Genomic DNA, 51,865 nt, shown 5'->3' with positions numbered 1-51,865 from the left:
AGGTATCGATTTGCTCATCTCTTGACAAGAAAGTGAATAAGCATATTTTCCCAAAATGTTGAACTGTTCCTTTAAGAAATAAAAGAGGCTGAATTTGAGGTGAACTTGAAACTGTTTAATTTTGAATCCACTTTACGTTTTTATTATGTCACGTTTTTTTTGTCTTGTTACTCTATAATTAATGTTGCTTTATTTTCATTCACTGTAGCAGTAGTTACAATCATTTCCTTTTGTGGCATTGTTTGGTGAATGTGTGGCTGTCGTTTTTTCTGTTACCTGTGTTTTATCTTTTTGTTACATTTGTGTAAAATTCACTCTGTATTTAGGATTGTAAGAATATAACTTTTACACTGGTTGAAGCCTGGCTGTGCAGACCTCTGTCCCAAATGAATTTCAGAGTGTGAGAGACTTCTTTTATGTGTACAACAGAGATATCAAGTTTTCCTTTGAGCTTTTCCTTTGCTGTGTTTTTCATTTTAAGTTTAAAATTAATATTTCCTGTAATCTTGTTTTGTTTCTTTCTTTTTGGAAGGCTAAAAAGCCGTCATGTAAAAAAAAAAAAAATAAAGAGAAAAAAAGCATATTTCTTATTGTTTAATTCAGAACAAGCAGTCACTCCACTCCATCTAAAAAACCCTGTTGGCATCAGTCAGGCAAAGTGAACTAAATGTGCACAAAAGGGCAGATTTGTGGCCCTATGGTTACCAAAATAAGAGATTACAGAGTGCACGATTGCAAAAATATTCCTTTGAGCCTTTCATTAATGCAATCCTAAAATCTGGCAGTGGAGAGTAGAACGTGACAACATTATCAGGGTTCTCCATTTGACTCGTGCAGCAAACGAGCCCAAGCCGTATTAGTAATGTTTGATGCTTTGTTTCCTCGCCTTGCATCAGCTGGAGAGGAAACATGTGATTCAAATTAGATGTTTTATATGTGACGCACAAACATCAGAGTGGAATTATAAAAACAGAAGGTAACTTGTCCAACACAAGATCAATTCAAACCAAAAGGATGCCTTGTTTATGTACATGCATCTTATATACAATGAAATGTGGTTTATGTTGACTCGTGACGTTGTATATAAGGGCCACACATCCATTGTTGTGTACTTAAAAAGAATAATGGATTGCAACATGCCCTTTCTTTTGTTCTTTCTTCCCTCGGATTAAGCAGTGACACAGTTAATCAGCTTTGCTGTGTTGCAAGATCGGCATGAGATTCAGACACAATAAGGACAGGCTTAGTCAGAAAGGTCAGTTGTTGAAACGCAACCATAATAAGATTTGGTGTGGAAACATTAAATCTCTACAAATATCTCAAGAATTTAGGATAAAGGATTATTTGTACTAATTGATTTTGGTGAAGTGTGATTTGAGCAACGACACATCAAGAGAAATGCCTGCTTGTTATAAAAGTATTCAAACCAGTAAATATCCTGTTTCATAGAGGATTGAACCCCAGTTAAAGGACTGTCCTTTTTGCTACCAAATAGCTACTAGTACAAAACAACCGTTTTGATTTCACCAAATTTATTTTTCCAACCATGAAATATTCATGTGACACAGCGTGTGAACATATCCATATATTTATTAAACCAATGCTGGAAATTCAGGTTTAGAAATACTAGTACATCCAGCAACTAGAATCGAAAAGACATGTCAGTTCACACATTATTTTTTATTTAAAACCCATGTCAACTGAGAACGCACAACCATGTGGTCATTATTTATCCTGTCTTTAATACCCCTGTAATGGCTGACTACTGTTCACACCCCGAGGAAAGCACCGCTAGGGTTTGTACATCCCATGAAAGGTGACAGGCATGCTGCACTCCACCTCAGCCCTGGCGATCTCAGACAGATCCTTGGCGTTGAGGATGAGGAGGTATCCTGGTCTCTGGGAGCCCGGAGCCACCACGATGGTCAGCAGCACTCCTGAGGACGCAGCAGCAGATTATCATGAAACAATTTTGATCACAGTGAGTGTAGGATTGTGTTTTTATTGCTGTTAACTTACCATCGTCCTCGTCAATCCCATCGGGAGTCTGAACAAACAGGGGCTCTGAGGGGTAGGAGTCTGGTTCTTGCCATACCCAGGTCTCCTTGGTCTTCACATTCAACTTGCAGATCTACACACAAAAACCAGCAAATGAAAAAGCTTGTTTTACACACTCTGAATCACTTCTAGTTGAAAGTATTTAGTCAACTTACCCTGTCTGGTATGAAATGGTTGAGACCCAGGCCGTAGGCGTACGTGTAATTCTTCCCTGCGTACCTCTCGTAGTTGATCTGAGGGAACTCAAAAGCTACAAAAACAACATTGGTTACATAATGAAGATATTTCCACTATATATCAAAGATGAATTTGTCCACCATGATTGAGTGAGTTAAAGGGACAGTGTGTAGGATTTTGGGGATCTATTAGCAGAAATGGAATACAATGTTCATAACTATGTTTATATTAGTGTATAATCACCTGAAACTAAGAATCGTTGTGTTTTCGTTAGCTTAGAATGAGCCCTTCATCATATCTATGTAGCGGGTCCTCTTCACGGAGTCTGCCATGTTGCTCCGCCATGTTTCTACAGTAGCCCAGAACGGACGAACCAAACACTGGCTCTAGAGAGAGCTTTTCATATTTTTACGTTACCTGAAGGTCACAGAAGTTCTCCGACACGCTTGTGAAACTGCAGTAACGTGAGCCGCAGAGTGCAAAACCGTGGAACCGTCGTCTGACTTCCGTTGCTCCTAAAGTAATGTTATCATGGTAAGGATGTCTTCTGAGCAGGTGAATGGCGTTACCACAGTTTTGCACTCAGTGGCTCAGGTTACCGCAGTCTCGGAAAGGGAGGAGTGAGTGGAATGGTACTCAGTTGGTTGTAATCAGCACTAGATGCCACAAAATCCTACGCACTGTTCCTTTAAATGTGTTGGATGTGTTTGCACCTTGGCGAGGCCCGGAGAACAGTATCTCCGGCTCCAGCCAGATGGTCCCATCAGCGTGCATCACCGCTGTGGCAGTGGTGTACGGCAGGCAGACAAGGTTCTTCCCCTGCTCCTCCTACACGATGAAATCAGAACAAATAACATCTGACTGGTATCTGATTTGTTTCTGTAGGTGGCAACTGGTGTCCTTCTGATGAGCAGAACAGGTGACTCACCTTGTGGACGTCGAGGGGAATGACATATCTGCGGACCTCCGGCTGTGGCGCCATCATGGCTGCCTTCTTCACCTCTTCCCAGTTGGCTCTCAGGTTGGCCAACCAGAGGTAGTTGTAAACAAACTCGAACCTGCATAAATGAACAAATCATGAGCAACAATATCTCTGTATCAGACAAATCTGCAGAAGATGTACAGGAAGGTTTAAAGAGGACCTATTATGCTTTTGTGCTTCTCTCATTCCTTTAGTGTGTTGTATAGTTTTTTTGTGCAAGTAAAAGGTCTGCAAAGTTACAAAGCCAAAAGTCCAGTCCGAAAATAGTTACTCTCCCCCACAGAAACACTGCTCCTGAACTGCCTGAAACGCCTTGCTTCAAATCCCGCCTTTTCTTCTGTAATGTGGTGATGTCACTAAGTAACTTCAGGATCTCAAACAGAGCGTTTCAGACAGAGGGTGAAAAGAGGTGCTTTAGCACAGCCAGTATGAGAAAAATAAAGCGTTTTTTGAACATTTAAAGCATGTAAACATGTTCTAGTAGAAACCCCAAATACAAATATGCTCCTGAAAATGAGTATAATAGGTCCTCTTTAAATAAAAGTCCAACATTTACCCTTTCCATCCACAGAGGTCAACAACAATGAAGCCTTCGTCCTCGTAGGTGTTGATGTGATGAAACATGCCGATGGGCGCCCCTTTGAACTTGTGATCTATGTACTCTCCTGGGTCTTTCTTGGCAATGTGAAACAAGGTCTATAAAATACACATTAGAGTAGATATTATGAGATTTCAGGGGCAGAGACGTTGATAATATCAAGGGGAAGAATCACGAAAGATATCAAGTTCTTACTCCTTGGCTCTCATTGGACTCAAAACAGTCCATGTAGTTGGAGCCTCGGATGCTCCAAGCACTCAGGAATTTCAGCAGGTTGATTTTCACCGGCGTCTCCACAAAGACAAAGTAGTTTTCTGACATGCCGAAGCTGAAATTGTTAAGGAGAGACTGTCAAAACTTGGACTTTCCCATGACAACACTGATAACATACCTAATGGAGTCTACCCACACCTGTGCACATAGGCGGGCTTGAACCTCTCAGCACTGGGGAACTGCACCACCACCTTGGACTTCTCGATGGGATCAGACTTATCTAAGAAAAAAGAATATTTTGAGCTGTTTTAATTTAGCCAGCTCCAGGGGTCTGACCCTGAGACAGAAAACATTTATTTTCTTGGTTTTTGAGAGGTAGTCACAGTGATTCCTTTAACCCTGAATTACCATTCAGCAGCATATTTTGGTTAAACAGAAAGTTTAAGGAAAGGTCAGAGGAGTTATCTGCTGTTGTTATGTGTGTGGTGATGCCGATGATCCGAACCTTTCTGTGTGGGTGGAATCCTGACAATGTTGTAGGCCAGCGTTGCTCCTTTTCCCATGCAGTTCCCAATGTTATACACTGTGCCATCTCTCTCAATGTGAGGGTGGGCTGTCACTCCATTAATGTTGATATAGTTGCACATGTCAACCTGCATAGAAAATAATTTGACTGCGCTTTAATATGAAGAAATGTACAGTTCTGAAGTTTTTTTTACACCTCAAATTCTATGATATATTTGCATTGATGTACCTTCTTCAGCGTCTCCAAGGTATCAACGTCTACTTTAGTGATGTAGTTGGTTTCTGTTACGGCATAGAAATCCTCACCAACAGGGTAAACGTTCACCAGGCAGTTGTCTGTGACCTCAACACCCTTGAAGTAAGAGAAAAACCTGCAAACAAACAAAAATATTACAAAGTCTGGAGAAGCAGATGTAGCATATTCATCAATGTAATGATGAAAGAACGCCAAAGGATAATACTTTTTACATTTATTTCAGAAGAGTTTGCCAACTTTAAGGTACTTTTTAAATTAAATTTTACTCTAAAAAGCATCCAGATGATAGAAAAAAAATCCTGTGTGTTAAGTGCAACCCACCTGGAGAAAATGTTTTTGCAGGGGTCGGGGTACGCAAAGGTACCGAACTCAGTGATCACCACACGCTTCTCTGTGATGGCTCTCACGTAGGCATCTGTTTTGACAAACCTAAATGGAGAATAGGATTTTCATCCATACCATTACACAATATATAGGATATAATTTGATGGTGTTAATGCAGTTGTTTGTGCAGCTTTATTCGATTGATTTTAAATGAAGTTTCTGCAGGTTGATTTTGCTAGACGGCAGTAATGTAAATGATGCAAAAATAGCATGAAAAATGACAAAACACAAGTATTGTCCTTTAAGGTCTTACTTCCGGAAGTAGGTGACTTGGCCGTTCTTGAAGTCGAATTTGTGCATGAGGGCCTGGCCATCGAAGAGGTGATAGAAAGGTTCATCTCCAACCTCAAAAAGCCCAGGGCCCAAACGGAGAAGACTTCCCTTCAGAAACGAAGGAATACGACCTGTAAAGCGCCAACATTATAAACACAAATCAGAGATTGTTTTTGAAATGTACAGATTTCAGAGCCTACTTTCTGTTCTCTCAGAAGAAAGAAGATAAACTACGTCAAAGGGAACTACGTCTGCAATCTATTTCTGTGTGAAAGATGCAAACAAACCTATGACTGTTGCTGGAAGAGGCTCAGCCAGCTCCTCACATGTCTCAAAAATCTTCTTGTAGCCACCAGCTGGGTGTTCAAATCTGTTATCAAACAGCAAAGACATCAGCCAACGTTGCAGCCAAGAAAATTAATGAAATTTCCAGCAAGTTAAATGCACAAGTCTGTTAGTTGGAGTCATTAAAAGCTGTATTTCTGACAGGTCATGCAGTTCAACATGTAAATCCTTCAGGAGCTTAATCAGCTGCAGGCACACTGACCATTCAAATCACAGGATCAAGTTAAAGAAATGTATATAGAAGAGCTAAATGACATTATAGATATTTGCAAATCACGAAAAAGCACACTTTACACATCACTGAGTAAGCTAGGTTTCAAATATGCTGTCCCCACTTCCTTTTGGTAATCAATATGAGATAAAAACATACAATTGTAATAGTTATTCATCAGAAACTCACCGGCTGACCATGTTTCCGTCTTGTTGTGGCACCACACAAAGCAAAACCTCACTGGTCACTTCTGAACTGGACTTCTCTGGTCTCCCAGTGGATTTTGGGGTATTTATTTGTCTTAGTCCCCCTCACAGTCACTGAAAATCTGCCCTGTAAACTTCTCTCCTGGCCAATCATGTCGCACCGTGAACAAGAATCCCATTGTGCCAATATCCTCTGCTGGGTGACCCAATAGCCGCCCCCCTCTGAAACCGGATTTATGGCAGAGATATTTATTGCACAGAATTGGCAAATGTGTTGAAATTGTGCATGTGATTGTTTTCAATTGTTGTGCTTTAAGGCATGCCGAGTCATACTAAGTGCAGTATATTTTCAGAGCATTGATGCAAGGTGTAGAGCTAATACAGAACAAGTAAACAGAAGTGATGTGGATTTTAAGTTCAGTAATTCAGAATGGGTGTGATCCACATTAATAGAAACATTGAAATTGCAAGTAAATTGGAACAACCACTTTATTTTAGATTCATGTCTTTCCTAAATAGTACAGTAATAGAATAATGATCTATTGTGAAACAACAATAAGAATGAACCTTCACAGCTATTATTAGGCCGTCTTACACACAACTTTAATTGGATGAAATGTTGCCAGTTGTGTGTAGCCGTTATATTGTACAAGATGGCCTAATAGTTTTCTGAATGAGGATCTATTGTGAAACAACAACAATAACAGTGAAACTTCACAGCTATTATTAGGCGGTCTTGTACAATATAACAGTTACACACACAATGTTAATTGGATGAAATGTGGCCAGTTGTTCTGAACTCTGAATGCCTTAATTTAGCTTGTCTCAGTGCAACTATAATCCAGGTGTAGGGATTATGCTTGACGTAGCCTAAAGGACAAACGCTGCATTGTTCCTCCTGGGAAAGAACACCATTAGTAGGGAGAGTTTCACCAGAAGCAGTTTTGTCAGTGGCGGGGGTTGTGACGTGGCTCCCTCAGCCAACACATGTGGAAAGAACTTAATTAGCAATATACTGTATAACATTATTATGATGATTTATTAATACAAAATGAAAGGGTCAGTTATCGAATACTAACAAGGCACTGTGTGTACTTAAAAGTATACTTTTATAAACTAAAAAGTGGGCCAATTTAGTCCCAAGAAGTATTAAAGTAATACTCACACAAGTACATACTAGTATATTGGTATAAGTATACTTACTATATAAAGTGTGTATATATATATATATTTATATATATATATACTTCCAGTACATTAGATTTTAAATCAAATGGCCCAATTTGTCCATCAACTGTATCCTATAGTGAAACAAACATGCATGTTACCTTCACACATTACTTTCAGTCACTCTGGAAAACAATTTTTATACAGTTTAATAATAAATAGCCTAATAATAACTTTATTTATACCTTTAAAAACTACAAAGTGCTTCACAAACCAGGACAAAGAGAAGAAAGCTGTACCAATTAGATACAAGATCACAGTCAGCAAATACAAATAACACATAAGGCAGCAGAAGTAAATAATAATGGATAAAGGTTCACATCGAGAACGGATAAAATAAGAAGCAGATAAAATATCTAAGAAAAGGCCAATTGGCAAAAGTGAGTCTTGAGAGATGATTTAAAACAGTTTGACAAAACAATCCCAACTCAAAGTCCACTGCATAGCGTTTTCTGGGCTTTCAACCATATCACATGGTCCTCATCAGTGGATGGAGGTTGTTGTCACATCTTCACAAACACCATCAGCTGATGAAAACTGTGTGATGGGTTAGATAGATAGATAGATAGATAGATAGATAGATAGATAGATAGATAGATAGATAGATAGATATTTAGATAGATAGATAGATAGATAGATAGATAGATAGATAGATATTTAGATAGATAGATATTTAGATAGATAGATAGATAGATAGATAGATAGATAGTAACTTTATTGATCCCGAGGGAAATTCAAGTTTCCAGCATCACAGTTCCATAGTGCAAAACATGTTAGTAAAAAGGCAGTAAAAAAGTTAGTAGTACAAAGTACAAAAAAATATACCAGATATAAAAATACAAGGAGATGAAGAAAACTGTTAAAACTGAATATAGGGCAGGGTAACAGCTGCTTTACTCTCCCAACACCACTTAAAAAACGACTATTTCAAAGGTCAAGAATGAACTGTAATTATTGTTTATAGGCTACAGAAAGATGTACATAGATACAAGAGAATGGGTGATATTGTGTGTGGTTGTCACAATTTGTAGATTTAAAAAAAAGTAGATTTAACCATGACAAAGATATAGATGCTTTACTCTCCCAACACTACTTACATTGTGCCTCTGTGGAGACATCCTTGTTTATAACCATCTATAAAAGGAAAGGGAGACCTCTGTTGGTTGATTGCAGGTCAAAACTTTGAAAATAATAATTCAAGGGAAAAAAAAGAAATGCATAAATAAATAAATAAATAATAATAAGACTGCACTCTTCCATAGTAGCTCTAGGGATGAATAAACCTAATAACCTGTGATGTTTTTTATGTGAGAATTAACATTGTTTTCAGAGCACACGGAGTTCAACTATGAAAAAAATGTCATGAAAAAAAGACAGAGTGGTCACTATTTGTAACTGTTATAAGAAAAAAAAAACATGGCAAAAATATAGATGCTTTACTCTCCCAACACTACTTAAATTGTGCCTCTGTGGAGACATCCTTGTTTATAAACGTAAATAAAAGGAAAGGGAGACCTCTGTTGGTTGATTGCAGGTCAAAACTGTTCCCACATAGTATCATAATATTAGCCTTATACCTAATACCGATTAGAGGAGTGTGGAATTAATGAATAAACCTTAAATACAATATATAATTTTGTGTTTTTAATGAAGAAAATTAATTTACAAACATTAAGGCATTGTAATCTAAACTCAATACTTCTACCATACAAGGCAAAATTGGATAGGAAAGATAACTTAAATTATATAAAAAAATATATATAATAAAAATAAAAGAGGGGGTAGAAAATAATTCAAGGAATAAAAAAGAAATACTTAAATAAATAAATAATAATAAATAATTCAAGGAACAAAAAAGAAATGCATAAATAAATGCATAAATAAATGCATAAATAAATAAATAAATAAATAAATAAATAAATAAATAAATAAATAAATAATAATAAGACTGCACTCTTCCATAGTATCTCTGGAGATGAATAAACCTAAATAAACCTAAATAAACCTGTGATGTTTTTATGTGGGAATTAACATTGTTTTCACAGTTCAGCTCTGCGCATGCGCAGTGAGTGTGAGGAATAACAACATGGCGGTGTGCTACAGTCTGTTGACGTAGCTGGTCGAGAGCTAACATCCAGCCCGCTGATTACTCTACAAACCAGCTCGTTTAACAACCAGCGGATAACCGTAACTTTAGGTTAAGTTTAGTGGTTAAACGGTGGTGTTGTTGTTTACACGGTTTGTTTAGTCTGTAAACATGAATTACACCACGAAGGTTGTCCAGGTGACCAATGTGTCTCCGAGCACCACGTCCGAGCAGATGAGGACTCTGTTCGGCTTCCTGGGGACCATCGAGGAGCTCAAGCTGTTTCCTCCAGAGTGAGTTCACTATGGTGGTTTACTCTGATGCTTAGTGAAGGCACGTGGTAGATAGATAGTGTGTTATCTAAACGGGTTGACTGTTATGAACGGAGACGAAGCTAGGCCTAACATGCTAACCAGCGAGCTAACATGCTAACCAGCCAGCTAACATGCTAACAGTAAGCTAATGACGTTACCTAACACCAACTGATGCTACATGCACGCGACTTGTTGATTATGTCTCACGCGTAACGTTACACACACGTTTCTTTAAATTACCCTATAGCTTGTATTAATGAAGGGTCAATTTAAAATATTAGAGGCTTAAATGGGGGAAACGAATATAACATTTATATGTTAATTTGGGTTGTAACGTTAACTTTTGTTTTTTACGTTCTTCCCAGCATAAGAAAAGGATGAAAGTTAAATAATAAAAAAAACTCAGTGAGAATTTTTTATTTTTTTTTGGATCTATTGTTTTTCTACTGTCTCATAATGTTGTCTTGAGTAAGACGGAAGTTTGACTTGATTTTGCGGTACAAAAATTGTGGAAAGGGCTTTTGCATATTATGCACCCTCAGCCTGGAATTTGCTAAAATGACCTAAAAATCAAGGAGCTAATATTAAACATTTTTAAATCTTAAATGAAGGCTTTAGAAGCAGACTCTATGGCATGCCAATGTTTTTAGCCCCCTTGTTGTACAGCTAACTCCCAGAAAAGTTCCTTTTTGTCCCCCCAGTTGTCTTTAGATAGTTCTCTTTTAATGCACATTTTAGTGCTTTTGTGAGTTGTATTTTATATCTCTATTTGTGTCTGCAACTTTGTGTTCTTGCTGCTGACCGTCTTGGCCAGGTCTCCCTTGGAAAAAATATTTTTAATCTCAATGGGACTAACCTGGTTAAATAAAAAAAAAAAAAATACAAGTTACTACGTCACGTCACAATGATGACGTACTATCTCTCATTTCTACCCTCACTGTCATGATTTTAACCTGGTGCACGATGAGCCATTGTTTTCATTATTGATTAATTATTTATCAATCTTTTTTAAAATTTTAAAATTGATTAGTTGTGCAGCTTTACTGCCTAATGTCCATGGTACGTATTTGTTATCATTATGTGTGTGAATGCTGATTTGAGGGATGTACTTAATGCTTTTTTTCACATGAAATTGTGAATGTGCCAAATCCATAACTCAGTGCATATTGCATAACCATGCATGTAGTTATGATTGGACCACATTACATTGTCAAAAGACAGGACAAATGAGGATGCATTGTTTTGATGATTGTTTGCAATTTAATGTTAGTTAATGTAATGTTTGTGACTTCCTCAACAGTGATTCTCCGATGCCGGTGACATCGCGGGTGTGTTTTGTGAAGTTCCAGGAGCCAGAGTCTGTTGGAGTGTCTCAACATCTGACTAACACCGTGTTCGTGGACAGAGCACTGATTGTGGTCCCATTTGCTGAAGGTTTGTCGCAACCATTATTTCCACGTATGAGTGGTCCTTGTCGATTGAATGGCATGAATAGTGAAAATGTAAAAGAGTAAAAAGGATTTCATCAATCCCATTTGTGAATTGCACAAGTCAACTCACCTTGGTCTGTTTATATGAGCTTTTTAAGATAATTGTCTATAAGAATTGCTTAAAGCAGACCTCTACTGTCAGATTTTTTGTATACTGTGGTAGCACATCCCATGATAAACTGGATGTTTTTTCTTTGGGCAAATACATATCAAATGGTATGTCTGTGCCTAAAACAATAATTAGTTCTTCATTTAGAAAGTGCAGTATACCAAAATTTGACATTTACAGATGAGGAGTTGAACATTCCCAAGCTGTGGGCGCCGCAGAGAAGTGAAGTTGTTTACACTCTTAACCATATGCATTTTATTTTCTCCCCCATATTGGACTATCCTCTGTTAAACTTCTCTCTGTTATTTGTGTGTGTGTATGTGTGTGTGTGTGATTTTTGTAGTGAAGAAGGCAAAAGCAGCCCCCTCGTTGATGGCTGAAAGTGGTCCTCTGCCTGCCAACAGGGGATTGTAGACATTTGCAAAGGCCAGCAAGCATTCAAGTCCCACCCCGCTCTTTTTTGTGTCCTCTATTCTTTCTCTGCCTTCTCTATCTCTTTCCTTCTGTCTAATTAACCTTTTCTAGGTGGTTTAGTTCAGAGTATAAAGGTCAGATATCGGGGACGTAGCCTGAAACGGTGCTCGTTTTGCATTGTTTTGCAACACTTTTGAACACTGCTCAGCCATTTTATGGCTAAAGCATTGTTTCTGAACGGATAAGGCTGGCATTGCATTATTCTTCATTTTTTTATGTCAAATAATCCCATGAAAAGACCATCATTGACCAAAAACCTATTTAAAGCACATCAGTGACTGGGTGAGTTTTTTGTTCATTATGATGAATGCAGTTACTGTATTTTATTATAAGTCAATGCTAGCGGCACCGCCCTGCAGCTGTAAATACTCGCTAGCAGACACCAAATGTCTATTAATCCACCACTGAAAAATAGTCTCCAACAAATGCACTATTTTTTCTAGTGAACCGTTGCTAAAAACTACAGATCCAAGTTGTTTTAGCAAGCCACTTATTATTTTATAAAAATTAAATTATATATTTGTGACCTGTTTTTAAAGCTTTCAGTGGTAACAAATGGGATTGTGAGTGAGAGCAGAAAGTATTGACGATAACCAAACATTTAATATCGCCAGCCTTATCCTATAAAAATGTTTAAATGAACTCTAAAGAAAAAAGCTTTGAAAGACATTCCGTTATTTTGGTTTGGTGGTAAAAGCCTATACAAGGATACTGGGTGTTAATAATCACTTGTGCAAAAACCACAATGAAAAAGGCAGCTGACACTGCACATACTCACTTACCCACATGTGAACAGCTAATTTTGCAACTTATATTGGTTATCTTCTATAATAGCCATGCTACATCTCATAAATTGTCTAAGATGCCCACCCGACATGACGCGATGTTGGTTAAAATATTCTCTCTTTAACAGTGGTCTTCTTTTGTTGTTGTGTTTTACAGTTCTTTTTCCTGGCTCAGCCAGTCCTGTATACCAGGCCCTGCTGAAAATACCATCCAACAGTTTTGTCTCCTGCAGCAATTTCTCTCTCCAGTGTGCTCTTTTATTTAAATGTTGTCATTGTTGTGTGTCCGTATTTAGGTCATGTCTTTTTGTGAAAGAGTTGTTTTGGGGGTGGATTTACTGTGTGATGATTATGAGGTGTTTATTTGTTAAATTTGGCAATTTTTAAAAATACAATCAGTGGTATATTGCAAATAAAGATGATTAAATTATTTTTTAATTGGACTGTGGTAGCGCAGATTAATCCAACCAGTCGTGCTCTGCCTAGGTTTGGTTGATTGATGCAGTGGCAGGTAAGGATACTAGAATGATGATGTACAGCAGACACGCTACCCACCCTGAATTCTGCTACTGTCATTTAGTACATACCACTATATGCTCTGACATTTGTGTTTTTGGTAAGTAAACACTGATAGCTTGTATAGTGTTCTTGCCAAATCCCTAAAATTCTCTCTGTTGTGTGTATCTCGATTTTTCTCTGTGTGCTTTTAGTAGCGAAGCCGCCAGCGTGAGTCGCTTGTTTCAGTAAACGTCTTAATGAAAATTGAGGGCTCACCCAACTGGAGAAGCAGCTGTGCTTGCTAACGTTTGGTTCATGACTTAAAAAACACGTTCAGGTGATATATTCTTGGCAGTGTTCATTGGAGTAGTGTGATATATTCCAGCAATAGTTATCATTCACTGCAATGATTATGTTGAATTAAGGGAACTCTTCTCTGATCTGTAAGGTAACCATGTTGTTGAACCTAATTTGAGGAATTGCAGTGTGAAGACTTTTTTTTTCTTTGTCTTTTCCAAAAGTGTCTTCTCTGTAGTTGATGTGTGTGAAGATGTCGTTCTCTCCTAATGCTTGTTCTTATTTTCCTGTAGGATCTATTCCAGATGAGGCGAAAGCTTTGTCACTGCTGGCGCCAGCAAACGCTGTTGCAGGAATTCTGCCAGGAGGAGGACTTCTTCCAACGCCCAACCCCATGTCCAATCCAGCTGTAAGACTTCAAATTGTAGGAATATGTCAAAAAAAATATACAATATCACAATTTAAGAGTTGACAGCGAATCAATTTGTCTTTGCAGCTCTAGTGGTGTGCTACGCATTCTACCAGAAAATAATGTTTCAGATGATTGGAAGTAATCCTATTTTATTTGCTGTTGAGATGCAGAAGCAGGGATGTTGTGCCACAGGAAATTATGATCCATAGATAAACTGTCATTATTTAAAGTTGAGTTAACAATCTCACTTCAAAGTCCATTTGGTAGCAGTTCTAGAGCTTCATTCCACATGGTCTCGACCAGCAGATAGCGTTTGCTCGGTTACTTAAAAGTTAATTCTTGACCTTGGAAACTACAGTTGACCAAACAGTCTCACCTCGAGGTCAATTTGTTTTGTGGAATTTAAGTTCCTTCTTTTTAAAAAATGAGAAAGTGGAGTGTTTCAGTTGGTGGAATGAATAGTTAGAAAAGAGTGGTAATTTTTCAGTTTTCAGTTTTAAAAATGTTTTTGTTATTTGTGTGTTGGCTGTTGTGTGATAGTGATTTGGAACTGAAAGAGTGATACATACCGTCATCTCTCAAAATGTGGAAATAATGATATTAACAGGCTGGCATAAGATAAGCAACTTAACACGCTTTGTGTGTTTGTTTTTATTCCAGATGGGAGGGAACCCTTTCGGTGTTCCGAACATGGATGCAATGGCTGCATTTGGATTCCCAGGACCCAATATGAATCCCCAGGTGAGAGGTTTTGTTGAATGACACTGACCGGTAAATAAAAGTTCAATATGCTGTGTATTTGATTATACAAACCTTTATCCTTTTCCCCCACTTTACAGGCTGCTGATCAGCTGTTAAAGTTCATGACAGATCCAAAGTAAGTCATTATAAAGAAGCTCCTTTGTACCTGAATGCAATTTTCAATGTCGGAGTAAAGAAATGGATTTGTAGGTGTGTTTGTAAATGGTAAATGGACTTGCATTTGTATAGCGCTTTTCTAGTCCTCCAACCACTCAAAGCGCTTTACACTACATGTCAGCATTCACACACACGTTCATACACTGATGGCAGAGGCTGCCATGCAAGGTGGCAACTTTGCTCATCAGGATCAAATCTAAATACTCATTCACACACCAATATGCCTTTGGGAGCAATTTGGGGTTAAGCGTCTTGCTCAAGGACACATCGACATGTGACCGTAGCAGCCGGGGATCGAACCACCGACCTTCCGATTGTTGGACGACCTGCTCTCTGAGCCACAGTCGCCCCATTGTGTACATTATGATGAGTCAACTAATTCATATTTTTTTGTCCAGGCTGAATCCTTTGGCTGCAGGCTTAAACCTGAGTGCAAGCCTGAAGGCTGATGCATCCAATAAAGAAATCGAAGAGGCCATGAAGAGAGTCAGAGAGGCCCAGTCGCTCATTTCGGCTGCTATCGAACCTGGAAGTGAGTACACAAACGTTTGGAGGACTTTTCTTGCCGGGATGTTGACTTTGCAGTCTACAATAATCTCTGTTTTGTCCTAGTTCTTATTTTTTTTTCATATTTTCCATAAGGTCTTTTGTACATTGCACCTTGATAATACTAAGCAATTTCTGTCCTGCAGACAAGGAAAGCAAGAAGAAGCGCTCTCGTAGTAGGTCCAGGTCCAGGAGGAGGAGGTCTAGATCACGATCAAGACACAGGTCAGAAATACTGTTCGTTATCTGAAGATCGAGAAGCTCTTTGTAATTCGAGAACAAAGTTAATGGTAAATGTCTGGTTTCAGGCGAACCCGGAGCAGATCAAGGCGCCGGTCAAACTCCAGAAGCAGAAGGCGCTCCAAAAGCCCCCGCAGGAGACACACCGACTCCAGAGACCAAAGCAGGCGATCTCCGAGCAGGTCCAGGTGGGTTAGCTGCATAAATGCTTGACCTCGAGTCTGCTTTATGCCAATAATGGTTAAAGATGTAATTGAGCCTGTCTGAGATCTTAAATCTAATTTATCTTACAGAGATAGAAAGAAAGACGATTCAGGGAGGAGAAGATCTAAAACACCACCTAAAAGCTACAGCACAGCCAGGAGGTCACGCAGCGAGGACCGGTGAGTACAGCAAAGAGTCTGGTGTGCTCAGGCTGAAGAAAATTGAAAGTATATACAGACTTTTCTACAGCAGCCACCAAATCTTCAGTTTTCAAGTACTCAGCTTGTTGTCGTGTTCTGCCACACAGGAGACGCAGGAGAAGTCGAAGCGGCAGCCGATCTCCTCCTAAAAAGTCTCCTAAAAGAAGGACTCCATCTCCTAGAAGGTTGGTGTGTTGATGTGAAATATTTGTGGCTAATGCCAACGTCTTATCACTGCACGCCTATTTGAAGTTTCTGAGGAAATATATTTTTTTTTAACCAAACCAATCTGTTATTATTTATTTGGTCCACATCATATTAGTGGTTACATCCAGGGCAATATATGATACGCCTGACTTTTCGTCTCCTCCCTCCACAGACACAAGAAGGAAAAGAAAAAGGATAAAGAAAGGGACCGTGACCGCAAGAGTGATAAAGATCGCGTTCGTGAGGAACGCGAGCGCTCCACCAGTAAGAAAAAGAAAAGTAGAGACAAAGAACGAGAACGAGAGCGAGAGCGAGACAGGAAATCAGACGGAGAGAAAGGAGATGTCAAGGTCAGTGTAGTATTTTTAACACACATTTAACACACACAGTCTTCATTCTTACCTTGAGCATTGCTGTTCTGATGTAAACCAGACTGCTTTAAAATGTCACATCCAGTGGTTTCCTCTCCCAGATCACCAGGGATTATGACGAGGAAGAACAAGGCTACGACAGCGAGAAGGAGCGGGAGGACAGGAAGGATTCTGACGACTCTGCTTTGTCTCCTCAGTCTGTAGAAGGTAACGGCACAGCGCGGCCTGTGAAGCAGGCCAAAGTTAACGGAGCTGACGATCACCATGAAGAAGACATGGACGTCAGCGATTAAGTCGTCCATCTTTCTTTGTCCCTCATTATCCCTCCGTTTTGGTTGTGATCTTGTTACGACTTTTTTTTCCCCACTGGGGTTAAATCTAAAATGTGAAGTGAGCGTCAAATGTATTGATTTTTCGCACCGAAGAGTCGTCAAATCTTTTTGCAAATGTACAATGCAGAATTGTCATGTTTGCAGAGAGGATGACATTGTCACATTGCTTTAAAAGTACCCACCTGCTTTTTGCCTCAACAATCGTAGTCGGTTAAAACTGGAAGTAGGCTTTGCTTTGCTTTTCTTGAGCTTGTGTTGTCAGGTTTTGTCACTTTTTCACACATTGTATCTTTTACATTTTTGTTTAGTGTTGTGGTGTGTTGTTCAGGCCTCTCCCCCAACCTTATCGAAACAGTTAATACATTTTTGTTTCCTGTTATTTGAAAGTGTTGATTGTTTTATCAAGGATTTCTTTTATAATAAAGCCTATTTGGAGAACCAACACTTTGAGAAATTAATAGGTACAATAACCTGACGAGCTGAAACAATACGCCGATTAACTGATTGACAGGACATTAATCATCATTATTCAAAAGTGTAGAAATATTTTAACATTCCAGCTTCTCGCATGTAAAAAAAATCACAGCCTCACCTTGTTTTAAAGTTACAATCTCAAAGATATGTTTCGTTCTTTGGCGGCAACTATGGCGATAAACGGTAATTGGTATGGTTTTGGATCTCACTTCCCAGAGATCGCCGCTTCTGATTTTTCCCAGGAATGTTGCCACAGACACTCAGTTCGTAATACTGCAAATGCAAGGGCTTTCATCAGTGGGTCATAGGCTCCATTTGTGCACCACTGTGTTACCTCGTTTGGCAATAGTGACTTAACAGACATTTATTTAAATTAAAATATTCAAGATTGTTACTTTAAATTAGAGTTAACTGAATATATTTGGGTTTTGGACTATTTTTTTTTACATGTTATAGACTAAACAATCAAGAACATTATTGGCAGATTAATAAAAAATGAAAATAAATATTAGTCGTGGCCCTAAACCAGACACAAATGTCTGTTTTTCAATAACCTAACAAACCTAAGAGTAAAAGTACCTCATCACATTGATGCAAAAATCAAATACTGCCATAAAGCCCACTTATTGCTTTGAAGACAAATATATTAAAGGGACTGTATGTAAGTTTTTTCACTTATAAACATATTTTAATGCCATATGAGAACAGTTTATAACCTAATCTAAGAAATGAGACCTTCCGCGACTTTCTGGGTTTCCTCTATCAGCCTGTAGACTGCTTTTAATGTGAAGAATGGAGGCCGCTTTTTCCGGGAAAATCCAACAGATGTGACGTCATATCAAAACGAACCCAGAGCTGGCAAACTTCCTGGACAGGTAAGCTAACATTACTGCCAAGCATATGAAATATAAAGTGATATTGTGGTTTTAGCTGTCAATCAAGGTCACTCTTATGTGTGTCCTCACTGTTTTGACCGGTGCTCGCTCGCGTCTACGTAGTGCGAGCGCGAGCAACAGGACGCTGACGGTCGTTGACTTAACCACAGGCGTCACTGTTAACAAGCAATTTCTGATTGTTACATAGAGCCCCTTTAAAGTGACACATAACCCCGGTATAGCAAAAAATAGTTGACACATTAATATCACCCAGCTCTATATGGAATACTGTCATTTTTATTATACTTGCACAAAGTCAGTTGAAACATGATGCTGGTGCTTTATTTAAAGGGAAGTGAAGTAGGTATGGTTGCAGTAAATATAAGCTGAAGCCAGAGACAACTCAATGGATCAGATTATTTCCCATCCGGACAGTTTCGGGGATATCCCAGCAAATATCAACTTCACAGCTTAGTTTACTCTCCTTGGATTAGAAAGAAAAAGGAGAAATAATATGCGCAGACTACCATTCAAGGAGAGATTTTATAAGCACTAAAAGGTGTTCCAAAGTGTTAGTGGTACAGTTTTTTTTGCCTTAATCTTAATACCAATAAATCTGCAGGTAATCTAACAAACGCTCAGAGAATATAGCTGAAAGATGCATGTGATCCAGTAGGCCAACACAGCCATAGCATGCCTTAAATATACTTAATATCGGTGCAGTATTAAACTAAGAACAGTTTACCTGATATCCCTTCTGGGTTCTCCCACACACAAACGCACATACAACAACCCTTGGTACAGTACAATTACTCACTCACACCGAGCACAGATTTTCATACTATCACGACAAACATGGAGACAGCCGAGAGGTAACATGAGCTAACCTGAAAACACAGGAGATTGCGTCCTGCACGGGGGGGAGAAAAGGCGTCGGATATCGAAACTGTTAAGAATGTGTTTTTATGCTAAACCTTCTCCCAGCTGGTTAAAAACATTCTTACGTACTGGAAAATGTATTGCTACACAGTGTTACTCCTTTGAGTTTATATATTTATATATAATATCGTACATAATTTATAAATGAATATTAAGCTCAGTTTGAGGATATAGCTATATTTGTGAGTTTTTCCCAATGAATTACAGATGAGATGTGAATTATTTACAGATGACGGTGTCAGTGCAGTTAAGAATGAGAATTCAGTTATCAGTCCTTGAAGATGATGAGATAAGAGCAGATATTAAAATAGTGATGATGATGATGAAGAGTCCAGGCCGTGTCTTCTGACAGCTTTCACAGGAAGGAACAGCAGCGGGTACAATGAAAGCTATCACTCATTTCACAAAATAAACGACTGCCGATATGCATCTACAGTGTATGTTAGATGGCGCTCTGTAACATCTGTTTGCATTGATTCGCTTTGGATCCATCAGCAAAAAATGAACAATAACCGATCAATAAGACCAGTTCCCTTTTTTTTTTTTTTTTAAACGAATAATATATATAGGAATAAAACAATACAGGATTCCTCATTTTTTGTTTCCCACCTCGCTGGTCATTTCCTGTTTGTGTCAGCTGTGTTTTACAGGTCAGAGGTCGGGGAAGCGACTGGGATCTTCTTTGAATTCAGCGGGGATGAAGAAAGTAGACTCTTCAAATACGTCGTAGCGGAATTCCTGAAAGGTGACAGTTGCTGTGATCGTGGGGAAGACGGGGATGTCTGCGAGGGAGAAAAACACAAGAAGAAAAACACGTTATTCTGTGATCGTTCCCGTCGAGCTCGCCCACTCGCAGGAACACAATCGGTAGGTAGGTCGACACACACATACCGAGTTTGACTGGAAACCCGGGTGGAAGTTTCATCTGAACGAACTCCCGGAGTTTGTTGAAGTGCTTGAACGGGGCTATGACCTCCAACACGTTTAGTAACCTGGAGCAGAGGAGAGTGAGTCAGCAGTTTGTCTTTCACAGGCTGTTCTTTGCCAATATTACCCGAAATCTGAACAACAAAAAAGGAGAAATTAAGGCAAACTGCAATTTAAGATCTCGAGTGAATCTTGGCACAGGCTTCAGTCCCCTTTCTGCACTTGAACCGGACTATAAACACGTATAAAAATCATGGAATAGAACAATATCTACTTCTAATCCCTCGTCACAACTTGCGTATGTCTAAGAGTTAAGAGCAGTTTGAGCAAAGAGTTAGGTCCCCTTCTTAGATTGTTTCATTTGAATAGATTTATATTTTACAATAAAAAAAATGTTTAAAGAGAAGTCAGTAAACCAGACTAAGAGTCTACGGTCATGCTGGCAGCTCTGTGTGTCTGCAATTAGGCACAGTGATGCTTTGAGCTAAATGCTAACATCGGTATGCTCACAATGAAAATACTAACATGCTGATGTTATGCAGGTATAACGCAGAGGTGGGACCAAGTCATCGTTTTGAAAGTCACAAATTAAACCGGCAGTAAGCAGAAAGTTTTTGGCCAAAATCCCATAATAACCTTTCAGCATATTGTAATTCAAGTGTTCTGAGAGATAACTAGACTTCTGCTCCTCCTCATGGCTCTGTTTTCAGGCTTTAAAAAATCTAGCAGTGATGGGAGACTTTGGCCAATCACAAGTCATTTCAGAGAGAGAGCGTTCCTATTGGCTGTTCATTCAATAATGGCAGCTGAAAATCACTGCCGAACTCCGATCAAACGGTCAAACTAGGCAGCGCTGATCAAATATGAATCAATATTCTGTTACTGTAATGCCTATTTCTCGCCTCAAATGTTTTCAGAAACATCTTGTAGTGTACTGTTTAGCTGTAAAATGAGAAAGTTTGCTCCGGCTGGTGGGCGATGCTTGGTATTTCCTCAACTGATCTCAACATGGCTGCCGGGTCACAAACTTTCTCAAAGTCGAGTTGCAAGTCTTTTTTGATTTTGTTGAGTTTTAAGTGATCAAATTTGTGCCTCGAGTCTGACTCGAGTCCACACTTCTGGTATAACGTTAACATTCTTGCCACCCGTCAGGTTTATCATGCGTCCTGTTGGTGGTCCCCGACCCCCATGTTGGAAACCTCTGGAACAAATTAATCACTCGTATCGTGATATGTCCGCTTCGACAGAGGTTTTCAACCCTCATCCTCAGGGTCAAACACAAACACTGGTCTATAAGCACTAAATTACACTCCCTCTACATCCCAGCTGTACAAGATTCTCTAAATAAATAGTTAGAATGAAAACTAGTGGGGCTGAGACTGAAAACTCTCCTCTTTGTCTCGGTCGAATGATTAATGACATTAAAACTGAACGTTTTAAGAGTAAGCACAACATATTTTTAACATTACAAAGCACAGAATGCGAAGGGGGGGAAACAAAACCACATTAAAAAACCATTAGCTATTATAAAGGGTGGGGTTTTTATTGCCAGCTCCATTAAGGTTCATTCAGTAAAGGAGATAAAGCAATTTACTACATTATGTCCCAGTGATATTTTACAGCCCTGCCTGTAACCCATTACAGGCAAACACAAAACCACATCCTGTGTGAATCCTACCTCCTCATCTACTCAGTGCAACATAACTTTAAAATGCTTTGATCTTATTTGTTCTCTATGAACCTCTCCCTTACATGATCACACCATTCATGGCTGCATAAAATAAAAAACTTGTATGCAGGTAATTTTCTGTTTCCTGCAAATAACAAACATAATAAATATGAAGCAATAACATTCTTTCTTCTCGAGGCAATCAATCGTCATTAAAGCTTAAAAGTATTGTTGTGATTAACACTTTATCCATTCATGTTTTAACAATTCTACTTCCATCACCAGACTAAAAAGAAAGCACCGGGCGAAGATACAGTTTAAAATTAAAAAAGTGTCAAAAATGTAATTTAGAAACAGTGTCACCATTACATAGTTTGTCCACCAGAGAGCAACGACTATTTCTCATCTTTAAAATGTACTGCACACTTGGTCAAAAATTCTTAAATAACTTAATTAAATGGATTCTTATTTAAAATGCTGGGCAACATATTATTAGCTTTTTAAAACTCTAAAACAATGTTATTATCAGCCTTAAAACCCTTTATAGGTCAGGCTCTAATATCTACATTTACAAATTTAACCTGAAACCGACGCCACAAGCTTGCAGGTGCATGAAGTACGGTATACGTGCATAGAAAATATGAGAAATATGTAGGTTTTTCTTCCCCTTCAAACAGCCTGAGCACAGTCAAACACAGTGGCTTTGTTGAGTTAAAAGATAATCCAAAACACTGACATTTTGTTGTCACATGGTGGAGCAGTTGATTCTGAAAATCGTCTCATCATCAGTGGCTCCTTCAAACAATCAGCGTCTACCTGATTGGAGTTATTTCATCTCTACATTACCCTTTTCTAAAAATCCCCAAGAGGATCCGAGCGTATTCGCCCAGGATCAATCTGCGCAGAAAGCTTTGTAAATAGATCTGAGGAGGAAGGGATGTACTTACGACTCGATGCCCAGAGGGAAATCCTGGCTCATGGCTACAGTAGCTTTGAAGTTCTTCTTGCTTTCCTTACACACCAGTTCTCTCCCGAGATGAGGTGGCCTGAAGGCGGGAAGAAGAGATACAGACAAACACAACGAGGATTTTTATTCTTGGTGGCTAATACTCAGCATCTGTACTGAGTTTCTTGTAACTGCCCTGATTGAATTTCTAATTGTGAAAATACGTGATACTTACTTTCCTTGCTCTGCAGTGATGTACTCTTCCCAAGAAATTGTGTTTGGATCAGGAGCTGTGAGGGACTGCCGTCTCACAGGCTGGGGACAAGAAAGTATCAGTCAGTGGCATATTCACAGTCACACCGTTACTCTTTACCGTTGGTCGATGATTTGTTTCTCTCTTACCTCAAAGTTTTGTTCACTGATGCTGCCTCCTTTACTCAAGCTCTCCATGATGGCTTTATTCCTCAGGATGTCCTCCTCGCTTAGGTGTTCTCGCCGTTTTCGTGACTCTAGCACCAGACCGTTCACCGAGTAGAAGTCAGCCAGGAAGTTTCCGACCATCTCCTGCACAGAAAAACGGAGCAGGTGTCGGTGTTTCATCACGAGTTACACTGTGAATTACACAACACTACTGCTGATTTCTTAACATGTGCTACGGTGCAGCCTGAGGGCACGACTGTACCGGAGACGAAAGATTGAAATTCCTTCATTCTCTCATCCACATAGCAAAGGTCCTTTCAGATTCAAAGTGCAACAAAACATTTCAAACATCAAACCTGAGGGGTCGTGAGACAAAAACATGCACAAAATTACATTTCCTCTACCTTTTCTCTATGATTGTTTCTTGTAAAAACTGCATACTTTTACCTATTCAAGACTTTATTCAAAATGTATTCAAGTGAAACAATATGAGTGGGGAAAAAAATCCTCCGTCATACGGTAAAACCACCGATCTAAACAACCAAGCCTCATTGCCATTATATGTTATCAGTTTAATGCCTGTGAATTTAGGCTTGCTGACTTAAAACACACCTTTAAGACCTGCTTGCAAGTCATGTTTTGATATTCAACCCCAATTTAATGTGCCTTCATTTTTATATTTTTCACCTATGTCTCATTTTATATTTTCGCAAATCTAAAAATCTGTTTAAAACTAGAATTACTGCCACGCGGTTGTATGCCTCCGCCAACCAGTCAAGTAGCAGTTTACATCCATGTCTGTCCAAAATGTCATCACTTCATTATTTTATCCTATTAGACATTTCTGTGAAATTGTCCTAATTAGCATATGAATTCTTGAGTTATGATGAAAAATTAGTTTTTTGAGGTCACAGTACGTACGTATGGACGGACAACCCGGCTGTTGCCGGCGCGGAGGCACAAAAAGGACTATTGTAAATATCTTCTTTTTAATTTTTCCATTGTCTTTTTATGTTGTTGAATGTGTCAAGTAATGTGTAATGTGTTTTTTTAGTAATGGCTTATCCCATTAAAGCTTACTGTTTTATCCTCTCTGAATAGCCAGCCAATCTGACTGCGAGAAAAAGAGATGGACTTGGTGGACAGCGTTGCAGAGTAGACGTCGCTGCTCATCAGAATATCCACCTCTTCTTCAGTCTCCATCTCGGACTCCTTTGGGGGGGGGGGCAAGACAACGATGGTGAGGCGTTGCGTTCATATTAAACAGCTGATGACACAATGTGAAACAGAGTTCTGGTCGTAGCGCTCGCTCACTCACTCTCACCTCGTGGTGTATTCTTTGGTACACTTTTGCTTCGTTGTCCAGAACCACAAAAGACTGGGAGGGTTCGGCCTCGCCGTTGAAAATGAAGCTGAGGTCTCCGCGCTGACACTTCATATCAGTGAAGTCTATGAGAGTGGTGTCGAGTCTAAATCAAGAGAGAGAAGAGTGTGTTCAGATTGTTTCGTCCTACTTTTTAGATCTAAAAGAAGTCGTCGACCTGGATATCGACCATTTTCCTGCTTTAAACGCTCAGTGAATTAGATTCGCTCATACCTGATGTTAATCCCCTGCTTGTAGATTTTACAAGCATCAGATGGCAGCATCCGGGACAGCAACGGCACTGAAATACAGAAGAGAGCGTGAATAAAAAGTTGTACTAATACTTTAGGTTTTGCATTGACAATAGAAGAATAACACTCATTGATCTTTAATAAAATCCTTAAGTAAGGCAACAGTTTAACCGATTCGGCAACCTTGAACAACCCAGCAAAGTGATTTCAAGTTAAAGCTGGTCTTATTATAAATTACCATTGTTGTAATAATGGCTGAGAGCAAACATGAACAAACAAACAGTTTTTGTTTGAAATATGAAAACTCACCCCAGCTCTGAAAGTCCCAATGCAGCTCCAGATAAAAGTCACCAAGCTGCAGGAAAAAGACACAAACACGTCTAACTGAAGGATTCAGCTGATCTATTATAACTTCACAGGTACAAAAGAAAAAGTACAGCACAGTGAAGATTTCACATTTCAGCAGTTAACATGCATACTCTCAAGGACAAGGCAAAAAGTCATCTGTGCAAATCGAAGCCTGCAGAGATTTTTGAAAATACAAACGGAGTGAAAGTTCAGTGATGCGGAATGAAAGCAGTGGCAGCGACATCTACGGCCGTGACGGCAGTGGGATCCTTACCTCCTTTAAAGCTTTCAGTAATTTTGGCCTCTTATCCTCCACACTCTCCCTGGATTGCTGCTTTAGCTTCCGCAGTATCGCTGTGACTGAAGACACAAGGAAAAGAAAGAAAAATCAAGTGAAAAGTTACACAAACGTACACATTCGCTGTCTTTACATCACCTTTGAATACAGCTGAACAAGGTAGTCTGACTGAAACATTGATATTATTGGCCAATCTCTCTTATTACAGATATATTGATATCAGATGTCAGAGCAGATACAACTCACTGTCTTGTGAAGTGCAGCTCTTACTAATACCGGATGGACAAAACACATCAACATACAGTATCTCTGACGTGTCCTGGTTATCTTGACCAGGGGGGGGAAACACTGGACTGAGAACGGAGAATGAAGTGCTGATGAGGCACTCGCTGCAGCTCGACATTGCACACACAGACAACCAGTGAGCGAGCTGCTGACGCAATGTGCACATGTGTAAAAAGTGATGACTGATGACACGACTGCGGTGTTTTTCGTGAAAATCTGTAAGTAACCCACGCGTTTGATATCAAGCACGCATTATTCTCTATTTGTCACTAAGTGATAGCCAGCTGTGTGCTGCTGCATTTTATTCAACCAAATATCTAAATCCATACACCCCCCTGTCGTTCCTTTCTTTGCATGTCCTTGCAGATGGTGTGAATGTCCCCAGCCCCCTCTCTGCCTCCCCTTCACCCTTGTGAGTGGTGTGACCTTCTCAAAAGCGAAACTCCTGGTCCCAGTCCCCAGTCGGCTTGCCACAGCAGGTACAGAGAGTCGCGACGCATACTAACAAGATTGAGGGTCATTTCTCAAACCACACAGGCTGTATCAGAAGAGGATGCTGATAACTCACTGTTAGGTTATCTATGCAAGCCAAATAGCAATAACAGAAATGTGTCAGCTCAGCTTTGTCACAAAAACAGATATTAATAGTCCTTTTTCCCAGACCCTAGCTTGGCCTTTTTATATTTTCTATTATCTTTAGTTAAGTACACAAAATTAACACCACAAATAAAAAAGGGAAAGAGCAGTGGATTCATCCCAAAGGCATTAAGCTGGTTGCCTTTCACATGTCATTTGACTCTTTTATTTGTCAGATCTAAAAGCAGTAGCATCATTAAGCAGAGGAGTGACCAGGCTGTAAGCTCTGGGCTTCCTAACACTAAGTCGTCATTCAGGCTGCGCTCCAGCACATCTGGATGACGAGTGCTCAGAGAAAATCCCCCACTTTCAGCTTTTTAGCTGGATCGACTGGATGGCCGTCTTTAAACAATTAAATGACTCATAAAAAAAGGTTCCTCCGATGTTCACACATGTGGCGTGACCTCCAACAGTATCACGCCCCCTTTTGCCTTTTTTCCATAATTTGCAAAAACAAAGATGAATGAATGAAATTAGAATAACATGGAAGTAGCACCGTTTAGGGTCTATCAGCTAAAAATTAAAAATGTTGTTATTCTTTCTTGAGATGTTCTCTGCAACTTGAGGGGATTTCCACTGTGGACAATACAACCATATGACTGTAGAAACTCTGTACAGATGTATCTGAGAAGACTCTAAACTACGCTGCCATGAAATGTTTCCGCAGAGCACAGACTCTGGAGATTGAATTTACATTGAGATTTGTATTCTATTAACTATGAGAAATTATAAAAATCACAATTTCCTTCTTCATTAGGAAAATATATTCTATAATTCAGTTGGCAACACAAAAAAAAGCACAACAATTCAATCAAATACTTCCTGAACACACCACAACCACCAAGCTGACATTTAACCAACACTGCTACAATATTAACATTCATACAGAAAGCCGTTCCAGATGTCAGCGTGACTGACTATCCGACAAATAGAGACTAAAGCTGACACCAGCATGAAGCCATCAGAAATCTATCGACCCGTCAGACAGGCACCACTGAACCTAACTGTTAGAACAGTGAGTGTATGATTGTGGCACAGAGATTAAACACATCCAAATATGAAAACCCCCGGGAAAGCAGACAGCTATTCAGAGCGGCGTTGATATAACTTACTCATTTGCCTGTCGCCGTAGCTGATGGCTTCTGCTAGAGGGCTCCATCCCTGTGCATTCTTTATCTTTACAGGAGCGTTATGGGCCAGTAGGAGGAGGGCACACTCTGAAACAACAACACACAAAACAAATATCATGGAGACAAATGTGATTATATTTACATTGTTGTTGTAGGGACCCAGCATCTGGCTGGTTTCAAGTGACCTCATGACCTCAGTAACCTGATCCTTGACCACAGGACTCATCTCAGTCCTCATTGGCTACAGTAACATTTCACACCTAGGTGTGAAAATCACACAGAACAAAACCAGAGGAATGTCCTCTTTCGTCTCTTTCTTCTCATCTGCTCATCTCTCCTGACGTGTGAGAGGTGAGCTGCTGCGCTCTCTCTGCTCTTCATCTCCTCAACCCAGGCTGACCTGGTTGAGGTGAACGGCTCTCAAGTCCAGAACTTGCAAACCAGTTCTGGTTCTGATCAATGGCCTGTTAGGAAACAGCCATTGCAACCAAGGAACCAAACGGCAGACGACGCGAGTGCTCTGCCGTTTCCACCAGCTAACTTCAAGCTATCAAGCAAAGAAGTTAGCACCAAACTAACAGCAAAGACGACCTCTTTGACTTGGAACCACAACTTCAACACATGGAATCACAAACCCTTTTCTTCCATGGATTGGTAACGTACTGGGCCTTAGCATTAGCAATCGCACAGGGCTGAGCAAGACTGTTCAACTTTGATTTCTAGAAAGTACTTGTATTGATTTGGTTTAATGTTATTCATTGAGTTTGACTGTGTTGATTTATCTGTATTTGATTTTTGGGTATCTGGCTTCGCCACATCTGATGTGTTTAGTTTATGCTTCACATAGACAAGGTCTTGCATGCAACTAACCATCTTTTCTAACCCACTGCATATCTAACATACATTAAGATCACATACAGAAACTGTGAATTAGTTAAACATAAACATACAGCTTCAGATAATCTTAACCCCACATCACCCCCCCCCTCTCTGTCCTTCTTCTCAGAAGAACAAAGAGGTCATGTGATGACATGCTGATGGCCATCTTTGATTCCGCCATCTTTGATTCCGCCATCTTTGATTCAGCCATCTTGTTTGTAGGCCATACAGACATTTTGAGACAAGAACCCATCTTGTTTCCCCCCCCCTCTCTCTCTCTCTCACACACACACACACACACACACACACACACACACACACACATGCTTACACACTGTGTTTGGTTTGTTTAGTTTAGTTATTTAGTTAGATTAATATTGTGTTTTGAACCTTTATTAACTTGTAAATAAATGTTTGTGGAATATACATGCTGGTCTCTTTAATGTTGCACAAGATTGAATAATGCCAACCTCTGCTATGTCAAGAACTCCGATATCCTTCAACCTTTACTATCTATTTTGGTTATAGTTATTAATTTAATTATTAATCAACGTTCCAAATTGATAGTTTAGCATATATAATGAGACTATATTAACGTTTTGGTCATTGGTCCCTGATTCCAGGGTGGTGCCCCGTTTATTATTAATGTTTATTGATAATCTTTATTAATATTAATAATTATATTATTATTTATTAATTAATTTGCTAATAACCAAAACCTACTTAAGTAGAACCCCTACATTGTCAATTCTGTGTATTGTCACCACTTTTCCATGTTGTTTTGAGCAGACATGCCAAATATAAAGGCAACACAGTCTAGATAAAGTATGTCAGTGTTTAAACAGACTTCTGATCTTCATGTAATGACACATTTAGGACTAATTATGCACATTTTTCAGTACACTCAGATCATTAATTCAGGTCAGTGTCAACCGTAATACCACCAACTTCTACTTCTGTACTGGAAGTGAGATACTTCCTCTGTTCTACTTTTATTTCACCCCTTTTTTACTGCTTGCGTTTTTGCTTTGTGGAGTTTTTCAGTATCAAAATTGAGTGTCTAGATTAGGGATGCACCGATACTGGATCGGATATCGGGCCGATACCGCTTCAAATACCTGGATCGGATATCGGTGACAGTGGGGCAGATCGATTCAATTCAGTTCTATGTTTATATACTATACACATTATATACTGGAATTTTAATTCAGTTTTGACCAATTAGTTGCTGCCTTAAAAAAGTTTACGCTTGAATTGCAATTTACTGTTAATTCTGAAGATTCTTTTGCCAAGTTGCTGGTGTACGATTTATTATTTTAATGATAAACAATTAAATAAATGTATATCTATGTATTTATTGGTCACATTTTGTTTTACAAAGTTAGTAAATCATGTTTAAGTCAAGCCTGAGATAAAAGAATGATCCCAGTCACTTCCACAGAGTGAGGCATACAGCTTATTAATGAAACACTGGTATCGGATCAGTACTCGGTACCCAAAGCCCAGGTATCGCTATCGGTATACCCATAGTCTAGACTTGCACAGATTGTAAAGCCCTAATTTGTGATTTTGGCCAATAGAAATATGATTAATTTGAGTATTCTGCGCTGCAAAACAAAGTATCCATTTCCTTATAAATTGGCTGCATTGCATGTAATGAGTAATCAATGTGGATTTCTCTAGCTAACTACTATGTTATACTAACACAGTATGCTATCCCAACAATGCAGAGGAGTATGGAGGCTACTCCAAAAAAAGAAGAAGTGCTTTTTAAATAAAGGGCCTTTAATGAGGATGCTCTTTCAGTAAAGCCACATTATGACAGATGAAAGGCCAGGGAGCACTGCAGATTTAGTGTCATTTTCTGGGCTCAAACCGAGACTGGTAGATTACCATCTGAGAAGCTTTTTTTTGTTCATTTTGGTTAATCCTGTGAATGACAATAGGCTGTTAAGATTAAAAAAATATATTGAATTTTTCAGTATCAGTTTTACCTTTGTGGCCCATCATCACAGCCAGGTGAAGAGGTGTGTTCCCTGAAAGAGAAGCATTGTTAGATCATCGGCCCCAGTACATCAAAATCAATAATTCCACATGTGATCAGAGATGCCTGCTATGTGACAGACAGATAGATAGATAGATAGATAGAGATAGATAGATAGATAGATAGATAGATAGATAGATAGATAGATAGTAACTTTATTGATAGATAGATAGATAGATAGATAGATAGATAGATAGATAGATAGTAACTTTATTGATCCAGAGGGAAATTCAAGTTTCCAGAATCACAGTTCCATAATGCAAAACATGTTAGTAAAAAGGCAGTAAAAAAGTTAGTAGTACAAAGTACAATAAAATATACCAGATATAAAAATACAAGGAGATGAAGAACACTGTTAAAAGTGAATATAGTGCAGGGTAACAGCTGTGATACACGACTATTAAAAAGGTGAATATAGTGCAGAAGACACTGTTAAACATTAATATAGTGCAGTGTAACTCCAGTAGCTTAGTCTATGAAAGTGCATTATTATTAGGTTGAAAGCTCCAGAAAGAGCTAGCGCAAAAAAAATAGGTGAATCTAAAATATTCTTGGCTGAAAAGTTTGGGAAATTTGGGGTTCTGGCTGTTTTAAGAGCCAAAATAACCCAATTGAAGGCTCCAGAAAAAATTCATAATTTAAGTGGATCTTGAGTTGGGACTGTTTTTGTCAAACTACTATTTCCAAGGTCAAGAATGAGCTTTAATTATTGTTTATAGGCTACAGAAAGATGTGCATATAGATACAAGAGAATGGGTGATATAGTGCAGAAGAGACTGTTAAAACAATTAAAGTAAAATAAGTATTCAGACTAATTTACTCGAGTAAAAGTAGCAATATTACACTGTAAAAGTACTCAATTACAAGTCCTGCATTCAAAATGTACAAAGTACAGAAGTTTTATCAACAAAATGTACTTAAAATATCAAAACTAAAATGACTCATAATGCAGAATGTGTTACAGTATATATTATATTACTGGATCATTATTGCTGATGCATTAACATAAGTGGTACTTTCATGTTCGATAGATAGATAGATAGATAGATAGATAGAACAGAAGAGACTGTTCAAAATAAGTATAGCATTTGAACATAAAAAAGCAATCAATCAATCTAATAGCAGAAAACTCACCATGTACATCTTTCTGAGAGATGCTGTGGGTCCTGATGAGAGAGGAGAGGCGACGCACATCCCCCTTGAACACGCACTCATGAACAGGGAACTCCAGCTCCTCACTGGTCAGGAGGATGATTGGGTTCTTGTTGTTATCGTTGACGATGGTGTCTACTGATGAGGGGTTTCCATTAATGTTGTTTGCATTGAGCTGCTGCTGCTGCTGCTGCTGCAGTAGTGCCGAGGTTTTCACAGCTTTCTGAAAAGCCTTGTTGGATTTGAGATGGTTGCCGGTACCGTTAGGGATCGTCCCGTTAGAGGTCTCATCGTACGTGTCCAGTATCTCCTCATTCTTGTTGGGTTTGTTGTTGTGGTCCTTTCGCACGGTGCGGATCTTCTCACCTGTCATGGTTACTATAGTTACGTTAACAGGATAACGACGTGGAGATAAATCTGATATGATTTTCAAGTGAGCTATTTAAGCCGATGCTTTTCTAGTAGCTGGCTGCTCTCTTTGTTATTGTAATAACGTTACACCTGCTGCTCCACAGATAGCAGTAGAGACTGGATCTGGAGGGTGCGGCGATGAAAACAGAGAATAATACTAAACATAACACAACACACACACGTATTAAATCAAACAGACAAGCTAAGAGTTAAAACGATCAACAACTACGACTACATCGTTGGCTTCACCGCTCCTTGGTTATATACGCTTGAAGGTATCGATGCTTTGCGGCAAAATTGAGGCGGACGACTGGACGGTCACAATAAACCTCTCTGAGCTAGGGCTGCTAGCTTGATGCGAGTGGGCAAAATCTCGCGAGACTTCTTCTTCATCTTCTTTGGTGTTTATTGGCGGTTGGCAAACCAGTTTATAGGTGCATTACCGTCACCATCTGGACTGGAGTGTGGAGCAGTAGATTGGCAGGAACAAATACAAATAATTTAAAAAATAATTTAAAAAATGAATAATTATTAATAATAATAACAATAATAATAACTAACTAAAATAAAATAAAATATTAATACTAATAATTACATTCTCTCCATTATTCCTGTTGCCCTTAAAGGTCCCATATCGTGCTCATTTTCAGGTTCATACTTGTATTTTGTGTTTCCACTAGAACATGTTTACATGCTGTAATGTTAAAAAAAAACTTTATTTTCCTCATACTGTCAGCCTGAATATGCCTGTAATTACTCTCTGTCTGAAACGCTCCGTTTTAGCGCATTTTGATGGAATTGCAACATAATTGCAACAGAATTGCGTTGCTAGGCAACAGCTTGGGTCAATGTGTACTTCCTGTCAGCTGATGTCATTCACATACACTGCAACCAAGAATAAACTGGGACGCATTTAGAATGTTTACGTTTAAAATTGTGTCAAGGGTCTAAATATTGTATATTCATGACATGACGAATGGGCAGAGATCCTGACAGCTTGTTTCAAATGCAGAGTTCTGAGTACAGGCTGTGTGTATTTCCCTGTGGATTGAGTGATTCGATACTTTCACAGTATTTATATAGGACTTAAGCCTGCTTAATAATAAAAAAAACATGAAAATCTCACTTTTTTATAATATGGGACCTTTAAGTAATTAATTAGAAGATTGTGTACTTTCTTAGCTGTCTTTCCTAGCAGATTCCCCATTGTAATATTTCCATCATCTACTCCTGATAGCAATTCCCTTCTTTCTTTGTCATATTTATTGCACTCTATACGAACATGCTTGACAGTTTCTGGTTTATTACAGTGCGTGCATAGTCCAGTTGGGTGCTTGTGTATTCTATGGAGTGTTTGGTTTAATCCTGTATGTCCTATTTTCAGACGGGTAATGACCATCTCTTCCTTTGGGCTCCCGCTCCGTATTCCACCAGCTCCTACATGTTTCTGAATACTGTACAGATGTCTCCCTGTGTCACTTAGGTCCCAGTATTCTTGCCAGGTTTTGTGCATGTAGTCCTGAATGATAGTTTTAACCTCTGCTTTTGATGCTAAGGATGTTGTCAAAAACCTTGGTGTTTTAATCGACAGTGATCTCAGCTTCAATAATCATGTGAAAGCAATAACCAAACCTGCTTATGTCAAAGCATGACCTGGAAAAACGTATCCATGCTTTTATCTCGAGCAGAGTCGATTACTGCAATGGTCTCTTCACGGGCCTACTTAAAAAAAACATCAAACTACTTCAGATGGTGCAAAATGCAGCTGCTAGAGTTCTTACAAAACCCAAAAGAACTGATCACATCACTCCAGTACTTAAGTCCCTACACTGGCTCCCAGTAAGTCACAGAATTGATTTTAAAACACTACTGCTTGTTTACAAATCACTAAAGGGGGTAGGTCCAAATTACCTCTCAGATATGCTTCAGCAGTACACACCTACTAGACCTCTAAGGTCACTGGGAAAAAAATCTATTAGTAGTACCCAAGGTCAGAAGGAAACATGGTGAGGCTGCTTTTAGCTGCAACGCTGCTCAACTGTGGAACAAACTTCCAGATGAGATCAAAGATGCACCAACAGTGGCCACTTTCAAATCTAGACTCAAGACCAAACTGTTCTCAGACGCTTTTCTTAATTGATCAAATGCTGCACTTTACTATCTTTTGATTGTTTTTATTATCCTTTTAATTTTTTTTTTTTATTATTCATTTTTATCTTATGCACTTTGTGCTCTTTTATCTTGCTTTTCAGAATCAGAATCAGAATGGTATTTATTGCCAGGTGTAAGAGGTATACACTAGGAATTTTCTTTGGCTTTGTTGGTGCAAGACAAACTGTATAATAACAAAAGAATAGATAAAAACGTTAGAATAAAATAAGAATAAAAATGTACAATTTACAAAATAAGCTATAAACAAACTTTTATATATGTAAAGCACTTTGAATTGCCTTTACGTATGAAATGTGCTATATAAATAAACTTGCCTTGCTTTACTTAACGGTATTTGTATGTCAAGTAAGTGCATCTCGCGAGACTATTCTAAGAAGCAGTTTTGAACGCGAGCTCGTGCACTTTACGTCATCTTCATGCGACGCAACTTTTATACTTCATCGCAAGCGAGTAGTAAGCTAACAAGCTGCGTTTGTTTACACAGAATGGCGTCCTCAAAGAAGGGGAAGAAAGTTGTGAATCAAGAGGAACTCCGGCGCTTGATGAGGGCGAAACAAAGACAAACAACAGACAAGAAGCGCGTGGAGTCTCCTTTCGCTAAATACAACAGTCTCGACCACCTCAGCTGCACTCTGTGTAACGCGCAGGTGAAGTCCGAGCTGCTGTGGCCCGCGCATGTTCTCGGAAAACAGCACAAAGAGAAAGTAGCCGAGCTGAAGGGAGGAAAGAGTCAATCAATGCCACCACCACAGATGCTACCAGTGAAGAGGAAAGCACCGGATAATGTGGACGTGAGCGGGAAAAAGGCGAAAAAACCCTCATCGAGTGCAGCAGCTCAGTCTGCGTCGTCGGGGCTGCCTGCAGATTTCTTTGAGAAACCCACAGAAAAGGGAGCTGTTTCTGCTCAACAATCTACATCTTTGAGTGTGTTGGCTGGAGTTTATGATGAGGAGGATGATGCAGAAGCTGCAGGAGATGCAGGAACCGCAAACCAACCTCCTGAAAAGGATGAAGCTGCAGCAGGACTACCAGATGATTTCTTTGACAGCTCCATCCCATCCACACCTTCCATCTCCCACTCAGGATCCATCCTCAAAGCAGACGTGCAGGAGAAGAGCACAGAGAAGAAAGAAAACACAGCCGAGGCGCTGCCGGAGGGCTTCTTTGACGACCCCGTGAGAGATGCGAAAGTGCGCAAAGTAGACGCACCCAAAGATCAAATGGACAAGGAGTGGGAAGAGTTTCAGAAGGAGATCCGACAGGTGAACACAAAGTCAGAGGCCATCGTGGCAGAGGACGACGAGGAGGGTCGTCTCGAACGACAGATTGATGAAATTGATGAACAAATTGAGTGTTACAAGAGGGTTGAAGTGCTGAGAGACAAGCGGGAGGTTGTGAAGAGCAAGCATCTGCCCAGTCAGGACGAACCTATGGAGGTAGATGCAGGTGATGAGGAGGAAGAGGATGAAGAGGAGTTGCTAGGGCTTCTGGCTCGGGACTGGAGGGCTAAAGGGGCACTGGCCTAAGTCTCTCTAAGAGCTCATATACATGTGAAAAAAAGAAGTGTCTTTTTTGTACAAGGCTATATCAGCAATCCAACAATTGTAAATATGTTCGCTTTGCCACCTCGTTTTGTATGTTTCAGACTGGATTAAATGTGATGCATTGTTGGTCAACTTTGTTGTAAAAACATTGCTTAGACAAGCTTTCTCAGTTCATGACAATGTGGCAGTATAGGCAGAATATTTTTGGCATCATTGGGCAAAAATTCCATAATAACCTTTCAGCATATTGTAATTCAAGTGTTCTGAGAGATAACAGACGTCTGCAAGACATGGCTGTTTTCAGGCTTTAAAAAATCTAGCCCATGAGGGGAGACTTTGGCCAATCACAGGTCATTTCAGAGAGAGAGCTCTGATTGGTTGTTTTCCTCCAGTCTGTGAAATCTTGCAGATGCCACTAGGAGCACCGGAGGACACCGAGGCACATGACTTTTTTTTTTCAGATTACCTGTCTCATGCACTACTGTCAGGATATAGTGACCATTTCATAAAAATAACTTCAATCAAATTGACTCCAACCTGCCTACTTCAGCTTTAAAGCAACCAGATGGACCACAAATCAAACCTTTAATTTCGTGTTTATTCATTGGTGCTCACACAAAAAACACATTCATAAAATCTCCCCATGTACAGCAGCAGCATGGACCCAAATATCTATGTCATGATGGCCAAAGCTGTTACATTGTCCTGCAAAAACTTGTCCACTATGTTAAGTTTATAAATAATTAGTTCATGTTACATTATAAGCAACATGCAAAGCACAACAGAATTATTTAAAAAATGTACAATGTTGAGAGATTAAGACCGTAAAGCAAATTTTACCAACCCCCGGCCCCCTTCACAAGATAATTTGTGAGAATACATTTAAACCATTTTTACAGAGTACAGCAATGTTTGAGTATGACAAATTGGTTATGTAAATACACCGTTAGGCCCGTAAAAATGGAATAAAATGAATCAAGTAAAGAGTGATGGTCAGTGCTTCTTATACTACCTGTTACACATTGTGAGCTAGGTGTGCCTTCTGTCTACTGCAATTTAAAAACAAGCAATATCTACGTCATTTCGTTATTGCTACATATGCCTCATGAGTTACCACGACAACTCTTTCTGAATGATTCAAAGTGTTCATAGCCCTTCAAAACTTGTAGAACTGAAAGCTGCGAGAAAACCCCAAAAACACAGACGGACTAAACTAATCAATCAAAATGTAGCAACTAAAGTGAGGAAAAATGAGAAATCTGAAACTTTGTTTAGCTCAGAAAAGAGCATACAGAAACCCTCACTCTTATGCTCCATGGTGTGTTTTAGTTAAGTTAGGAATCTGTCTAAAAACAAAAGACTCACAAAAACAGTTTCTAGAAGTTTGTAAACATTCCTAAAATTCTATCTCAAGTTGTATAAATAAGGTTCAGGTGAGTTGTACCAGGTTTTTGGGTTGATGGGTGGAGAAGCAGACCGACAATTACAGCCTCCGGAGAGGCTAAATACACAAAAATGTTACATCGAGATGAGACAGACTGGTAACAAAACAAAAAAAAAACAAGTCTGAGAATTGAGGGTGGGAAAACGGGATTCAAAATAATTCACAACACTTTCCATGGTCCATTTCATGTAAACCATGGGATTTGCTAAAATAAGAGCTGAATATTCCGCATACTAGGTACTCGTATGGATTCATTTTTAAAATTTAAGCTTACGTTTTGTGGATGAGGTTGTGTTGTCATGCCAGCGCCACTGTTCCACAATCAGTATGATAAATATTCAGTTCACAAAAAGTGCAGCAATTACGAGAAAAGGGTCAGGAACTTCAAACTCCCAGACCCCGCTGGGTATTCAATACTGTTCACTGCCGTCAGTGATAATGTGCTCACAAACCTACAGCAGCTCTCAGCTCTGTCAGGGAGTACCTCTTGTTCCCGTCCTTGTCAAAACACTCCATGGTACGAGCATTGGGAGTTGCTGCTCTAAATTCTTTCCTCAGGACGCGCTGGGGCAATCCGGGTGAATCGCGTCCAATGCCTGCTTTCTGGAAGATGTCTTCCAAGTCTGAAAAAGAATAGTTTCATTCAGAAAACATGCAAAAACAGGTTTGTCTATGAGGGCACACAGCAATCTTGAAATGGCCCTCTGCAAAACTAAAAATATTCACAATACAGTGACTTTCAGTATTCTGGGAAATACGCTTATCTGCTTTCTTGTCGAGAGACTGATACAACCACTCATGTTTGTCTGTGAAATATGCATAAAGACTGGAAATGGGGGAAACAACTAGCCCGGCTCTAGCCAAAGGTGAAAAAATGCTCCAACCAGCAGCTCTAAAGCTCAATAAAAAAGAAGTTATATTACATTTGTATGTACAAACTGCAATAACTTCCTGGTTGCCAGGCAACCAGTGGAGGCTTTATATGCTGTAGCCTAATGTTTACTGGAAGACGTGAGAGTTGTTTCGATCTCGGCAAGAAAGCAAATACTTTTATTTGCCGAAATGTCAAACTATTCCTTTAATGAATGCTGAGCTATAAAACTGGAGTGGTTGTTTCATGCACCTTTCAGAGAAGTGACATCAGGCAGAAACAGCCTCTCTGGGCATATTGTCTCAGCATTTCTCTTAGAGCGGTTTGGAGCTAAGAAGCGTGGGCGTCTGCTTGTCTCCGGCTCTGTCAGCGGTGTGGATACCTCTGTGAAAATAAAAGGAGAAAAAAAAAGATTTAAATGTAACATGGGGCAAAGAAAACTGCTGTAATAATATAAACTACTTTATCCTACACTGCACCTTGCACATCCTCAGGTGTCGCTTCGGTTGACGTAGATTTTTTCACTGTCTCGGTTGCTGGACTTTCACTGGTGATTGCTGCTGCGTTATTGTCTTTTGGCTGTAAAGCAGAGGGTGAAATGTAAACTTCATTAAGTTGTCTTTTACTGTCCAGGCCAGCGACTCCCAACCAGGGGTACTTTTAAAATGCAGAAATAAAGTGTGACGCTTCATATTACTCACGCTTCGCTTTGACCCGTTCTCTAATGACAACACTCTCTGCTGAAGTTCTGCGACTGTAGAGAGGAGGATGTGGATCTGCTCATCAGTCTGTGTATGACGCAGCTCCTCTGTCTTGTTCGCCTCACCCACTGCTTTTCTCAGGTCTGTTATGTCCTATGAGAAAAAAAAAATCCATGTAAAGCAACCTGCAGTTTACTGTTAAAGGAAATTACTTAGACTTGTAGGTATCCAGTCCAAAATTACAAGACTATGGAGATCTCAGCCAGCTAGCAATTCATCAGTGCCCCCATAATTATTGAGGTCACTGTATAAAAAAATATGTAAAAAGTGTATGATTATTATTTGCTGATCCTCTTTGCCCATCCTATTTTGCTTATAAAAAATAAAGCAGAGAAAACATTCTGCAGTTGTCTCAGATATTTGACCTAGTTCCACTCGGCAAACTAAGGCATCTAAGCTCCCAAAATAGATTGGCACTTGTTTCATGTATTATGAATGAGAAGCCAACGCATGGATCCAAGAAATGACAGGACCTTCTTAACCCGACGACTCCGTCAATGTCAATGCCTGACAAGAACTGCAAAAACATTTTACATGAATGCGCGGGTAAACAAATGAACAAATTAATCTGTCGGTGGCGAAGTTCACCGCGGCTTCTGGTTCGGATTCGTTGAGCAGATCAACCTGCATTTCATCAACAGACTCATCTTGGCCATATGTAAGTAGATTTGCCTCAATTCTGAGCGAGACAAAATATGCAAAATCAAAATTACAGCTAGGAATGGAGAAGTAGCACATTAGACACTGGCTCATCGAGTTATTCAACTAATTCACTTGGCACAACGCATTGTTAACTTGTTTTATAAACACCGCTCTCCATACGTTCATCTATAAATAATCAATGAGAAAAGCAGCCTCCGGCAACATTTGCAGTGAGCGTATAGTTGTTTATAAAAATAGACAAGCTGTCAAACAAAATAAGTGAAATCTAACTTTGACCTCAACTCATGAAAAATCCATGGGCTTTGCTCATGTGGAATACTAGAGCTTGCAGCCTTATATGCGATTTACAAAGCAACACAGCTTCAGATTCCTCTGTGATGTTTGTCATCTGCCCAAAACACTATTGATATTTCAGTAGTTTAACATATAGTTTGAGACATCATTCTGAAAGGTAAGGCTATTCTCTTTGACTATTCTGCCTCTCATTGCAAACAGCATTCATCCTCCCTGTGAATGTGACACACAAGAGTTGATTCATTCGGAGATAAAAATGGATGATGGAAAGTACTCAAACTTGATGTGTAAATCTTTTCAGTATGTGACAGAAAAAATTAAGTCAATAGATAAAAAAAACAAAAGGGAAACTTGTGCAAGCGAAAACCTACACAATAATGTCAAAGTAAGCATGAATGTGCGTATTTAGAGCAGTGGAAGAGGTGTTTAGGTTCTATTTAATCTGAACATGTTATTACACCAACTGCCAGCTGTTCAGTGTCAGCATAAAAAAATGTCACCAGCTTGAATTTACCATTGTCTTTTTCAGCTCTTCATCTTTCTTCTGATTTTCAAGAGCAGCCTGCATAGTCTTCACATCGTGCTGAACACTTGTTAGCGTGCTGCCAATTGTAGCAACACTCTGGGAAAACAAAAATACTCTGCCAGGTCAGTTATGAAAATCAGTACAACAAATATTATCAATAAATAAGATTCTCAACCAAATTGTACTTTTTTTAAATTCCATTTAGCTTTGGCTATACCTTTTGAAGCTCTTCGACTGTAGTGGGAAGGCTGATTAAGTCGGCAGCTGATTTCAAGTTGGCCTTTAGATGGTTTACGGCAGAGTCCAGCAAACTGATCTGCAGGAGTAAGATGACACACAATCTTCAGTTACACCTCTGACAGAATTGCAACTCTATTTAGCCACTTCCAAAGAAAAAACTAACACTTGCACAGCAATATGTTGGCAAGTTAATGTCAAGAAAAATACAGTAACTGAAGTATGACCGATGCTGCAAGTCTACATATTGTCCATCACTTTGTTGTGAGCTCTGGTTAGTGTGTGACTGTGATTGTTCAAAACCGCTGAGCGACAAAAACAACTGACCTTCCTGTTCATTTCCGTTAGGTTAGACCAGAGCTTGCTCAGCCCCTTGTCCCCGTTAACAATGTCGTCAAGCTTTCTCTCCTTGTTTTTCAGGTCCTCGCTTAGTTTTGGTATTTCAGTTGAGGACACCTTCTGGCTGGTTTCCACTGTTACAAAAACATTACAACATGTTAACAGCAGTGTTAAAGACAGAGGAAATGCATACAGTAGTGGGATATAACAGGTCCAAAGAGCAGTGAGCTTGTTATGACCCAATACAAGGTAACTGTGTGTGACAGTGAGTCTTACTGCTATGCAGCTTTTCTTTCAGTGAGTCTAGATCTTCTTTCAGAGCAATCTGCATCCATATGAGTCCAGCACAGGCCATAACGCAGGCAGCGAGAATGATGAACAGAAACAAGGGGTAGCACACATTGCAGCACTGCGTGTAGCTTCTTCTGTAAAGAGAAGAAACATGGTAACGTTATACATTACAACTGCAGCCTCTTTCATTATTAATGAAGGAGATATTTTCAGAAGACTGCCTCCTGTGTCATGGGAATTATGAGGATCACTGGTAAATGAGGGTGCTTTGAAATATGACTATGACTAAATGAAGATACACTCATGCTGAATGTAGCATTGATTATTTCTAATTTGGCTGATATCAAGCTTCAGACAAAAAGCCTGAGCATGTTCTAAGTGTGCAAGATGTGTCATGCTTTGCTTTCTCTGAGCTCAGAAGAAGAGGAAGTGGATTGATCTGGTTATATTCAAATTTCTGTTTTAACCTCTGCACAATGACTACGATACAGGTGGTGTGCTCCAGGGCAGAGGAAATGGGACTCTTTCTGTCTTAGGGCGTTTGGTGTTGAAAAACAACAATCTTTGATTCAAGATTCAAGACTTTTCATTGTATTTCTTCAGCACATGAGTGAAAAATAATTAAATAATAATAATAATAATAATAAACTGTATTTATAAAGCACCTTTCCAAACGTAGTTACAAAGTGCTTTACATAAGTTAAAATAGTGCAAACATCAATATAAAAAACAATACAGAATAAAAACATAAAAACATAGGCCAAAATAAAATGTTGATCATAAGACTTTTGTACAAAAAGTCAACAATAATGAAATTTAAAACAAGGGATTGCTGTAAAAAATTGAAATAGTATGTAATCTATAAATAAATAAATAAATCTATCTTATAATGTATATACTGTATATGTTCTTAATATGCCTGTATATGTTCTTAATATGCCTTGTACAAAGTATTTCTTATATATGTACATTCATACTTCCTGATATGTATATGTTGTTAATATGCCTTGTACAAAGTATTTCCTTTTATAATTGTAATATAACTTATTATTTTTAATGGAGCTTCCCAGCAAAAAGCATTTCACACCATTGTACTTGTATAACCGGCGTGACAATAAACATCTTGAATCTTGAAAAGATCCAAGACTTTTCATTGTATTTCTTCAGCACATGTGAGTGAAAAAATAATGAAATAGTATGTAATCTAGTCCCAACAAGATGCTGGCAACCTAATAATCAATACATTTAAAATAGACAAAAAAAGACAAATTAATCTAAAAAGAAACAACTGCACCATCATTTTAAAAAGCACAAAAAAACTACATTACAAAACACTGAATTCGCATAGTTCATTGAAACCAAATTATTTCAACTATCTTATTCAACTAGTTTACTTAAACATTTTCTTTGGAAATGTAATGGCAATTTTATGCAGCAAATTAATGACGTTGTCTTAGTAAAAAACACACTCATGACTACAATATAGGTGGTGTGCTCCAGGGCAGAGGAAATGGGACTCTTTCTGTCTTGGGGCGTTTTGCTGTTGAAAACACATCTTTGATTCAAGATTCAAGACTTATTGTATTTCTTCAGCACATGTGAGTGAAAAAGAATGAAATGGTATGTCCCAACAAGATGCTGGCAACCTAATAATCAATACAATTAAAATAGACAAAAAAGAATCTAAAAAGAAACAAATGCACCATAATTTTAAAAAGCACAAAAAAACTACATTACAAAACACTGAATTCGCATTGAAAACAGTTATTTCAACCATCTTATTCAACTAGTTTACTTAAAACATTTTCTTTGGAAATGTAATAATAATAATAATAATAATAATAACAACTTGGATTTATATAGCGCCTTTCAAGAAACCCAAGGACGCTCAACATAGACATAAATAATTAATAATAATAATAAATAATAATAATAAATAATAATAACAATAAATAAGTAATGGCAATTTGATGCAGCAAATTAATGACGTTTCTGAGTAAAAAACACACTCATGCTACATCACAACAACTAGTTCATTGAAAACAATTATTTCAACTATCTTATTCAACTAGTTTACTTAAACATTTTCTTTGGAAATGTAATAATAATAATAATAATAATAATAATAATAACTTGGATTTATATAGCGCCTTTCAAGAAACCCAAGGACGCTCAACATAGACATAAATAATTATTAATAATAATAATAATAACAATAAATAAGTAATGGCAATTTGATGCAGCAAATTAATGACGTTTCTGAGTAAAAAACACACTCATGCTACATCACAACAATTAGTTAATTGAAACCAATTATTTCAACTAGTTTACTTAAAACATTTTCTTTGGAAATGTAATAATAATAATAATAACTTGGATTTATATAGCGCCTTTCAAGAAACCCAAGGACGCTCAACATAGACATAAATAATTAATAATAATAATAATAATAATAATAATAAGTAATAATAATAAATAATAATAACAATAAATAAGTAATGGCAATTTTATGCAGCAAATTAATGACGTTTCTGAGTAAAAAAACACACAACAACACGCTATGAAACTGATCCACTCACTTCCCAAAGTTGGCTCCGCTGCTCAGGTTGCTGAACTCGTCGTCGTCCGAGCTGGAGTCGGACTCGGAGTCCGGCGGCTCGGTTCGGAGGAGTCGATGTCCGGAGCCCTTCTTGGTCTTCTTCCTCTTGCTGTCCCCGAGTCCAATCAGGGCATTGAGCTCCTTCCTCTTCTTCATCTTCTTCTGGGGTGTCAGCGAACCCGCCGAGCCCGAGTTAAACCCGACTAAATCCAAAGTTTTGTCCAGTTTGGTGGATTGTTGTTGTTTAATGTAGCTAAGCTAAGCTAACTAACTCAGCTAGCATCTGATACAGCTTGCTATCGGTTGCTAACGGGCTGTCGTTATGCTGTTGCTACGCGGTGCTATCACATCGTCTCAGCGAGGTTTGACAACACCTGCCGAGACGTCGCTCATTTTACAAACACTACAAAAAGTCTTTAAGTGTTTAGTTATTTAATAAAAGCTAAATATGCGGCTCTGTATTTGAGGCGATCTGTCCTCAGGTCCTGCTGCCTGTGTATTGTTTGTTGCAGGGCGTCCCAGTAACCTCGCAGCTGATTGGTGCAACAAGCAGTGACAACTTCCGGTGCTCTGTTTCTGTCAGAGGGCGACACAGAGCACAACACCTGCTACTGTATATTGGTAGCCTATAGCTAAATGTGACAATGCTTGGTAAGGAACGGTCTGTTGTCCCAAGAGCTATAGTTCCAAGCCCCCCATGTCCATTTTATTAGTTTTAAATTATTTTATTTTATGTCCCCCTTTCAAATTGAACATTTACTTTCATTTTCATTTTCACTTCAAGATTCAAGATTCAAGATTCAACATGTTTATTGTCACGCCGGTTATACAGGTACAATCGTGTGAAATACTTTTTTGCTGGGAAGCTCCATTAAAAATAATAAGTTATATTAAAATTATAAAAGGAAATACTTTGTACAAGGGTATATTAAGAACATATACATATCAGGAAGTATGAATGTACAATACTTACTTTGTACAAGGCATATTAAGAACATATACAGTTTATACAGTATAAGATATATGATTGAGTGAAGAAAGTGTGTGAGAAAGTGTATGTACTGTATATATATCATATATATATATATATGATATATGTATATATATATATATATATGTGTGTATATATGTATATATACAGTATATATACTGTATATATATATACATATATACACACATATATATATATGTATATATATATATATATATATATATATATATATATATATATATAATTGAGATTAATCGCATTATTGTCCTTAGTTTTAGCTTTATGCAAACGTTTTAATATATTTATTATTAGAAATCAATTAACGGCACAAAACAATGACAAATATTGTCCAGAAACCCTCATAGGTACTGGATTTAACATAAAAAATATGCTCAAATCATAACATGGTAAACTGCAGCCCAACAGGCAACAACAGCTGTCAGTGTGTCAGTGTGCTGACTTGACTATGACTTCCCCCAAAACTGCATGTGATTATCCTAAAATGGGCATGTCTGTAAAGGGGAGACTCGTGGGTACCCCTAGAACCCATTTTCATTCACATATCTTGAGGTCAGAGGTCAAGGGACACCTTAGAATATTGCCATGACAGTTTTTTCTTGCCTTAGGTTTTCTAGTTTCATATGATGCCTGGCTTCAAAACTGAGCCTGCTACAACCTAAAAAAATCACAAGTTGCGTTATATACAGTATATATATACTGTATATACCAGCCTGTGGATTATTTATCATTCTGAATTTCTGCCAGAACCCAAACAGATGTCTTCGTATTGCTTGTTTTGTCCAAAACATAAACATGTTCATCTTACAATGATATGAATCAGAGTAACAAGCAGCAAGTCCTAGTATTTGAGAAACCGCAAATGTTTGGCATTTTTATTGATAAATGACCCAAATGACAAATCAATTATCAAAATAGCTGTAATTTTCTGTACATTGACTAATTGATTATTCTACTAATTGTTGCAGCTCTAATTTGCATATTGTTGCATATTTGTATATTGTTATATCTACAGGTTATCCCTCAGGCCATCTTTGTGTCAGTGTGTTTACATAATATTTTCATGAATGCACCACAGTCTATGAAACTGTGGTTTAATTTTTTGTTTCAATTCGCCTCATCCAGCAGGGGTCTGGCAGAAATCCAGCTGACCTGGAGCGCTATTGGGCTGACCCAGCAAGACACATGGGCTGAGACGAAGCAGGGTCTCTGCAGACTGGCCTTTAGCTCTTTTTCATTGAAAACGGACTCCCACTGGCCTGCTTTTGGCTTTGAAAATATGTTCCTTTATGTGCCTGGCCCCCCCATACTACCACAGTACAATACTAATAATAATGACACTGAATGAAAATGTCCACACTGGACCAATTTATAAACTCACAAAGGAACTGAGATGCTCCTCAGCATCTCAGTATGAATTTGGTTATTGAGTTGCAAGAGATGAGGCCTACTGCTGATGCTTTATTACCTTCAGAAAAGAGTTTCTCAAAGCAATGCTTGTCAGTTCACAATAATAGCATGATGCCACCCACACAAATACAAAGCTAATATTATAATAGTGAGACGGATGTGGCGGCCCTGTTATTTAAGTGCATTAAACTGAGAGGCAGCTCCTGTATTTTTTTAATGCGTTTACTGTGAATCCAGCAGCGACATGTAGGTAGCAGAGCAAAATTCAATCACTGTTTCGTCTCCACTCAGAACACCTGGTGAGGGGACAAGCATCACGCTGAGGGCCTGCGCAGACCCCCGCCAGCATGAGGCTGCAAATCAAAGCATCAGAGGTGTTTCATCTCTTCGCCGGAGTCTCCGTTTTTCATCCAGGGTTAAGACTGAAAGGATGACACTTCAACTTATGGCTCCTCACATCTACAGCCACGAGGTAGGGAGCAACAGACATTAGAAGCCCACGACTCTGATTACTACAAAACACTTGTTTTCACACTTTGTTCACAGCAGGGTGTCTCATATTCTCACCAGGAGTGATTCCTGCTACTGTCGGACCGGGAGCTGCCATGGGTGCTGACAGAGAATGTAAATAGTGGTGGCATGATAGGAAATACTGAATAGAATTGACTGCTAATTGAAGGCTTTCATCTGACATGACAGACTATGTGAATACAAATTATCATCAGTTGGAAGCAGGGCTGCTGTTAGAATACCAATTTCTCTCACCAGGCGTTTTTAACGTTTATTTAGAGTCTTTCAACCGTTATGTTGGATGACTCAACTAGTAGACATGAGAATTTCATCATGAAATATATGCTGCCGGCTGACAGATGAAATGGGACCCACATGGTATTTAGAACTGTGACACATGCTTGAACTTATGAACCTCATCTCGACAGCTGCCAACTGATGCTTTATTAGGAGACAAAGACATAATTTACAGTAAAGCATAAGCTTTGTTTTGTATTCGCTCAGCTTTCATTCTTTGTTCTTGATCGTTATTAAAGGCCCACAAAACACATTTTCTTAATCACCTTCCTACTACGAGGTATGGGGACCTACATGGACACACAAATTTATCCTAAAGTTAGCATCGTTTCGCTGCTCTGTCTGTAGTCTGTAGACCTCTGACTAGCCGCTCTCATCTCTGGTTTGTTCAGTGATTCAAATAAGTCTGAAAAAACTACAAGCGCGGCAGTGCCGGTACTACTAACTTGGTTTTATCCTTTTCCATTAAACTCACAAATGCTCTCTACTAAAGTACATTTTCAACTTTCTAGCTGTAATCTCTGCTAGCCACAATCATACTGTATATAAGACGTGGACGTAGTCACCGTGACGTCACCCATTGGTTAGTGGACTACGGTATTGAAGCCTTGAGTTCGGCATTTTGGCCGTCGCCATCTTGGTTGCATGGTTGAATAATGTTAAATTGGTTAGCATGTTTGGTTCAGTTGCTAAAGTTGGCGTACTTGCTAGCTTGTTTTGCCTACATCTGCAGGTGTGTTTGCATTATTCTATGATCAATTTGTCATCATTTCTAAGCATGTAACAGATGATTTCATAGATACGTTACAGCCATAGAATGCACATCTTTGGAATCAGACTTCCACAGAGAGGAACATATTAGTGTATGGCATGATCTCAGTCTGTTATACCCACGGATGTATACGGGGTCATAACAGCTAGATCAGTGTTTCTAAAACTTTTTTTCTGGGAACCCACTTTCTAAAAATGACAAACCATCGCGCCCCAATTCACAATAGTCTATAAATTGATATAGTACAGAAATTAACGTTCCTTACCATTATACCGCCATTTCCGCATCTTAAATAAAAGACTATGGAACAAATACTGCAAATTTATTTGGCGACCCTAATAAAATCTCCTCCGACCCACTTGTGGGTTGCGACCCAGTCTTTAGGAAAGACTAAAGCTATGTTCACACTACAAGCTACAAAAGCAGCAAAACAGCCAAGCGTGACCAGCTACATTGTTGGCGAGTCGTCGTTGAAGTGTTGCTCAAGTGCTCGTTGACGTAGTTATGTCGTTAAATAGCACTGGGAACTGGCTAATGGCATTTTTTTAGATGGAACGGAACTTGGTGAGACAAAGACATTCATCGGAGCGCTGAAAAAATTGAGACCAGCTCAACTTTGATTTGTAGGAGGTCCCGCCCGTCACGCAAGTGTCAGGCATCTGTTTGTTACTTCATGTCACGGAATTCCATTGAAAATGACTTGTAGCCTGTTGCTGTGTCGTTCGTAGTGTGAACACAGCATGAGTTAGATCATCACTGAAAAATTCCTGGAAAATTATCTCCAGAGAGGGGTGGAAACATTTGAATCAAAATGTGATGACAGTTGGGAGGGTCGTTTGCTTATGTTGCCAGGCAACTGTCAATTAAATCTGATCAAACACCATCCACACAGTCCTGATGGTGCTGATTAGCTCAGTTTTCAAGTGTTTTTTCCCCCCCAAACTTTGACTGTAATTGTTGCTTATTTAATCATGAATATTTAATGTTATAGAGAAATATTTCAGATTTGAAGTTTCCAATGCTGCAGTGAGAATAAGAATGCACTGAATCAATTATTATGTTTTTATTACGTATGAGTGAATTATTTAGACCACTCAGACTTTATTCTATATGATTTCTCCAACCACTTTGGTTTGGAGAGTCCAATCATGTCAGCAGAACATACCAGAACATGATACATTCGCTGCGGCAGATGAAACTCACATGACAAATGAAACCAGAGTTGTGACATGAAAGTAAAAAAAAAAGTTGTCAAAGCTAAGAGTGATCGCTCTGTAGCATTTCAGTGACCCCATCCCACATGTCTTGTGTCAGTCAGCTTGGCTGGTGGAGGCCTCTGATAGTGTACAACAGGGAATCAGCAGGGGGCAATGTTCTCACATCAAACAATCCTACACATGCAGCATAACGGGAACACTTGAGTCAAGGACAGATGAGCTCAGAATCACTGGCTCGGCTCGGTCTAATGGCTGCAATGCAAGTATCTTTCATATTCAGCACAGCGGTCATCATTGATAATTTTTGCGCTTTGATATTGACTGCAGCATCCTGTGCAGAGCTCTTATGATTGTAAAGGGCTTGCTTGTACACCTAAATATTTTACACACTGCCAGACTCGACATTAGCCACATACATACACAGTCGGCTATGTTTAGGGAGCAAAAATGCATTTGAGATCATGTAACCATTAATAATTAACACAATTGTAACATCCATTGTGGGTTGCCTGGAAATATTTTCAGTGTAAAAGCCAAGACGGAGAGGGAGACGACAGTTTGACGACTATTTGCAGCTTCCGCTGTAGCTCTCTCTGTGTAAGAAGTGTCAGTTAAATGCCTTAAAAGTAAAAGAACATCAGACAGGAACATCATGATTTAGCGATTCATTCTCCGTCTTCTGCCAGAAATCACACTGTGGCGACACTTAACTGTATAGGCCGCCACTGCAGTGATACAGCAAAGATCTGATATAATCTAAAATAGATAAAAGGGAATAGATTAATATATTAAGCAAATGAAAGGGGCGAGAGAGGGATAAAATGAGACGCGGAGAACGCTCTTTGATTGAATTTGGTGGAAAGTTCAAACCCTATGCGCAATAAATTCAAGAGCTGTCGGAGGTTATTGTTTATCGTAAATCAACATGGAAGCTCAGACGACCCATCTCTATGCTATTAATAAAGCAGTTGTACTGATAGGTCTCCCATATTGTGTAATACAGCTGAGTACAAGGCAAAAATATCAGACATTTTAAATTCAATGAGATTTAAGGATTGGTTTCACAGACAGACAGCCAAAGTTCTCTTTTTTAGTGTATTAGACCAGGATTAGTTTAATCCATGTCTGTGAAATAGGCCCTTCATTTTCCTGGTAATGTCTTCAGTGCACTAGGTATCTTCTTCTTCTCCGGGTTTTTCTGTTATTTGCCGAGGAGAAGAAAAAAAAGAGAGACAATTCAAATCCAGATAATCAAATTTTTTTTCATTATTGGAAATGGTTTCAAGCAAGTTTACTGATTTGCAGCATAGTCAAGAGAGGGCAGTAGAAGAATAAAAGACAACAGAAGAAGACTCAAAGGAAGAAGATGACATGTTGACATGTAAAGGAAATCAGGAAACGGAAACTGGGGAGGAGGGGAAGCGTAGAGCATCTGAAGGGGAAACATTCATTGAAGTTTTTGCAGATTTGATTAAAAGCTGTTTATGTGAGTGATTAAAGCATGACAGAGAGGGGAATTGATTCTATTGATGTCTGCAGATTGACGCTCGGAGAAACAAGAACAATGCTTATTCTCCACAACTGTTTCAATAAGGTGGAACAGGATTTTGCTGATAATGTACCTGTTTTTCCAAGAAACTCCTCAGAGTGCATGGTAGGGGTAAATTGTGGTAAACAGAAATACTGTTCTGGCCTAGATTTCTCTCACACAGCGGCTATTTCATTAAGTACATCCAGCTTGCTGCAGACCAGGCTCCCTTTACTGGAGCTCATCTGTGACAAAGGCTGATGGGTTTTGTGCTGTGAAATGCAGCTATTCAATAGTTGCTGTTATCAGAGATGGAAATTCTGTAGTTTGTTCTAACTGTAATTTTATTATATTGCTGGAGGTATGACATTTCATATCTTCCGGCTTATTTAAGTCCTCTTTCTAGAGTTTTTCCTCAAAATCTACTATTAACGGCTTACATCTGTCACAGCGAGTGGTTTAAAAAACATCTCCAAGGCAAATACAGAGAGTTATTTTTTTCCTCAAAGTCAGGGAGTGAAATGTGACATCCTATCCCACACACTGTAATTTGTAAGTTGTATTGGCAGTTGCATAAACTGGATTGTGTATGCGTGTGTGTGGTTGCAGTCTTTTTGAGTTGTTTAAGCGAGTTTAGCATTCACATCAAATGTGACCGTTTCAGTTGTGGCAGAAGTACTCAGATCTTTTATTTCGGTAAAAGTAACAATACAACAGAAATACTCTGTTACTCTGTTAAGTAAAGTACAGAAGTATTAAGATCAAAATATACTTAAAGTACCACAGGTACTTATAATGCAGAATGACCCCTGTTGGAATATTATATACTGCTTTATAATTATTGATACATTAATGTGTAAGCATCATTTTAATGTTGCAGGTGGAGCTAATTTAATTACTTTAAATACTGCTGCATAGCTTATTCTATAATAATATATCATAATTAATTTGTTAATTATATTTGTATTAATATTCTGAATCTGCAAAATAACTACAGTTGTACCTAAAAATAATTGTAGTGCATTAAAAAGTACAATACCTCCCTCTGAACTGTAGTGGAGTAAAAGTATAAAGTTAAATGAAATAGAAATGCTCCAGTAAAGTACAAGTACCTCAAAACCGTACTTAAGTACAGCACTTGAATAAATGTACTTCGTTACTTTCCACCTCTGTATTGTTTAACATTAACTTCAAAGAATGAGTAATATATTTGTTGTGTATAAATGGCTCACAGTCCTCCAGACTACCTTTATTTTTTCCACATAAAAACAGAACTGTGAGTGTTAAACTTTAACAAGCTAATGAAAATATGTCCTGTGTATGTATTAACTGCGTTTTGGCGTCAGTATCACCTAATTGCATTATTCCCCCCTTTAAAGTCTAATTATCCAATCTA

General features: G+C 38.8%; 5 protein-coding genes across 15 annotated transcripts; 2 read left to right on the top strand and 3 right to left on the bottom strand.

Annotated features, from left to right (window-relative positions):
- Nucleotides 1-1,515: 1,515 nt before the first annotated feature.
- Nucleotides 1,516-6,415, bottom strand: rpe65a (retinoid isomerohydrolase RPE65 a). Its single transcript, XM_074651477.1, has 14 exons — nt 6,212-6,415; nt 5,754-5,836; nt 5,447-5,597; nt 5,131-5,238; nt 4,783-4,924; nt 4,534-4,681; nt 4,227-4,308; nt 4,011-4,143; nt 3,774-3,913; nt 3,164-3,293; nt 2,949-3,063; nt 2,214-2,308; nt 2,020-2,131; nt 1,516-1,937 (listed from the first exon to the last, which is right to left on the bottom strand). The coding sequence occupies exons 1-14, from the start codon at nt 6,220-6,222 to the stop codon at nt 1,792-1,794; spliced, it is 1,596 nt and encodes a 531-aa protein (XP_074507578.1). The 5' UTR covers nt 6,223-6,415; the 3' UTR covers nt 1,516-1,791.
- A 3,102-nt stretch (nt 6,416-9,517) lies between these two features.
- LOC141777326 (serine/arginine-rich splicing factor 11-like) lies at nt 9,518-17,380 on the top strand. 9 transcript variants are annotated; one of them, XM_074651471.1, is made up of 12 exons: nt 9,518-9,834; nt 11,156-11,289; nt 13,802-13,917; nt 14,581-14,661; nt 14,760-14,797; nt 15,237-15,370; nt 15,531-15,609; nt 15,708-15,812; nt 15,918-16,007; nt 16,136-16,213; nt 16,408-16,585; nt 16,708-17,380. In XM_074651471.1, the coding sequence occupies exons 1-12, from the start codon at nt 9,713-9,715 to the stop codon at nt 16,897-16,899; spliced, it is 1,347 nt and encodes a 448-aa protein (XP_074507572.1). In that variant the 5' UTR covers nt 9,518-9,712; the 3' UTR covers nt 16,900-17,380. The 9 variants fall into 9 exon arrangements, with proteins under 9 accessions (XP_074507572.1, XP_074507569.1, XP_074507575.1 ...); XM_074651468.1 differs by having other exon boundaries at nt 15,693-15,812; XM_074651474.1 differs by having other exon boundaries at nt 15,693-15,812; nt 16,692-17,380.
- Nucleotides 17,381-18,564: 1,184 nt separating this feature from the next.
- LOC141777325 (ankyrin repeat domain-containing protein 13C-like) lies at nt 18,565-32,347 on the bottom strand. Of its 2 annotated transcripts, none has more exons than XM_074651466.1 (13): nt 31,557-32,347; nt 30,373-30,414; nt 27,482-27,586; nt 25,425-25,510; nt 25,112-25,157; nt 24,786-24,852; nt 24,513-24,657; nt 24,269-24,400; nt 23,171-23,332; nt 23,004-23,083; nt 22,770-22,868; nt 20,118-20,218; nt 18,565-20,008 (listed from the first exon to the last, which is right to left on the bottom strand). In XM_074651466.1, exons 1-13 carry the CDS (start codon nt 31,945-31,947, stop codon nt 19,878-19,880), a joined length of 1,587 nt encoding a protein of 528 aa, XP_074507567.1. In that variant the 5' UTR covers nt 31,948-32,347; the 3' UTR covers nt 18,565-19,877. The 2 variants fall into 2 exon arrangements, with proteins under 2 accessions (XP_074507567.1, XP_074507566.1); XM_074651465.1 differs by having other exon boundaries at nt 19,747-20,008; nt 24,507-24,657; nt 31,557-32,319.
- Nucleotides 32,348-34,532: 2,185 nt separating this feature from the next.
- On the top strand, nt 34,533-36,685 carry znf830 (zinc finger protein 830). The gene has a single exon (XM_074651494.1). The coding sequence runs from the start codon at nt 34,574-34,576 to the stop codon at nt 35,681-35,683; it is 1,110 nt and encodes a 369-aa protein (XP_074507595.1). The 5' UTR covers nt 34,533-34,573; the 3' UTR covers nt 35,684-36,685.
- On the bottom strand, nt 36,282-44,261 carry efcab14 (EF-hand calcium binding domain 14). Of its 2 annotated transcripts, none has more exons than XM_074651492.1 (9): nt 43,707-44,261; nt 41,113-41,261; nt 40,825-40,970; nt 40,478-40,576; nt 40,249-40,356; nt 38,718-38,870; nt 38,496-38,595; nt 38,269-38,400; nt 36,282-37,768 (listed from the first exon to the last, which is right to left on the bottom strand). In XM_074651492.1, exons 1-9 carry the CDS (start codon nt 43,880-43,882, stop codon nt 37,590-37,592), a joined length of 1,242 nt encoding a protein of 413 aa, XP_074507593.1. In that variant the 5' UTR covers nt 43,883-44,261; the 3' UTR covers nt 36,282-37,589. The 2 variants fall into 2 exon arrangements, with proteins under 2 accessions (XP_074507593.1, XP_074507594.1); XM_074651493.1 differs by having other exon boundaries at nt 41,113-41,258; nt 43,707-44,227.
- Nucleotides 44,262-51,865: the final 7,604 nt, after the last annotated feature.

The sequence above is a fragment of the Sebastes fasciatus genome, chromosome 11 (genome assembly GCF_043250625.1).
Source record: "Sebastes fasciatus isolate fSebFas1 chromosome 11, fSebFas1.pri, whole genome shotgun sequence".
In the NCBI taxonomy this organism is placed as follows: domain Eukaryota; kingdom Metazoa; phylum Chordata; class Actinopteri; order Perciformes; family Sebastidae; genus Sebastes; species Sebastes fasciatus.
Note: the sequence above shows the minus strand (reverse complement) of the source record. Positions and strands in the feature narration are given on the sequence as shown.

Bases quoted from the DNA above. Each gene is read 5' to 3' on its own strand.
- znf830 (XM_074651494.1), top strand. From the start codon at position 34,574: ATGCGACGCAACTTTTATACTTCATCGCAAGCGAGTAGTAAGCTAACA.
- LOC141777325 (XM_074651465.1), bottom strand. From the start codon at position 31,947: ATGACAGGTGAGAAGATCCGCACCGTGCGAAAGGACCACAACAACAAA. The intron at 24,401-24,506 runs GTGAGTGAGCGA...CCCCCCCCAAAG, and splicing joins GAATACACCACGAGGTGAGA to GAGTCCGAGATGGAGACTGA. The intron at 23,333-24,268 runs GTAAGCTTTAAT...TTTTCTGTGCAG, and splicing joins TATTCAGAGAGGATAAAACA to GAGATGGTCGGAAACTTCCT.
- LOC141777326 (XM_074651467.1), top strand. From the start codon at position 9,713: ATGAATTACACCACGAAGGTTGTCCAGGTGACCAATGTGTCTCCGAGC. The intron at 14,798-15,236 runs GTAAGTCATTAT...TTTTTTGTCCAG, and splicing joins AAGTTCATGACAGATCCAAA to GCTGAATCCTTTGGCTGCAG. The intron at 16,008-16,135 runs GTGAGTACAGCA...TCTGCCACACAG, and splicing joins AGGTCACGCAGCGAGGACCG to GAGACGCAGGAGAAGTCGAA.
- efcab14 (XM_074651492.1), bottom strand. From the start codon at position 43,882: ATGAAGAAGAGGAAGGAGCTCAATGCCCTGATTGGACTCGGGGACAGC. The intron at 41,262-43,706 runs GTGAGTGGATCA...TTCTCTTTACAG, and splicing joins AGCGGAGCCAACTTTGGGAA to AAGAAGCTACACGCAGTGCT. The intron at 40,357-40,477 runs GTATAGCCAAAG...TTGTTTTCCCAG, and splicing joins CAGTCGAAGAGCTTCAAAAG to AGTGTTGCTACAATTGGCAG.
- rpe65a (XM_074651477.1), bottom strand. The intron at 3,914-4,010 runs GTAAGAACTTGA...TGTATTTTATAG, and splicing joins AGTCCAATGAGAGCCAAGGA to ACCTTGTTTCACATTGCCAA. The intron at 3,064-3,163 runs GTGAGTCACCTG...TTCATCGTGTAG, and splicing joins TTCCCCTCGACGTCCACAAG to GAGGAGCAGGGGAAGAACCT.